General features: G+C 42.0%; 1 protein-coding gene across 2 annotated transcripts; it reads left to right on the top strand.

The window, feature by feature from the left end:
* Positions 1-25,580: 25,580 nt before the first annotated feature.
* Tpbg (trophoblast glycoprotein) lies at positions 25,581-30,299 on the top strand. 2 transcript variants are annotated; one of them, XM_070010455.1, is made up of 2 exons: positions 25,581-26,237; positions 27,922-30,299. In XM_070010455.1, the coding sequence occupies exon 2, from the start codon at positions 28,207-28,209 to the stop codon at positions 29,503-29,505; it is 1,299 nt and encodes a 432-aa protein (XP_069866556.1). In that variant the 5' UTR covers positions 25,581-26,237; positions 27,922-28,206; the 3' UTR covers positions 29,506-30,299. The 2 variants fall into 2 exon arrangements, with proteins under 2 accessions (XP_069866556.1, XP_069866557.1); XM_070010456.1 differs by lacking the exon at positions 25,581-26,237 and adding an exon at positions 26,898-26,914.
* Positions 30,300-72,089: the final 41,790 nt, after the last annotated feature.

Below are 72,089 nucleotides of genomic sequence, written 5' to 3'. Positions count from 1 at the left end.
GGGACACATGCTCACGGGACGCAGATGGGGCAGGGGTGAGGGACACATGCTCACGGGACGCAGATGGGGCAGGAGGAGGGTGTGACGGGAAAGGGGTGAGAGTTCTGAAACAGAGCAGCTGTGGTAAGTCGAGTCAGGTCAGGAGAGAGACTTGATCCTGGGAAATAGCTCACAGCCAGGGCAAAACCAGCTTCAAAGACAAGTTAGAAATAAACTTTTTCAGGGCATTTAAATAATACAAGTCATTTAAATAAAGTTTCTGGTTTGTCTATTACTTTTTTTTCTTATTGTACTTATATAGGGAAAGTTGAGTACTAATTTTGAACTTTGCTACTCGTGAACCAACTTTAGTGGTTGTTGTTGGTTGTGGGGGCTTGAACTCAGGGCCTGGGCACTGTCCAAAGCTCTTTTTGCTCAAGGCTAGCACTCTATCACTTTGAGCCACCACTCCACTTTTGGTTTTCTGGTGGTTAATTGGAGATAAATCTCACAGACATTCCTGCCTGGGCTGGCTTTGAACTGTAATCCTCAGATCTCAGCCTTCTGAGTAGGATTACAGGCGTGAGCCACCAGTACCCTGCCAAACCAACTTTTACAAACTCTGGTCAATGCTGATTAAGGAACAACTAATTAAGGAAAAACATAAATAAATAAAGCTTTTGTTGTGGTCCTTATAGATGTGTATCTCTTTAGTAAGTATAATTGAAGAAAACCTTGGGGTTTTTTTTCACATTCATATATGGAAATTTTCAGAATGATAGCTTTAAGGCAGAAGAATTTAAAGAGTGAGCAGTGTTACAGCTTAAGCGAGTGTGATCATTTTTATTTTCCAAGATTATTGGCTCTGTCCTAATCTAAGCAGAGCAGGGTTCACTTTAATGGAGACATACAAGCAATCCAGTGCTCCAATATCCAGGCAGAAATTCCTCAAGACATAGAGTTTTCACTTCTCTTTTGTCTCTCTGCCAGGGAAATTCAACTTAACTCCCCTCTTCTCACCAATAATCTCAGAGTTGGATTAGCCCCATAGAGAGGGGGAGAAAAATCAACCCAAATTCCACTTGAAGATCCCCAAGCCAAACCTCACAGAACCATTGTTGTCTGCTATTTTTGAGCAATACTAGCTGACAGTTTTACAATGTATTGGTCACTAGGTGGCACTATAGAGGTGTCTTTATTCCCCTCTTTTTACATCTTCCCAAAGAAAGACCCAGTAAGAAAGCAAAATATTAAGTAAGGAAATCCATTTAGTCTTTTTTTTAATGGATAGTTTATTAATGTAACTAAACCTTTCATTATAAGCCTAAACATTTTATCGCCAATTTGTCAATATGCAATTCTTCTACCAAAAAGTACAGAATGACTTTGAGAACAGCTCAAAAACAGCTTTAAGTTTCTTATCAGCCCAACAGAATAGGAAGGCAAGAAAATTGATAATATAGGAGAGAGAAGACAAGAAAAAAAAAAGAATACATTTACAAGAAAATGTATAGTCTTGAATTTTCTTTGGTTTCCATTAAAACTGCAGCCGGTGTTCAGAAGATTGTCAGCTTAATGTTCTATCAGCAGTACCATGATTTATTCTTTTGTTATATCGTGAAGCTTAGAGATGAAAAGGCCCATACTAGCAGAAGGCACAGGAAGAGATTACATATGCAAATAGTTCTGTAACTCTTGTAATATTTCTTTTAAGTTGTACATAGAAATCTTTGGTGGGTCATCAAAAAAGAAATCAAAATTGCAAAGGTTGAAAAGAACAAGGAGAAAGGAAGAGAATATTTAAAAGGAACACATAAAGTTATGATTTTTAAAAGAAGCCCAAAGATGGATGATAACTTTAGCGTGTCTGTCTATAATTCTTTTTTAAAGAGTCAGGAGTAGAGGGGAGGAAGGGGTAGGCAAGAAATGCAAATCAGTTTGGAGGATTGGAAGGTAAAGAGCAGTCAAGCCTAGGGAACTGGCTAGACACCAGTGGCTCACACATATAATCCTAGCTGCTCGGAAGGCTGAGAGCTGAAGAGACCAGTTCAAAGCCAGCTCGGGTAGGAAAGTCTGTGAGACTCGTATCTCCAATGAAACTACTAGAAAACCGAAAGTGGAGCTGAGGCTCAAAGTGGTAGAGGGCTAGCCTTGAGCATAAATGCTCAGGGACAGTGCCCAGTCCCTGAATTCAAGCCCACAACCAACAAAAAGAAGAGGGAAAAAGCCTAGGGAGCTGAAGATATCTGGTTATACCCAGATGAAGTATGGTCTGTGCTTGGGAGTGGTTAGCCCAGGTCATCTACCTTCCTGAGGAAGGTATGCTGCTTCTAGTCTCCCTGACCCAGGAGCAATGGGCTGTGTTCCACTTGCTGACACCCAGGAAGAATTGTAAAGAATTCTAAGAGCTTGGCTACATGGCATTTCTGTAGCTCCCTGTCCCACCCATCCATTGCTAAGGTCAGGGATGAGGACCAACAGAGGAGGGGGTAGAAGAGGGTTGCTTTAATGAGAGCATTCTTCTTCCAGTATACACGTAGTCAATAAACTTCCTTTTTCTCCCTTTGTGTTTTAGCTCACAAACATTGGCTGTTCTCTGAAAAGGTCACCCTGCTATTCAGACAGAATTTGTGACACTCAGCATCTGGGAATACCTTGGAACCAAAGAGAACCTATTAGGACAAGAGGATTAAAAAAAAAAAAAGAACAAAGAAGGAAAGAAAGGAATCATTGCTAAGCCAAAAACATTAGGAAAAGATGAAACCTCTAAATGTTTTTTGAAGGACAAAAAAAATAACATTTTTCCTTGACTTATCACCTTAACAAATTCAACTTATCATTTGCCATAACTCCAAGATATTCCAAAAACACATTACATTAGAAAAGAGTCTCATTCGTTAGAGTTACTTTAGCAAAGCAATGGCCTCCTCTACTCATAAAAGTTAGAGAAAAATCCATAGCAGAGCCTTTTATTTCCTCCTTCTCCCTAATGAAGAAAGAACGTCATGAGGATTGTTGAATTTGGGGAGATTAGTGAATTGTGTTTATACCCTCCAATAAAACCTTAGGCTAGTACTTCACAACTACTTTGGTTCATTTCTTTTGACATAAGTAGTTGAAATAATTTAGCTCCCTGGGTAAATGGTGTGTCGACTCTTCAAAGCGTTGTTAGTTAAAATATTATTAATGTGAATTCACTCAACACGTCTCGTAATTTTGCAGGGAAATGAGATGTGAACACTGAATTTTATGACATGGAGAGCTGGCAGAGGCCTGCTGAGAGGCACAAGGATGCAGGGTATGGATGAATTTATGAGGGTTCTAAGATAGACTAGGAGGCACCAGCCGCTGGAAAAATAAATTGAGTTTTTACTATCAATTATCACTCAGTTTGCCCTTGGAAAATAAACACTGTAGTGACTAACCATACTGAAGAGAGTTACTAAAGTGTCTACAATCTGTTCAACTAACTGCTAACATCGGGATGACTTTGGGTGATGAAACATTGATATATTAGACTAATTAGAAACAAAAGTAATCATAGTTGAACTTCTAAATGAGCATGTTTTTCTCTTTTATTGTACTGGTACTGGGACTTGAACTTAGGGCCTGGGCGATATCCCTGAGCTTTTACCACTCAAGGCTGGGGCTCTACCACTTGAGCCATACCTCCACTTTCAGTTTGTCACTGGTTAATTATAGATTGGGTTTTCTGTCTGGGCTGGCTTCAAAGCTTGATCCTCAGATCTTAGCCTCCTGAGTAGCTAAGATGACAAGCACGAGCTACCCAGTACCTGTCATGTCTTTCCTTTAAAAAAATTGGTTTGTTATTGTGAAGGTGCTGTACACAGCAGGGTTACAGTTACATAAGTCAGGTAATGAGTACATTTCTTTTTGGACAATGTCACCTCTTCCTTTGCTCTCTCCTTCCCAGGTTTTCCCTCTCATTCACACCCACATATAGAGTTTATTTTCAACATAGTATCTAGTGAGCATTACTATTTAATTTGTTCATTTTTGTCTCTCCATTTCTGTGCCCCCCCAGAGACATATTGACAAACAAACAAGACAAAAAGAACACAAAAACAATAACAAAGAAAAATCCTCTTGTCTCTCTTTCCTGAAGCTCATTTTGGTACTATTTTATATGAACAGATGCACATGGTCTTTCCTTTTCTAGTTTGTTTCTCTGCATCCTGAGCATCAAGCACAGTGCTTGGCCTTTAATTAATTCTCTATAAATGTAGGTTGCTACATAAGGGATAGAGAGAAATATGCGTGCCGAAGTAGGGAGAAACAGCAATCCTCCATTGTTTTCCCACAAGGAGAATGTTATCCTTGCTAAGACTAAGTCATTCCATCCTACTGGGTTTTCAGAGAAAGGAGGGGTCGTCTGAGGAAAATGGGGGTATTAGCTAGAGCATGGAATTTCATGGAAGACTTTAGTGCTCTTTTTTTTTTATAAGGAGATTTGCAGGGATAAGAGGCTAGTGTCTCATTTTCTCATTGCGTTCATCAATGAGATGTAAGTAGATACGGATAAGCCACCTTTGGAGACTCCTAAGAAATCCTTCCAGCCTCATGTCACATCTACACGCTAAAACCACTTTGTGGGAAGAACAACCCTTGAAGGAAAGGAAAGTTGGGAAAGAATCCTAGGGCAAAAGCCTTAGAAATAAATCACTTTCAATTGGTCCTCACCACTTGCCAGATGATTAGACATAATCTGTCCTGGAAAATCCCCACATTCTTCTCCGGTTGTCTCCTTCCAGAGCTGTAGCCCAAGAGTCCTGTGTCCAACTACTATCTCCCTCCTGAACAAGAGAGACTGTCCACAGCTTCTAATCAGAAAGTACGTCCTCGATGTCATATTCCTCTTCCCCGCCACACTGAGCATGATGGGCCTACTTGAAAGAGATGCACTCACCAGGAATTGTATTCAGAAAATAAAGGGAGCCCCCAAAGGGAATCATGACTCTGTGAACACACTCCTCTGAGCATGTGCATGCGTTGCCTCCCCCAACTCGATTTCAATTAGCATGTGATTCCCCAATGGGAACTTACAACTAAGCTCATAGGCTTTAATTTGGTAACATAGACTACACATTCATTATCTTCACAAGGAAAGCTTTGGAAAAGAGGAAGGAAATATTTTGCCTCCCTCATCTCCAAAATTAATTTGCATTTTGCTTGCTGCAAAAGCAATATTGAAAGCTGGGTGCCGGTGGCTCATGCCTATCATCCTAGCTACTCAGGAGGCTGAGATTTGAGGATCTTGGTTCAAAGCCAGCCTGGGCAGGAAAAGTCCCCATGAGACTCTCTTATATCCAATTAATTATTCAAAAACCAGAAGCTGAGCTGTGGCTTAAAGTGGTAGAACACTAACCTTGAGCAAAAGAGCTAAGGGATAGCACCCAGACCCTGAGTTCAAGCTCCATGACTAACAACAACAAAAAAAGCAATGGATGAATACACAAATATATGACAAAAAAGAGAGCAACATTCAAATACACTTAGATTTTTTTGCCTTTAAAATTTTCCATGATAGTTTGACAACAAAATTATTACTCCAAGATTGGAATTTGGGAAGTATATGCTGCAATAACAATATTAATGATATTAATACTAACTTAAATATTTTAAGAATAAAAAATTTCTTAACATTTAATATGCAGTTTTGATCATTTTCTTCTTGTCTGAAATGAAATATTGTGAGCTAAAGACTCTTATCAATCTAATTAAAATTATAAGATGGCTGAGTGTTTGTACTGAGAGTCATTGGACATTCATTTCTCAGGCAAACCTTTTTAATTTTCTTGAAAGTCAGGAGAAGAAACATTTCCATTAACAACATTTGATTTCTAGCTTTACGAAAGCCTAATTGGAAGGAGATTCCAAGTTCTCATAGACATACTGTGTCGGAGAAGTCCAGCAAATCCACAGATAGGCGGGCTCCAGCCATACCACAGCACATGCCATGTGGGAATCTACGCCTCAGCCTCTGCTTGTTCATACAGCCTTCTTAGTTGCTCTGATTTTATAGGTTCATGTGTACTGAACATAACTTTGTTCTGTCTTCCTTCAAGCAGCAGTATCGGTCTGCTGAGAAACTGGGCAGATTACCTTTCTCAGAACCAGGCAGGTTTTCGTAGTAGCTGCCTGTCAATTTCACGCTAACTTGGACCCAAAAGCTTTAATTTTCCTGGATCCCTTCATACTTTGTTCTTCATCGTAGCCCCTTCAAAAATGGGCCAAAGAAAGGAGGAGTCAAGTCTGTCATCTGTTTCATACATATTGAACACTTGCACATCAACACAGGCTGACCAGCTATGTTGAAATATGTTTCCAAATATTGATCTTCCTGCATTTCCTACACTGAAGGAAAGTGGGTGAGAGTGAAAAGCAGCAAAGAAGAGGTTTAATGGGATTAAAATAAAATGAAAACTAAACTTCCAGTGTTGGGCTATGAATACAAAGCATACAGAGGGCCTGAATATAATTGACATGGAGAACGGAAAAAATTCCTATGATCTGAAGAGCCTTTGAAGCCAATCATTCTCCTGGATGTATCTTAGTAACTGTATGAAAGAAGAAAATTGAGGCAATGATTGGGAATAGCTGAAGTTTATTTAGTATTTTCTGTATATTAGAATGGATTTTCTAACAAGTCTCCATTAGTCTTCACAATCCCCTCTGGAGGGAGGTACCGCCATTATTCCTCGGTTACAGGTAAGGATGAATTGTTAAAAATCACACAGCTAGTAAGTGGAATACTTACACTCGCTGAAGTGATAGCCAGTTCTTCACTTCATATATGTATGCAAAGCATACTTACACGTCCATATTCATAGGCACGTAGACCTGAAGGAAACGTTTTAAACTAAGATGAAGGTAAATGTCTTCTTGAAGGAGATGTTTTGTTGGGAGGTAGACAGGAAGGGAGGGATCTTTCACTCTATCTACCCTGCAATTGCTGAGCAGCAACTCAGTTAACGAAAAACACCAGGCCAGTGAAGCAATATGAAAGGAAAGAAAATACTACTTGGGGGTTCAAAGAAGGTATCAAAGATAATAACCTTTCCAGAAAAGCTAGAACAGAGTTCAGTGTTAATTGGTTTATTTATGTTTCATTGATATTCAACACTAAAGTTTTCCTTCCTTCCTTCCTTTCTTTCTTCCTTCCTTCCTTCTTACCTTTCCTTATTTCTTACCTTCCCTTCCCATCTTTCCTTCCTTCCTTCCTTATTTCCTGCCTGCCTGCCTGTCTGCCTTCTTTCCTTTCCTTCCTTCCTCCTTTCCTTCCTTCCTTCCCCCCTCCCTTCCTTTTTTCCTTCCCTCTTTCTTTTCCCTTCCTTCCTTGCTTTTTGGTGTCAGTACTGGGGCAGAACTCAGGGCCTCACATTCTTGCCTAGCTTTATCTTTTACCACTCTAGCCACACTTATACTGCCGGCTTTTTGCTGGTTAATTGGAGACAAGAGATGACTGATATGCCTGCCTAAACTGGCTGCGAAATGTGATCCATAGACCTCAGCTTCCTGACTAGCTAGGATTATAGGCATGAGCCACTAGCCCTGGGCCTATACCATTCTCTAACCTGACATCAGGTTATTATTGGAGTTGAAGTTTTAATCCCCATTTGTGCATGCCTCAGTGCATTTCCCAAAATGAGACTGCTATGCAGGAGTGTACTTTAAAGCAGTATTGTAAGGAGAACTGAAGGAAGGTCATTGGAAGACCCATCCAGGAGGGGGCACAGCTCTGCTTAAGATATGAATATTTTAAGACCATCATCATTAGCAAAAATGTATACATTTTCTTCCCCTGAATAGTAGCAGAGAGAGTTCTCATGACTCCTAGAGTTCTATGAGCAACTATTACTCTTGGTCAAGAACTTGGGAACATGCTAAGTGGGTAGATAATGGAGCAAGGGCATCACAGGATGAAAAAATCTTACTCCATCCAGCAAGGGCTAAGAAGAGGTTCTTGGTCACATACATTAAGGCAAGTTTCAGAAAGCCTTGGGAAGTTGAAGATAAAAGCAATTACAAAGCAAGGTCTACCACCACATTTAGGAAGACAGTGTGTCAGCATCTATACTGGAAGGAAGAGCACTATAGACAGAGGTTGCTCAAGGATCCCAGGGGAACCGTGCAGAATAATCTCTGTACCAGACAGTTATGCTCCATTGAGTGTATCCATTCATTAAACCTTTTTATTTCATTCCATGCCCAGAGTTTTAGTGCTGAATTCCAATACCTCTTGGCTCTGGGAAAAGAGATCAGAGATGAAATGACAATGCTAGATAGGATTACACTAAATTACTTATCTACAGGAATTTGTAAAATAAATATAAGGATGAGTGCTCCCATCAGTGTTAGTTTTCCACTCTTTTCTATTTGTGTTTCTAGCTATTGAAGTGGTGTGATATTTTAGCTCTTGTTCTGGTAATCTTTTACTTAAAGTTCTTGTTTTCATGTTAAATGAAGATCTTTTCATCAGTCTCTCTTCTGGCATGTATTTTTGGAGAAATAGAAAGTCTCATTATTCAATAACAGCTGCTTTTTTTTCTGGCGAACTTTTTTTCTTTTATTCTTTGGACCAACAGTGATGTTGTATATGATTATAGTTAGTAATAGTTATACATACCCATCTATGGAGACGCTTTCTGTTAAAATCCCTTGAATTTGGTCTTATGTGTTCACATTTGGGGCAGTTGATGGGAATTGGGCATGATTATACCTAAAATATTGTTAGATTCCAATTTTTTAGTTTCTTTACAGGGAGGGGCTTATTTGGCAATGCTGGTATTGAATTCAGGGCCTTGCACTTGCTAGTGAAGTGCTCTACCACTCGGGCCATACCTCCAGACCTAGAATCAAATGTTTTCAATAGTCAACTATCATGGAGGAATGGTATACCTCAAGAAATTCTTATAGAAAAGTGAAAGAGAGCAATGCTTTTTTTTTTTTAATTCTAGATTGTATAGTTTATACATGCCGTTTTCTTGATTCTAAGCATTTCTATCATGTATTTTCTCTCAACAATAGAAGAGAATCTGAAACCTTATTGCAGGCTAAACACATCTATCATTTCATCTAATCCTTCGATGATCACATTTTCTAGATAGAAAAATTCAAGTGAATGACTTCCCCTGGCTACTCACACAGTAGGTAGCAGAACTGGGTGTCGAGCTGAAATCATTTTCCTTGCCTTTGACACTCTCCTGGCCTTGGTGATTCACGTGTAACTTCCGGAAGCTAAGGGATGTGATGGTGTGACACTTTCCCATTCATTTTCCTGAGAGTGTCCATTTTTATTAGTATACATTAGTATCATAAGAGCAGTGTTCATTGAGACATTTACACCCACATGTATATAACACATTCCAACCGGTCTCAACTGGTTGATCAATTTCCCTCACCCCCTTTTTGAAACAATCCCCATAGATTTCATTGTTTTGTGGTCATACATGCAAACAATCTGCTTTCACCAAATTCATCTTTATTTACCCTCCTCGTAAATAAATAGCCTAACCTCCTCCCCACCCCCAAACACACAGTTTCTCTTTCTTTGCCCACACTATGTGACTACTGAAGTTCCATTAGAAACAATCATGGCATTTCCACCAGCTCACTTGTATTTTTTTCTACTAGAAACCAATGAGTAGAAAGCTGATCCTCTGGAGACCATGCAAAGCAGGACACACGTAGGCAGTGGGGTCAACTGCCCAGCACTTGTCAGTCATGAGGTGAGCCAATGAAATACCCAGCAGGATAGAGCCTGCAGAGCCAAGCTGCGTGAGAGATTCGACTACGTGTCCCTCGAATTCTGTTTTACATCTCCAAGTGTGGGGCCATCCCTTAGGTACTAGTGATAACCAGAACAGTTAGTCATAGAATCTGGGTTGTTGGCCTCTGAAATGTATTTAAAGTTATGAGTTTTACTGCCTTCCTAAACCTTTGAGAATACTGCTGCTTTTCCACAATAAAATCTAATGTGAGGCCTTAGGGTGTATTTAGCTGCTTAATTTCAAAATTCATAGTTCACTGTTTTGCAGACATGTTTCTGAGTTCTAGTCTCTTGTCTCTTAAAAAAGAGAATCACAGTTCTACAAAGGATATTCAAGTTCTCTTTCATTCATTCCAAATTTATCATGTATCTATTACATGTTAGACAAGCAAAAGCTCCCATGAAACACAGACATGAATAAATCAAGCATCATTATCTTTTTTTTTTTTTTTTTGCTGGTCAAAGGGCCTGAACACTGGGCCTGGGTGCTGTCCTTCAACTCTTCAGCTCAAGGCTACAGAGCTCTACCACTTGAGCCGCAGCGCCACTTCCAGCTTTTTCTGCTTATGTGGTGTTGAACCCAGGGCCTCATACATGCAAGGCAAGCACTCTACCACTGAGCCACCTTCCCAGCTCAAGCATCATTATCTTGTCAATTAGGGAGGACAGAAAAAATGGGGAAAGATAACACATAGCAAAAAATAGAACAAGATAGGAAAAATTCTTCCACTGAGGGTACACAGAAGGATGCTGGGTGAGCAGTGTAGAGTGTGGTTGCCCAGGTAGTTGAAGGAAGAAGAGGAGGAGAATAAAGATGAACGGAAGGCCCTGGTTTATCCAAAGCTCTCATGTCTTCATACAAACCTCCTGGGCATAAGTAATCAGGAGGAGGTGTGGAGAAGGATCCACGGGATAAAAATGGAGACACCCTCCACCAGTTGTGAAATCTGCCATGAGAGGTTCCAAGGTAAAGAAAGCCTGGTTTTAGTTTAGCTGACTTTGATGTGAGAGAAAGTTTCTCTCTTTTCCTTGTATGAAAATGATCACAGTTGTTCTTAAAGCATTTTTTTTTTGTTTGCAAAGTAGTGAAGGAGGAAATGTCAGTACAGATTAATGATTTTCTCGTGGAAAAGGAGAAAACGCTTTAGAGAAAGAAGTTATCATAACTCCAGCACCATTGTTCTACAGATTAAAAATAATAATTTAGCCATACACCCTTGAAACCTTTCCTATTTAGTTAGTGAATTAGTAAGGTGGGCTTTTGGTTTGTTTGTTTTATGCATGTATGTAAGGATGCATGTATGTCTTATTTCCTTTGGTGGTATTCGAGCTGTCGATCACATGGCCTCATCATTTGTGCGAGAGGTGATTCTCAGGCTAGCCAACAAGGAGATTACACATCCCCTAAAATAGTCATTAGTTCAAGGATGAGCGTATTATCCACATGGAGCCAGGGTGACATCCAAGGACTTGTATGGATGGTTTGGGAGAGATGGTTATTTACTCGTTTGAGATCCTGAACTCTAAAGGCTATGTAAGCCCAGTGCTGTCAGAAATCATCTTCAGGCAGTCTGCAAAATAAAAACCCCAAGAATAGTAGTAACCCAGCAGTGATACATGGAGATAGGAGGAGAACGTTTCCTTGGAACCTCACTTAACTTCCTGGTTCTATGTTGAAAGCCATCTCACTTTGCACTCTAGATGAAATAGACCATTAAGTTCTTCCTTTTATTTTCTTGCTGGCTTGCTTACAACTACGTTGAATGGGGTTTTTGTCACTTCCAAGGGAAATTCCCATCTAGTTAAATTAATTCTTGTGTCTGGATAATTCTGGAAACAACTTTTACAATCTTTCTTCCAGCCCTGTCCTCTACCCCTTCCTATTTTAGGATTAAAGAAGACTCAGATGTTAGAGAGGGCTGACTTCCAATATGGGTTCTGCCCCGTACAAGATGTGTGATTTTTGAGCTCATCTGTGACTTCATCTGTGTTTTCTCTGAAAAAAATATTTTAGCAAAAAAATAAAATAAAATAAAAGACACATGAAAAAAATATTTTAGCATTTATTTATTATTTATTTTTGTTGTTGTTGGTCATGGAGCTTGAACTCTGGGCCTGGGCACTATCCCTCAGCTCTTCAGCTCAAGGCAAGCACTCTACCACTTGAGCCACAGTGCCACTTCAGGTTTTCCGAGTGGTTAATTGGAGATAAGAGTCTCATGGACTTTTCTGCCCGGGCTGGTGTTGAACTATGATCCTCAGATCTGAGCCTCCTCAGTAGTTAGGATTACAGATATGAGCCATCGGCTCCCATCTTATTTGGGTTTATTTTGTGGGAACTCACAAGGTGTTCAGCTCCATCTTTAATAGATTTTAGCATGTAGATCAATGATTATTCAGACAATCATTTTACCACTGCTTTTATAGGCTGTCCTGGACAATAAAATGTGAAAGAAAGATGGGCAACAGTTATATCAAAGGGTTTTAATTATTTTATTTTCATTTAATTTAAAATTTTGAATTTTATGCCTCAAATCATGATAAAAGGCACAAAAAGTCTCTTAAGTAGTTGAGTACCAGCCTTGAGTGAAAAGGACACCAAACCCAGGCTTTGAGCAAAAGCCCTGGTAAGGCACAAAAAATATTTAGGGCTTTAGAGTAATGACAAGAATCAAGTGATTAAAATGTTGGTTAAAGCAATTGCTCCACCCAAAGATGGGAACCTGCTATTGCTTTTGTTTTAAAGCAATGTATGATTTTTATGAAGCCCTCTATCCACAGTCTATGGCCTCCTGACTGTACAAGGTTATTTATCTGTCTCTCCTGTATTTGTGTTTTACACTTTTAGTAATGTCTTGCTATCTTATTCCTTCTATTTACCCACCACAGTATGGTGTTTTCTATGAATGATTCTACCTGACTAACACATGTTCATTCATCGCTGTTGTAAGCCAAATTTCTCATCAATGAGAATTCTTTATTTCCTGAAGGGGGCCTGAAGGTTTGTCTACCTTGCTGTAGTACCATTTCTATGAACCAATTCCTTCTGCTTTCTTCTTTGCTCAGGGAAGAACCATGTTGGGGATATATATATATATATATGGATTTGAAAAGACTAGCTGACAATTATTATCCATTATAAAGGGTATCTAAAGGAAGGAGGTAATTTTATCTTGCTTTTTAAGTTTGTGAAGACTTTTCTTTCAAAGGCAGAGTTTAGGATTGCAACTGTAGTCACGTGGTTATTATTCTTGGTATTCTCAGCCTCCTAGCCTGCCAAGAATTGTCAGAGCTGAGGGTAGGCTGTTGTTTATATGATATAATTGGTGAAGTGTTAGGAAGAGTTCTAAGTCTTCACACATCTCTCTCACAGCATTCCAAGGTACTTAAAATTCCTAGCTTCAGAGGCAAAGCTTTTGTGAATTTTCAACCTCAAATGTAAATAGCCTGAAGGGATAGCATAATAAACCATTATCAGTCATCTGCAACTCCCAGTGAATTGCCCTATTAGATGCTCTTCTGGCTGACCATGGATGGCCAAGGGGACAACTCCACAGAGAAGCTTTCACTGAAGTAACTGGGCTGTGCCTCAAGGCAAGGAACTCTCTTCCAGCCTCTTCCTCCCTCTCCCACCTGAAGCCTCTGAGCTCCCTTTAGAAGAAGCAAGTTCCAGGACTGCAGAGAAGTGGGGAATGGAGCTAAAGGTCTTTCTTCCCTTTGCCTGCAGGGTCAACTCTGGCTGAAGTGGAGAAGACAGCTGTGAAGTTTTTCTAAACGATCAATTTGACCAGTACGAAGGCTGATTTGGCAAAGGCCATAGGTGGCAGTCAAAATGTAGCATCACACTTAATTAAAACACAGGATTGGGAGGCAGGGAGCATGGCTCAGTGGTAGAGTGCTTGCCTTGCACGCATGAGGCCCTGGGTTGGATTCCTCAGCACCACATAAGCAGAAAAAGCCGGAAGTGAAGCTGTGGCTCAAATGGTAGAGCGCTAGCCTTGAACTGAAAAGCTGAGGGAAAGAGCCCAGGCCCAGAGTTCAGGACCCATGACCAACAACAAAAACCCAAAACAAACAAACAAAAACAAAGCTCGGGGTTGGGTATGAGTAGGTTTTGATCCAAGCCTAGATGAGAATATTCTGTGCTCTCTCTCTTCCCATTTCCATGACCATATGGGACCATATGTTTTGTTGTTGTTTTTGCCAGTCCTTGAGCTTGAACTCATTGCCTGAGCACCGTCCTTGAGCTTCTTTTTGCTCAAGCCACAGCACCACTTCCAGCTTTTTCTGTTTATGTGGCGCTGAGGAATCGAACCCAGGGCTTTGTGCAGGCTAGGCAAGCACGTTTGCACTGAGCCACGTTCCCAGCCTTCTTTGCCCATTTTGGAAGGGGATTTTTGACTGTTGAATATTTTATGGACACAAGGCAGTTTGTATTCTCCAGTGCACCCGACTGCAGCCTGAAATCCCGAGACTTGATCATCTTTCTCTGTCTGTCTGGTGGTCTTTCTCTGTCTGTCTGTCTCTGCCCCCTCCCCGCCCCCAACACTTGAAAAGCTGTTGGATCTTTCCTGCTGAAATTCTTTAGCCACATTGTCCATGAATTCATATTCATTTCAGAAGCGGTGAAGAAATGTAAATTGAAAATACCTAAGGAAGTAACACTCACTTTCCAACAAATTGTAGGTGGTTTCATAAATGAAATTCAGCCCGAGATGTTTCAATCCATGCATTACCATCTAATATTGATTTATTGAACTTGTCACATTGTCCTCTGTGAAAGTTAGCCCTTATGAGAAAATTTTCTCCAAATAAAGAACTTTCCACTTCTTATAATAGTGTTATTTTTATTCAATTACTGGCTCTTTCTCTTCTGCCTAACAACACATTCAAGCCTTTCTCTACTCTAGGGGGAAAAAAAGGACAATCTCCCTGGACAGTGTTTTCTATCAAAGTGGAGGAAATATGTCTTTTTATTCCCCTATACCTTGAAAATTCCTTGAGAAATGTTTGTTTCCTAGCATTCCATTTTCCCTCAGCCAATTGTGATAATTTCATTAATAGTAATTAGCGATACATATTGTATATATATTAAATAGTATATATGTATATTATGTGTATATATTACATACACACACATATATAATATACATATATATATATATATATATATATATATATTTAGAGTTTTCCTAACTGAATTTGTGAGAAGGTGCTGATTTAGAATTCTGAAATACCATGGAACAACACCAAAACAAGCAAACCTATGAAACTTCACACAGGCTGCTCTGTTAGACCCAGAGAGGAATTAGGGCTGAAGAGCTTCCTTTCTGTAAAAACCCCCAAAGAATTCTCCCAAATACAGACCATCAGTGTGAAAGACTGATCAGATCTCATCGGAAGGAAGAGAGACATGATTTTCAGATCAAAGCAATTTGGATGTCAATGAGATTAATGGTGCAAAAGCATTGGCCTGCGGCCTTGAGATTCAAACAGCAGGGAGATGTAACTAAACTCCATTTGGTGGGAGAGGAGGAGTGCAAAAGGCCAGGACTGGACCCTTTGGTGCTGGCAGCATCCTGATGAGGAATGTAGACAACCTCAAGATCTATGTAAGTACCAATACATTTAGGATTCTAAACCATTCTTTCACTTGGTTTAATCCTCTCTGATGGGTCATTTGTCTGTTACTTCCCACCATCTTCCAACAGTCTCGTGTCTCTCTAAGCAGTTGTTTCTCCATCTGAAGTTGAGCAAATTAAAATCTAAATATCCTTCTCTCTCCCCCAATAGTAAGAGCTAACAGTTGTTGAGGGCCTGGCATCGAGTAACTGGCATGGATCACTCCATTTCTATCTTCCAAGAGTCCAGGGAGGCAGGCCTCCTTGAGATGCCTCCTTTGAAAAGACAAGACTGCGCACTGGGGCTTGAGTAGGATCCATATGTTCCACCAGCTGAGAGAGGCAGCTGGTAAGTTGGGAAAGCTCCAGTTCTGTTCTATAGGCAATGCCAGGCCATTGCTGTCATCTTCAGTGTGTACAGCTCCCACCAACACACTGGAACCCATTATCTCCTAATTACACAAGGCTCGGTTCACAGTCTTCATCTTACTCATCTGCCAGCACCAGCTGCCCGGCTAGGGCATGTGGATCTATTCCTTTTTAGAGGATGGGGAGCCTGAGTTTTGAACTCAGAGTCTTGAGCTCTCCCTTGTCTGTTTATTTTGCTTAGGAATGAAGGTACCACTTGAGCCACACCTTCACTTTGCTGGTTATTTGGAGGTCACATCTCATGGACTTTCCTGCCCAGGCTGGCTTTGAATGTTGATCCTCAGATCTCAGCCTCCTGAGCAGCTAGGATGACAGGTGTGAGTCATCTGCTGCAGGCCTTTTCTAGCCTTCTCTTTCCACACTACGTACCCTGTTGCTCCCTGCTTGTCTCTGCTGGTGCTAGCTCTCCCTCACTTTCAGAGAAAGCTCCTGCAGTGATGAAGAGAGAGGCTGTTTCTAGAGGAGGGAAGCTTGACCGTCAGTCACAGGTGCGGGGAATTCAGATGGGCCTAACAGGCATCCGACAGAGCACTCTTGGTGATGGTTATGGTTAAGTCAAGTTTAGTAACCAATCAACTCAGCTTGAGTCAGGACTGGTAACTGATTGTTTGAAGCAAGCAAAGAAAGGAATTGCTCAAGCACCCATTGCTCCTGTTCCTTCTTTCCTCAGGATATATCAAATAGCATATTTTGGCAGCCTCTGTATTAAACATCCCCAAAGTGTTATTTCCTTCATATTTTTATAGATGGTATGTGGGTAAAACCCTGAATGTTTTGTTTCTACACATGGCAGGTCATTCCATAGGTCTCAGGGAGCCTCTGAGGACCAATCAGCTCTGAGAGTGGGAGCCAGTGGGCTGGTCTTTAGTGGACTGAGCTCTTTGTTCTGCCAAAGCTTGCCTTGGGCCTGTGAACACATGCCATGCGTTGCAAGTCTCGGCATCTTCTTTGCCTCTGATGCAAAACTGGGCTCAGGAGTGTACCTGCAAATGCTCCAAGCATCCCCATCTGCTGAAGACCTTGAGGCCACACCACCAAGGACCCACACAGCAGCCACTTCCATGGCTACAGACTCCTCAAGCCAGGAAGCTAGCGGAGGCAAGCACGTCCCTCTGCAGAGTAGCGCCTTCTACCTGTGAGGTATGTATAGTGCTAAGGAATAGTTCTCTACCCAAATGTAGGTAAATTAACTCACCAGTTGACATTCAGTCAATATGGAATATTGCTGGACCTTTGTAAAAAGCACTATGAAATTTTGCTTTTTTTTTTTCTTAAACACTTGAAGCTGGGCACTGGTAGCACACACCTCTAATCCTAGCTACATAGGAGGCTGAGGTCTGAGGATTGCAGGTTGAAGCTAGTCCAGGAAGGAAAGTCTGGGAGACCTTCAGAAGTGGAGCTGTGCCTCAAATGGTGGAGTGCTGGCCTTGGGCAAAAAAAGCTCAGGGACAGTGCCCAGGCTCTGAGTTCAAGCCCTAGGACTGGTACAAAAGACCCCCCCCCAAAAAAAATTAAAAAGAACACATGTTAGTAAAATTGATCTCTTATGCACCATCTAGTAGGAATCATAAGTGCTGCATCTGAATAACCATAAGACCAGGTGGAAAGAGATAAAAGCATTTAAAGACTATCAGGGCTGCACACATTTTAAGACTGAAAGATTATTTATGCCATATTTATTCTATGCAATAATATGCACTGTTATTTAATAATAATAATAATAAACTTACTATATCTTGGGATAATAATGAAACCTAGCCATAATCCATACTCTGCACTTCTCCTTTCCTTCCTTCTCTTTTTCAGTGCTAAGGGTCAGAGCCTTGGCCTCACATACTAAGCAAAGCTACACCCCAGCCTGGGAAAAAACTGAACCTAGCTCACCCAGCTCAACTTTAGTAATAAACAAATTATGCCTTAGAAAAGACAGAAGGGTTTCAGGCAAGTTGTTATTCCTTTGGTGACAACTCCATTGAGTTCTTAAAAAATACCTTCAACAAACAAAATAATACTTAAGGCATTGTGACCTAGTTTTAAACAATGCACCTTTTAAAATTTAAAAGCAAACACTGGTAACAAAAATACTGAAATGATTTGGTCAACAACATATGGTTTTCTTGTACTAAAGATGGTTTATCAATAAGCATTTTATCGCGAAATGGAACATTACACATGGTATACTTGGTCTCTTAATTGAAAATCAAGTTATAATAAGGTTACACACATGGGAGAATTTACAATAAAAATATAATAGAAAATCAAATTCAGCAAAGCTACTGGAAATGATAATAAATCATATTTCCTGTTCAAATCACAAAGTACTCTGTCCTTTTCATATTAGATACAACCTGTAATCAAATGAGTATACCTTTTCATTCTGTCAAAGATAAGAACATGTTATAATGAACTGCTGATGATTAAAAAGACCTATATTTAGAACCATATTTGAACAAAATATAATCTAAAGGATAGGCTTCCTTTCTTTCTCTTTCTCATAGTTAATAAGAAATAAATACCTCACACACTTTCCTGCCTGAGTTGGCTTCAAACCATGATACTCAAATCCCAGCTTCCTGAACAGCTAGGATTGTAGATATGAGCCACCAACTTTTTTGTAGAAAATCAATAAAAAAAATCTTCCAGTTCAAATAAGAGTTCAGGAAGGTTGTAAAACTCAAGAGTCAATGTTAGGTCTCTATATACAAGAAATGCATGACTCAGTTGTAATTTCAGTGTTAAATGCCATGTTAGCTGGTTTTTGTCTTGGACTTTGCTTTTTTGTTTGGTATTTGGTGCCTTCTATTTTTAGGAGGTAGAGTATTTTTCTAGTAGGAAGTTGAATATTGTTAAATATTTGCACATAGTTATGCTTTGTTTTGTTTCTTTTCTTCTCTTTTTTGTGCCAGTTCTGAGACTTGAACTCAGGGCCTGGGTGTTGTCCCCGAGCTTTCCTTGTTAGGTAGCACTCTACACTTAGCCATAGTACCACTTCTGGCTTTTTTGGGTGCTTAATTGGAGATAAGAGTCTCATGGTCTTTCCTACCTGGATGTGGCTTTGAACCATAATCTTCAAATCTTAGCTTTCTAAGTAGCTAGGATTCCAGGCATGAATCCTCAATACCACACTTGTTTCTTTCTTTTTTTCTCTCTCTCTATTGATAGAGAAGCTCCTGGTTTTGGACTGGTCATAGTGGAAGGTCTCTTTTCTGAAAAGCCAGGAAAAATAAACTATCTGTTGGATAGTTTCATGCTCTTCCTTCCGAACTCCCTACTCAACCCTCCTCCCCTAGATACAGAGGGAGAAAACTGGCCCCTTTGATCTAGAAAAGAAGAGTTTAGGCCTTTGAGGTTCTAGTCATTGGTTTTGATTCTTGTCCAGTCATTCCTTTGTAGGTGAATTTGGACACTCTCATCTCATCTTAAATGAAGCTTCAGTAAAGTGTTAATTTCTTTAATATGTACAAATAAATTGAGAAACACAAAAAAAAAAGTCCACTGGAACAAAATGGGCAAAAGTGAATTAGATGGATTCAAGAAAATTGTATAAATGATGTATTTCTCAATGAATAAGAATAAATGATATAAGAACAATAAAATATATTACATAAATGACCTTTTACAATTTTTTGATTAGTCGTGGGACTTGAACTCTGGGCCTGGGCACTGTCCCTGAGCTCATCCGCTCTAGGCTTGAGCTCTACCACTTTGAGCCACAGCATCATTTCCAGTTTTCTGGTGGTTAATTGGAGATAAGAATCTCACAAACTTTCCTGCCTTCCTGCCTGGGCTGGTTTTGAACAACAATCCTCAGAGTTCAGCCTCCTGAGTAGCTAGGATTACAGGTGTGAGCCACTGGTGCCAGACATAAATGGCTTTTTAGTATGTAAGGGATCATCAAACTTATAATGAAGAAATACAACTTAGAGTCATGAAACAATAACAGCTCCATGTGATGCAAGGACTTTTATAAAACATGATAACCTAGTCCCCAAATGCTGGTGAGAATATGAATTACTACAGTGAATCATCTCTGAACAGTGCTGTGGCAAGCCATTTCAAATTACAAGAACCCATATCCTATTCTTTAATAATGAATTCTATCTATCTATCTATCTATCTATCTATCTATCTATCTATCTATCTATCTATCTATCTATCTATCTATCTATCTATCTATCTATCTATCTATCTATCTATCTATCTGTCTGTCTGTCTGTCTACCTACCTACCTACCTACCTACTTATCTATCTGTTTATCTGTTTATTTATTTTAAATCTAAGACCGGGACTCAAATTCAATATCTTTTGCTCATTGGCTGGAGATCTACCACTCGAGCCATGCTTCCAGCCCAATGAATATTACTTCTAACGATCTGTAGTATGGTGAGTCTGGCACATGAGGAAGATGACACAGGGACTCAGTGGTTGTTGTACCGCTTGTGACTGCAGGCAGCCCAACAGGGGAGGGCTTGAGGAAATGATGGTGTGCCTATCTTATCAATATCTCCATTTCCTGAGACCTCCCTTTAATGCCTGCTTCTTCTCCTGCCACTTCTCGACAGGATTCTCTGTTCCTTCACTTCAGCATGTGATTTACTCTGCTTTATTGGAATTTCACAGATGCCAGGTAAGCTGAGTATACTTATCAGTCAAACACAATCTAGTACTAGAGTCTACTAGACAGTCTTCTAGAGCATGAGGAAGCCCAGAGTAGCAGATCTCCCAGCCAAGTCCAACCCTGATCAAGTCCAACTCAGCCAAACTGCAATGCAATGAATGATGTCTTCTAAAACTGTTAATAGTAAGTCTGATGAAAGTCCCAATGATTCTGCCTTTTGGTATTTATCCCAAGAGAAAGGAAAGCCTATGTCCATGTAATAATTCAAATGTAAATGCTCGTCACAGCCCAGACTTCTATGTGAGAGCCCCAAACTGAAAATGGCCCAAAAGGCCACCAACAAGGAAAAATGAACAAAATGTCCTACATCAATATGATGAAAGACTGTGCAGAAAAAAAGAAAAAGGGAATGAATGATTGCTATGTGTAAGAACATGCATGAATCTTCAATTACACTGAGTGAAAGAACCCAGGGCTTCACGCTTTACTTGGCTTTTTCACTCACAGTTCGGGTATTGTCTCCATTTCCAGCTTTTTTCCTGGTTAGTTGGAGATAGAGTCTCTTGGTTTTATCTACCGGGCTGTCTTCAAACCTCAATCATAAGATCTCAGCCTCCTGAGTAGTTTAGGGTTAGAGGGGTGTGCCAGGTAAATGACAAGGTTTCTACTATTCCTGGTTTCTACCTACTGAATTACTACTGGCAACCAGAAATACGTAAAATGCCCACTGGGGGCAGTGACACTCCGCTGAGAACCACAGGTCTCTGCAATCTCTCCCTGATCTGCGGTCCTTGAGCCTCTGCTTTGGTTTTGGAAAGCAAGTGCTCATCCTTGCTCTTCTGTTTTCAAGAACAGAAAAAAAAAATTGTTGGGGGGGCTCTTTTTTTTGCCAAATCTTTGCTGATTCCTCCCCCCCCCATTCTTTTGGTCAGGTAAGTTCTTACTAATACTCTTAAGACGTGGGTTCTAGCACCCAGTGAAACCTTCTAACAATCTTACCACCCCATGCACATGATGGTCTGCTCTCCCATTAGACTGAGTTCTTTGAGGGAGGTTATCAGAGGGTTCATGGCCAGGTCTTAAAGCACGTACTGACTTTCAGATAGTGATAATAGCCATTTGGAAACTTCTGCATATGACCATGTAATTATTGTCACTTGCTTTTCAATATTTTCTCATACTTGAAGAATCACGTATTTCCAATGAGTTTATTCTTTCCAGTCTATCACAGCCTTTCTGTTTCATCCTTCTTTAATATTACTTTTAAATCTCCATCGTGTTCGTTATATTTTTTTTTTCTCTTTTACTGACAAGTTTGCCCCTTTTATTTTGTGCTAGTACTGGGACTTGAACCCAGGGCTTTTTCACTCAAGGTGTACTTGAGTGGAGCTACAGGTCCATTTCTGGATTTGGGGGATGATTAATTGGAAATAAGTCGTTTAAGGATTCAGGTGGACCTGTTGCAACAATGAGAAGTACAAATTGTCATGTCAAAAACGAGCTTCACAATGTCGGTGGGGGGGAGAGGGGGGGAAGGATTGGGTGGGGGGGTGGGGGGAGGCTGGGAAGGGAGGTGAAGGGTAAACAAAGGAGGAGGCTGCAATTCTTGGTAAGAAATGTATGCATTATCCTGCCCATGTAATTGTAACCCTTCTGTACAGTATATTCACAAATAAAATTTAAAAAAAAAAAAACAGAAAAAAAAAGAGTTTCATGGACTTTACTATCTAAGTTGGGTTTGAACCACGATCCTCAGCTCTCAGCCTCCTGATAAGCTAGAATTATGTGCATGAGCCACTGACAAGCAGTCCAAGTATATTCTTTTGGTCCATTCCGTCTAGATATTTTACTTAATTTAGATTGCATATCTCAAAGAAGGGCAGTTTTCTTTCTTTCTAACATGACTTGAGAATAGTTTTCATATGTTTGCTGGTATTGACATTTGCACTTGAACTCAGAACCTCATGTTTTCTTGGCTTACGTGCCTGGCTAGCACTCTTAACACTTAAACCACACTCCCAGACCAAACATTCTGCTTGTAATTTGGAAGACAGAATCTCAAAGACTTTTCTTCCTTAGGCTGGCTTTGAACTGACATCCTCTGTTGCTGCTAGGATCATAAGAGTGAGACCGCTGAGTTTTCTTTTTTAATCATAAGCATAAAAAATGTCCACCTACAATCTTCTTTCCTTCCCTCATTCCATTCTTCTTCTCTTTTTTCATTCTGGTTCATTATTTTACAATATATATGCTTGAGCCTCACTGTCATTTGGCTTTGTAGTGTATTATTTGTATACTTTATTCATTCATTTCAGGCACAGAGACCAAAATTAGTCTTAAAGACTCTTCATATTTTTGTGTGCTGGACCTTGTGGCTTCTCTTAACTAGTTATATTAAAAGAGTGGACATGATCATCTTCTTATTATTGTATTGTTATTGTTATATAAGTCTGGTAATAAGTACATTTCTTTTTAGATGTCACCCCTTCCCTCACACTCTCCCAGTTTTTCTCTCCTGTCCCTCCCACCCCACAAGATGTACAGTTCATTTTCAACATGGTGTCCAGTGAGTACCACTGCTATACTGGCTTACCTTTGTCCCTCCATTTCTGTGTACCCTTTAATCCTCCCAGACAGATGAGTGAACAAAAAAAAAGACAAAAGAAAAGAAAACAAAAATAGCAACAAAGAAAACAACCCTCTTCTTTCCATTTCCTGGAGTTCATTTGGATAAATATAATTTTATAAGATCATATGCATATAGGTAATTTATCATCTTAATAAAACCCAAATCTCCCATACTCATTGCTCCCCCAGGATTTAGCATAAATATTTCCAATAATTTACAAATGGCTTTCTTTTGGGTCATTAAAAGAAAAATGGTTTTGCAGAAATTATCTTCCAAACCAACAGTGTAGAAATGTCCTTTTGCTAGGGCCTACAAAGTGACCTACTGAAATGCAGTAAATTGCTTCTGCTTTGTTAAGATAGTCAGAGCTTTATTTCATTTTGTAATGGAAGAACAAATGGGGGAAAGCGTTCTGAAACCCTCTGTCCTGCTTTAGAGCATGTAAATAGCATCACGCACAAAAAATTTCAAGCTGTCAGGAGTATAGAATGTATGATAATTTAGTATAATTAAATGCCTAAGACAATTAAAATAGAACTTATCCTAGTAAGATTTTCTCACTTGAAGGGAACTTCTTTAAAAGTAGTTACCCATCTACATGTCTTTCGATATGGTTGTTAAAAAATAAAATGGTGGTATAGCCCACTACCATGGCTCACTCCTGTAATCCTAGCTACTCAGAAGGCTGAGATCTGAAAATCATAGTTCAAAGTCATCTTGGACAGAATTAACTAGCAAAATTAACCAGGTCTAATTAACCAGCAAAAGGCTGGAAGTGAAGCTGTGGCTCAAGTGGTAGAGTGCTAAGGGACATCAGCACCAAGGCCTTGAGTTCAAGCCTCAGTACTGGAACTAAAAAACAAAAACAAAAACAAGAATGGTGGCATAAAATACAACATGGAAGAAAACATATCTACATGTGTAGACATAGAAATACAATTACTTTAAAAATTGTAAGCAATATGCACATTCTGATCACCTTTGTATTAAAACAGGAGAGGCTAAATTATAACATATAGAGAGATGGGACTAAAAACATATCTAGGCCAGACTGCTCTCAATTCTGCTACTTTGTTGTCAGTTCAGAGATTGGCCAAGTAAACTGAATTTCAACTCTAAACAACATTTTTAGCATAAGTATATTCCAAATATTGCACAGAACATATGTATACTTAAAAAAGGGATCCATTATTTATCTGAAATGCAAGTTTAACTGGGTGTTGCATTTATTTATTTAGTGGGTACTGAGTCTTAGGGCTTTTTTCCCCTGCTCAAGGCTAGCTAGTGTTCTATCACTTGAGCCACAGCTCCACTTGTGGCTTTTTTGTTTGTTTGTTTGTACTGGTTAACTAAACACAGAATTACCTCCCTGGGGTTGGCTTCAAACTACCATCCTCAGATTTCAGCCTTCTGAGGAGCTATTAGGATTACAGGGGGAGCCCCGGGGCTCTGGTCTTGGCTGTCCTTCTATGTCAAAAATGAAAAAGCATTATGATACAAAAGGCACCCCAGAAGTGTTGGCTTTAGGAATGCTTCCCAAGTGTCTACAGCTCGACTCAGGAGCTCTAGCTAGTCAGCCACAGGAAGATGGAGGGAGACAGATCAAAAGAGGAGCCAGGGATGAGGCTTTGCCTACATTGGAAGCAACAGGAACTTTGCAGGAGCCCTTTTATCTTACCTAGAGGTGGAATGTGGGAAATAAATGAGAAGCATGCAGATCCGGGCCTGCTTCCCACCTCCTTGTCCTATTCCAGCAAGTTATATAATTTATTTCTGTGCCAATGTTCTCGTCTGTAAAGCGCGAGTGAGGGGACCTGCCAGAGCAAAGACACGCAGAGAAGAGGAGACAGTATCTGTGCAGAGAGGAGTGCACGCAGTCAGAGCAAGCCTTTCCTAGTTCCTTCACTTGTCAGACACAATCACCACCTCACCAGGACAGAACTACCGACCATCCATCTTGCCTGAACTATTTGGAGAATCAAATGAGAGTATGTGCGCTCTTCTAAAGAGCGTGACAGAGCACGCCCACAGCTTTGCTCCCTGTAATTAATTTTATTTAAAAACATTATACAGCGAAACGGACTCCCTTATTTACGGGCCAAAGTCCTCTGAGTTTTAACACGTACAGATTTACATATCCATCTCCACACAGAGGATATACACAGAGCACCACTGCGGCTTTGGAGAGCCCGTATCCCCCAAGTGTTTTACAGTTCGGTTGCAACACACGTTTGAAATAGATAAATGTGTCTATTTAAACTATTCTAAAGCGAATGTAGATGCAAATAATCGAAGCTGGCTTGGGGCGGGGATGTCTGTGGCGTGCGTCTGGGTGGTTTCTGCGGTGGTGTCTGCAGGCCGTGTCCCTCCAGAAGTCACGGGCGATGGGTTTGGCACTGGAGCCTCTGCACCATCGGCCACCAGAGCCACCTTCACCCTCTCCTATTTTATTTGTTTAATATAGAACCAGATCTTAATCTTCCCAACCGCGTTTCTGCTCGCTGTCATTTTCCATCTAAAAGGAGAAGGCTGACACCCACCACCCGCTTCTTCCAGGCTTCGGGGGCTGGAGCTGGGAGGATCGGGTCTCTCCGGCCGGCCGTCGGTCCTCCTGGCCGTCTGTCCTCCCCACCGCCTCCTCCTCCAGCCCTTCCGCGGCCGCCGCTCCACTTCGGGAGAAACTTGTGCGTGCAGGCCGCGTCCCGCGGCGCGGAGGACACGCCCAGCCCGGGGAGGGGCGGTGCGCGCTTGTGACTCACGGCCGCGCGATCCGCCTTTTGTCTCCAGGATGCCGGGGCTGCGGGGTTCGGGCCTCCGCGGGTCATTTGAGGAGGAGAGAAGGCGAAAAGATCCGGAATGAGGCTCCTCTCCGCGCGCCCGCCTCCCCCCCGGTGAAGTTGGTGCTCTCCACCCCCCCCCCCACGCCCCGGCTCCTCACTTCCCGGGTCCGCACAGGTGGGGCGTCCGCTCCGGATCGGAACTTGACGGGCGGGCGCCGGGCGGGCGCATCGCTGCGCCCCGGGACCGGCGGGACCCGCAGGGCCGGCGGATCGTCCGAGCTCCGCCCGGCGCCGCTCGGGCTCCGACCGCCCCCGTCTCCATCCGTCACCACCGAGGTCCCCGGCGCGCGGAGGACCGGGAGGTCCGCCAGCGGGTTTGCTCCTGCCGGAGGTAAACACACTCGCAAAGTTGGGGACCCCGGGATGCGGGGGGAGTGGAGGGGCCCCAGAGGGGTCAGGGTGGAGTGGGGAGACCCCGGGTGTGGAGAGGAAGGGGCGCCCTCGCCTCTCCGGCTCACGGCTCCTGCGCCTCTCCCCGCGGGGCGCGCGGCCAGACCCGGTTCCCCTCGGCGCCCGCGCGCCTCCCGCCGCCGCCCGGGGTCCCGCGGCCGAGGTCCCGCCTGGCGTCGGCCTCGGGCTGCCTGGGCGCCTCGGGTGCGGCTCGGAGCTGGCCCCGGAGGCGCCGCGTGCGGCAGGAACGGAGGGGGCAGGGGCGCGCGGCCACCCGGAGGGCTGTCGGGCAGCGCCCCCAGGGCTGGGCGGCCCCGTCCCGGAGCGAGGGCGGTGCGGGTCGCGTCCTGGCCTGGCTGTGGAGACGACTGGACCCCTGGTCTGAGGACTCGGGGGGGGGCAGTGGGGGGCACTCCGCCTACGCCAAGGGGGTCCTGGGATCCTGAGACTTGGTAACCCGAGACTTCTGAAGGCGGAGGTGAGGCCCGGGCGGGAGGGGTGGGGACCCAGGAAGGCGGGGCAGGGGGGGCGGGAACCGAAGGCTGGGAAGTTTGGGGAAGAGAAGCCACGCTTAAGAGAAAAGTCAGAGGCAGCAGAACTGTGGGAGCCTGAGTGTGTGTATGTGCACACATCCACACACGTGCACGCGGCGCACACATCCACATATGTGTACGTGGCATGGTGCACACAACCACACACATGTACATGGCAGGGCACACACATCCACATACATGCACGCGGCACAGCGCACACATCCACACACTACACGTGTACATGGCGTGGCCCATACATCCACACACGTGCACTTGGCGCGGGGCACACATCCAGGCATGTGCACACGGTGCGGTGCACACATCCACACACATGCACGCGGTATGGCACATACACCCACACATTCCACACGTGTACAAGGCGCGGTGCGTATATCCACACTATACATGTGCACACAGCGTGGCGCATATCCACACACGTGGATATGGCACAGTACACATCACACAATGTAGTGCACGTATCTATACACTATATATGTGTACACCGCATGGTGCATACATCCACGTGTGTGCGGTGCATACATCTACAGTGTATACGACGTGTTGTATGCATTCACACTACACACGAGGTAGTGTTCATGATGCATACATCTACACATGCATATATACACAGCTAGGTGCACTGTCTACACATGCACATGGTGTGGTGCGGTGTATACTTCCACACTTGTGTATATAGTGTGGGCATCTACACATGTATATGTCATACACCTGCGTGTGTACGTGGTGTAGTGCATATATCTACCCTCGTGTATGTGGTGAGGACGCACATCTACACGCGTGTATGCGGTGCACAGCATCTACATGCTTGCATAGCATGGGCACACATTTCCACATGTATTCAGTACTTAAACCTACAATCGTACGTGCTGTGGGTACACATCTACACTGGTGTACGTGGTGTGTACACACATCTACACTCATGCGCGCGGTGTGGACCCGGCACGACCAGGAAGAGAGCCCTTGCCCGGTCGGGGAGCCATTGAAAGAAGACTGGGGGGGCCAGGGGTTCCCGGGGACCCCGTTTCTGCCTCCGGGGAGTCGTGGCTTCACCCCTGCTTCCTGCCTCTCCAGGTCGCCTATCGGATTCGGCCCGAGGCGCCAACCCAAGGAGCCGCGGAACGGAGCGCGCGGAGCCTGGACCTGACCATCCCGCGTGCGTACCTGGCGGGCGCGCGGGGACCAGGGCGCGCGCGGGGACCGGGGGGGGACTCGGCGCGGCGTCTCCTCCCTCCCTCCCTCCCCGCGAGCAGAAAAAGTTTTGCTCCAGGCGCTTCCGGCAGGCCAGCGCCTCCCGGAGCCTCCGCCTCTGGAGCCCTCGGAGCGGGCGCCGCCGCGGCCCGGTCCCGGGGAGCCGCGATGCAGGGGGACCGCGCCCGGGGCCCCACCGCCGGGGCCGGGCGACTGCGGCTGGCGCGCCTGGCGCTGGTGCTACTAGGCTGGGTGTCTGCGTGGTCGCCGGCCGCCCCGGCGTCGGTGCCCGAGGCCTCCCCGCCGCCGTCGGCCTCTCCGCCGCCGTCGGCCTCTGCGCCGCCGTCGGTGCCCGCGGCCGCCTCCCCGTCGCCGCGGGCCGCCCGCTGCCCCCCGCCCTGTGAGTGCTCGGAGGCGGCGCGCACCGTGAAGTGCGTAAACCGCAACCTGACTGAGGTCCCCGCCGAGCTGCCCGCCTACGTGCGCACGCTCTTCCTCACTGGGAACCGCCTGGAGGAGCTGCCCGCCGGCGCCTTCGCTCGTCGGCCGCCGCTGGCCGAGCTGGCAGCGCTCAACCTCAGCGCCAGCCGCCTGCACACGGTGCGCGCCGGCGCCTTCCAGCCCCTACCGGGCCTGCGGCAGCTCGACCTCAGCCACAACCCCCTGAGCGACCTCAGCCCGCTGGCCTTCGCGGGGGCCGACGCGGGCGCCCGCGACCCGGCGCCCCTGGAGGAGCTGATCTTGAGCCACGTGGCGCCCCCGGCCGACGCGCGCCACAACCGCAGCCTGGAGCGCATGCTGGGCGCGGCGCTGCGCGCAGGCCGGGCGCTGCGCGGCCTGCGCCGCCTAGAGCTGGCGGGCAACCGCCTGCTGCACCTGCCCCGGGACCTGGGCGCGCTGCTGCCTGGCCTGCGCCACCTGGACCTGCGCAACAACTCGCTGGTGAGCCTGGGCGCCGGCGCCCTGCGCAACCTGAGCCTGCTGGAGAGCCTGCACCTGGAGGACAACGCGCTGAAGGTCCTGCACAACGCCACGCTGGCCGAGCTGCGCGGCCTGGCCCGCCTCACCCTCTTCCTGGACGACAACCCCTGGGTGTGCGACTGCCACATGGTGGACATGGTGGCCTGGCTCCAGGAGACCGAGGCGGTGCGCGGCAAGGCCCGGCTCCGCTGTGCGTTCCCGGAGAAGATGCGGGATCGCCGCCTCCTGGAGCTCGACAGCGCCGACCTGGACTGCGACCCCATCTTGCCGCCCTCCCTGCAGACATCCTACGTCTTCCTGGGCATCGTGCTGGCCCTCATCGGCGCCATCTTCCTCCTAGTCTTGTACTTGAACCGCAAGGGGATTAAAAAGTGGGTGCACAACATCCGGGACGCGTGCAGGGACCACATGGAAGGCTACCACTACCGCTACGAGGTCAGCGCCGACCCCCGGCTCACCAACCTCAGCTCCAATTCGGACGTGTGAGCGCCGTCCCCCCCCCCCCCCCCCGGGGCGCGCGGGAAGGACCGATGGACGGACGGACAGTGCGGCCCTGCATGAGGCATAGACTCCAGCTTACCCTCCCCCCCCCATCCCGGGCTACCTCCCCCCCCCATGCTGCCCTGGACTCGGACTGATGGCAGTGCCGGCCTTCGCTCCCCCCCCCCCCCCGTCTGGGAGGTTGGCTGTTCACGCGCCACGCGGGACGGCTGGACACTCGCTGTGGGCGCCTCGTTCTGCTCCTGGAACTCCTCAACTCGTGTGCAGGGATTTTCTTTTCAACTTTCAGCATGACTCTCTCTAGTACATTTCATGGTGTAGCAAGTTATCTACACAGATAGCTCCAACCTTTTTTTTGTTTGTTTGTTTTTTGGACAGAAATACTTTGTTCATAAATATCAGTTTTATTCTTCTGTACCTAAATTACGGAGAAAATGATTGCATCCCATAAACTGCCTGCAGACCTTAGCAAGCTCTTTTAAAAAAACAAACAAAAAAAGTAACCATAGAAGGCAGGAGAGGCCGTCTTCTCCCGCGCGTGGCCCCACGCCCCGCTAGCCCCCAGGAGCATGCTTACGTTTTGCTGTTCTGCATATTACAAAAGTGAATAATCACTTGCAACCTCAGATAACTCCTCTGCAAAGTAACTTACTCTTTCCTTTTGATTGCAGTTTATATGAAACTGTCCTGAGGTTTTGCTTTGTTTTATAAACTGCATTGAAATCTAACAGATTGAATTGTTCAAAATATAATAATAATAATAAAGATTCTTGAAAGAAGTACAGTCTGTTCAACTTTGGTATTTGAAAAAAAATGATGAAGGGCAATGTTCCTCACAGACTTGGTGAAACTGATCATTAAGTTATTAGAGAACATAACTGGCCATCAAACTGGATAAGTTTTGAAATGGTGGATTCTCTTAGGATTTAAATAGGTATGTTTTTATGCTTTATGTGACTAGGTTTCTCATGGTCCTAAAGTTAATGCTATTCAGGAAGTAGTTTTGTAAGAGCTTCCTGAAGTTGCCAAGAGAGAACAGTTGACAGTTTGGGGCCTTTTCTAGACTCCTGGAGTTGTTAGGAAAGGACAAGTCTGTCTACTAAGTAGAACTCTCTGATCGAAATGGTGCTATGTGTTCACACTTGTTAAAGCAAAAGTGTAAAGCCAATGTAAGTATCAGTGTATGACATTGAAGTAGTTTACCGACACAGGATAAAGATTTAAAAAATCAATTTGCAAACATTGCTGAGACTTTGATTTTCTTAAGGTTATTGTTAATAGAACATTGGAAGTGCAGCATACGAGCTCCAGTGCTTATCAGAGGTGTAACTGATGCGTTTGAAAATGTGTCTTGATTGAACTTCAGCTTGAGGAAATAACCAGAGATAAATGTCTGGGTCTAAAGCCACTCAACTAATAATAACAGGTGCTTCAGCTCTGTACTTAAGAAGGTAAGGACGCTTATTTTTTAGCTACACTCTGTAGTTTTTATAGCTTCATAAGGAATAAATCATATTTAGGCAGAAATAAAAGGCAATTTTATTTATTGATATAAATAAGTTTATATGGATGTATTTATTGATGATTGATCATGTCTCTTCCTCTCCTGTTTTTGAGTTTATCATGATCAATCACTAAAGCTGTGCAGTGAATGTCACTAATCAGTCTTCACTTATTATAACAAGTGACTTAAATTGAATCATTATTTCCTAATTTAAATAGTGGGGAAATGTGAAGGAATGCATCTTAGCTTTCCCCTTTAAATTTGTTACGTACTAGACTCCTGTATGTTTGAAATTAAACACACATTTCCCTGGTTTCATAAGTAAAATAGAATTAGATCCTACCTTAGGTTCTAGAAATCCTTGTGGATTCCATCTTTGAAATATATTTAGAAGTTTTCAGAATAGGGCTAAAATATGTAACTTGATTCCTTGATTAGATTAGATGATTAGATAGCACAATGAATTTTATACCTAAGTTTCATATGGCTTAGTGTATGAAATAGTATTGTTTCTTGATTATATATTTGATTCCTTAATTTCCTGAAGGAAAGGCTAAACATTTGATGTGTAACATTTCTTCAAAGTTTTGAAATCTGGATGGCATAAACTGGCTGAATAATAAAGACAGAACCACTTACTCAGTAGTGCAAGTATTTAGTTAACAACAGCAAGTATTTAAGAATAAGCAGCTGATAGATGTTGGTTGGCATGTCTGACAATTTAAAGAAAAATAAAATAAAATATTGGCTGGGCGCAGGTAGCTCACGCCTGTAATCCTAGCTACTCAGAAGGCTGAAACCCAAAAATCAAGGTTCCAAGTCAGCCTAGGTAGGAAAGTCCACAAGACTCTTACCTCTAATTAACTACCAAAGAAAGCCAGAAGTGGTGCTGTGGTTCAAGTGGTAGTAGAGCCTTGAGTGAGTAAACCCAAGGACAGATTCTTGCTAGAACCTCTCTATTCGAAAGGATTATTCCTATATCACCTGATTGTCTAACAGTCAAAAATCGGAGCTTCCTCTAAGAGTCAGGAGAGCATCGGTCCACTGTTCTCCTCACCTCTGGCAAGCAATGGTGGATGTTTGCAAGAAGCCTGGGTTTTCACAGGGCAAGTGCATTCTGTTCCTCCTTTTGGTCTATCCTCCTGTTTCTTCCCTGGTAGCAACTTCCTATGTGACATAGCTTTGTCTTCTCTTCCATCACCCCTTGCTGTTCTCCAAAATGCAGACATAGAACATTCTTAAGGTTAAAAAATGTTTTACAGTCTAGCCAGATGCCAGTGTTTCGCATCTATAATCTTAGCTACTCAGAAGGCGGAGATCTGTGGATTGCAGTTTGAAGCCAGTTCATGCAAGAAAGTGTGTGGGACTCTTAATCTCCGGTTAGCCACCAAAAAAGCCAGAAGTGGAGCTATGCCCCAGCTCAAGTGATAGAGCACCATCCTTGAGCGAAAAAGCTAAGGGACAGTATCCAGGCCCTGAGTTCAAGCCCCAACACTGTGCCAGTACTCTACAAATAAATAATAAATAAATGTAAAATAAACTGTGTGACAAGGATATGGTAGTTGTACAGTTACAATACTCCTTAAGTTTATGAGCTGATAAGATAATGCTATATTCTTCGGTAGATATTAGCCAAATCTAGGAAGTATATAAAATTCTAGGAAGATGAACTAAAAAGGAAAGTATTTTGACTTTATTTAAAAATAAAATAATTATACGGGTTCTAAATGCTGTTGTTTACAATTGTGCATTTTTGTTCCTAGAAACAATCTTTTTTAATAAAATATTTGGGTTGCTGTTATACTTCATTACAAAGCGTAAGTGTTCATTAGAATACATCCTTTATCTTCTAGAAATTTCATTTGAAGACAAAAAAAAAAAACTAGGACAAGGGCTGGGAAGGTGGCTCAGTGGTAGAGTGCTTGCCTTGCATGCATGAGGCCCTGGGTTCGATTCCTCAGCACCACATAAGCAGAAAAAGCAGGAAGTAGTGCTGTGGCTCAAGTGGTAGAGTGCTAGCCTTGAGCTGAAGCACCCAGGGACAGTGTGCAGGCCCAGAGTTCAGGCCCCACAACTGACAAAAAAACAAAAACAAAAAAAAATAACTAGGACAAACGCCCCTTGATTTGTTAAAATGTCCAGTGAATTTCCCTTTAAGGTAGTAAAAGTCCTGGGATAATGAGCTGTTTGACCCTATAACGGACTCTACCCATGGCAGCGAGCATGTGTGCCTAGTGAAGTTATTGGGGTTCCTCTCTGCGGCCAGAATGTGTGACCCAGTGGTGACCTATTGGCATATTTATATAGCTATTGACGGCTTTTTTCCTATAAAATAAGTTACTCAGGAGGCTGAGATCTGAGGATCTCGGTTCAAAGCCAGCCCTGGTAAGAAAGTCCATGAAACAAACCGGAAGTGGTGCTGTGGCTGAAGTGGTAGAGCGCTAGCCTTGAGGTCCAGAGTTCAAGACCCACGACCAACAACCACCACCACCAACAACAAAAAAATGGGACTTTGAAGTACATTTAATAGATTTTTTTTCTTTTCCTTTTTGAAAACTCTTACACGGTATTCTTCTGTTATTATTATTATTATCCTTGAGTAGCTGTACAAAGGGGTTTCGATTTAACATGTCAGAGTACATTGTGTCTTGATCCACAGCTCTACATCACTCTTCCCTTTCATCATTTCCCCATCTCTCCCAACCCTAACCATCCTCTCCGGTTACTCTTCTCTCCAGTTAAAACACCAAAAAAACAGAAGTGGAGCTGTCTGGCTCAAGTGGTAGAAAGCTAGTCTTGAGCACAAAACAAAACAAACAAACAAAAAACAACCCATGGAGACAGTGCCTAGGCCTTGAGTTCTAGCCCCAGGGTATCCCCCTCCTTTCACGCCCCCATACACCACAAACACGTGGCTATGAAAAAGAAGGTACAGATGGAACTGATTTTTTTTTTAAGGATTTATGGCACTCTATCCCTTTGACCTGATCTTTATGGAGTTGAGGACAGGAGAAACTTTGCCACTGTAGTTTTCAAGAGTTTATCATCATATCATTTCTGCTTCCCAATTTTATTGTTCTCCAAAGACCACACTGAAAAAACAACAACAATAACCAAAGAAAAACCACTGAGGACTTTCACAGTTAACAACAATTGAGCCATGCTTTCTTCCTGCTCCTAAATCCAGTCAGTCATAAAGATCATAAAGACATTTATCACCAACACCATAAAGACATTTTTGATAAAATTAAAGCTATCCACAGACACTTCTTTTTTTAACAGTAAAGCAGACAAGGGGGCAAGGGCTATATTACTAGATAATATATGTTTCGTTTTGTTTTTAAAAAGACCTTCGATTGTTCTTTAAGTTTTTTTTTTTCAGCAATATCGTCATAGTGCAGTAGAAGGGAATACTTCAGTACATGCTAAACTCTCCGGTGATGACCAGGGCTTTCAGATGGCAAAGAAAACTCATGGAGGAGATCTGTACAATTATCTCTTTTTTTGCCCTCAGAGACTCAGAGATGCTGGATTCAAAAAGGTAGGCTTTTAAAATTTAATGTTTTATCTTGGAACATTTTAACAGCTCTATCTTTGCCATGGGTTAAAAGAAAAGGTTTTGAAGGTTTTTTTTAAATTACTGCTAACATTATGTTTACAAGAATTAGAATTCTTCTTATTTCAACATCAAAAGGCCTTTTTATTGGGCCTGGATCAACCCAGCTTGCCAAATGGTACAACAGGGACTTGGTCACTGTTGTGTAACACAGGCCACGCTGGCTGCTGGCCTTAGGCTTACGGTAGGGCCTCCTCTGCTAGTTGCTGGTAACAACATTGGAAATTCACTGGCCTCATTGTTTGTTTGGGTTTGTTTTTTGGTAAGGGGCAACTGCTTTGGTGAATTTGTTTTGGTCAGTTTTGCTTTGAGCAAATATTTCAGCTCACTTCAGATTTCACTTCCAAATCACTTGTGATATTCTTGAAACGACTTTTCCTGACAGTTGCATATACTAGAAAGTCCCTGGAGTCTTATGTCTTGACAAGAGATGTTTCCCCCTTTCTATGATCATGGGTTAATTGTACGAGTTGAAGAGTTTCATTTTTTTATATATACATATTCATTTCTATGAGAGGATTTTTTTGGATGTGTACTAGTCTTAGGGCTTGAACTCAGGGCCTTGGACACTGTCACTGAGCTTTTTCTTTACTTAAAGTAGCACTCTGCCACTTGAGCCACAGCTCCTCTCCCAGCTTTTTGGTAGTTAATTGGAGATAAGAGTTGCACAGACTTCCTCTCTGTGATCTTTAGATCTCTGTTTCCTGAGTAGCTAGGATTACAGGAGTAAGCCACCAGTACCTGGCAGGAAATACTTTATAAACAGCTTGATTAAAAAGAAAAATCAAAGCTCCAGAGTCCTGAGCCAGCTTGCATAATTCTGTCTTGAAGATGAGTTAGCTCAGCTGGTGGGAAAAGGAAGTACACGAAAGCAGGATCACAGCCGTGAAGTTAGTCACCAGGTGAGCCCAGCAGTTTTGCATGGCAGGGACAGCTTTCCTGGCCCACACCCATCTGAGGTTTGTGCTCCTGTCCTGGGGACAGAGATAAAGCAATGCAAATCCATTTTCACCCTTGAAACTTGGGACTGGCTAGCCAAACCCTGCCCAGGCCTGCCATCTACAGCTGGCTTGCTGTTTTTCCACGCACAGGTCCATGTGCAACATGATGCACAAATAGATCACAAAAAGGTCTGTTGTCTGAATGTGCAAAGAATCTTTTACAGGTACCTTTTACTGCACCCCAGGGGAAGGGAGATGTGATTTATTAAATTAATATATAGTTTAAGATAAAGTATTATGGTTACTCTAACCACAAACTTACATGTAGGTGCTTATAAAAATCTTCTTTTTATTTAATGTTTTTATTTTTACTTACCTAAAAGTTTAAAGTAAGCCAAGAGCTGGTGGCTCATACCTAGAGTCCTAGCTACTCAGGAGGCTGAGATCTCAGAAGGATGAGATTTCAGGATTCTGGTTCAAAGCCAGCCTGGGCTGGAAAGTCCATGAGACTCTTATCTCCAATTAGCCACCAGAAACTAGAAATAGTGCTATGGCTCAAAGTGCTAGAGGACTAGAGCAAAAGAGCTCCAGGGACAGCACTGACCAGACCAGAGTTCAAGGCCCAGGACCAGCAAAAAATGTTAACGTTAGATTTGGATAACATAAAGAAATATTTGCTTTTAAGGAAGCAAAAGCCTGAAAATATGACTAACAGTAATACATTTTGTGAAAAGTAACTAATAATATATTTAAAGGAATGTGAAGAGGTTATCAAATAGGCCTCTAAAAAAAAAAAAAAGAAATTCTTAGACGCCTTTCACGTAACCCTATTTTTAACTGCTTTTGGTTTCTTCTCAAAGAAAATTTCAATGTCTAACATTTCCAGGTGAGCACCTACCAGTACCCAGGTAAATTGGACCAGATGGATTTTCAGATGGGTCAGGCTCAACTGCACATCTAGCAATCTCTTCCATCTTACTACACACAAGGGTAAATTGTTCTTAGAGAAGACATTGATTTTCAATTAGATATATTCTGTGATTGTCTATATCAAGCACGTGGCTATAAAACATTAAAATTAATTTTGGTGATAGTGGGGTTTGAACCCCAAGGCTCGTGTTCTCTCACTTGGCTCTACCACTTGAACCATGCCTCTATTTCTTGCTTTTTGTGGGTTAACTGGAGATTAGAGTCTCACAGATTTTTCTGCCTGGACTAGCTTCAAACCATGATCCTCAGATCTCAGCCTGCTGAGGACCTAGGATTACAGGTGTGAGCCACCAGCAGCCAGCAGCAATACTTTTTTTTTTGACAACGTCAGAGATGGAGCAGTGCCTGACAGCCAAAATAATCCCTAGGAATGTAAATACAGTGGTAGCACCAAGTACTTTTTGCTGCGCAGTGGCCTATTTCTTTTTCGGTGGCTGGAGAAAGGTAGCAGAAAGGAGGAACTAGCTACCAAGGTTGTGTGTTTGAGCAGGATGAAGACACAGGGAGAGCCTTTGTAGGGCGTGTTGCATCCTGCTGAAGGGGAGGGAAACCACACTGAGAGATCGGTGAACTAATTACCAATTTCTAACGACTAATTGCGGAGCGTCCATCATTTTAACACAATGAAGTATGAGGGCATTCACGGGCACTCAGCACTAAAGCTGCTACCATCCACCATTCTGTTCCATTTCTTTTCGTCCAGTTTGAACCTTGGCTAAACTGAGCAATGAAAAGAGAAGTGACTAGAAATTATGGCTTCTTTCATTTTTAAAAAATAGATTTTTAAATGGTAGCTCTTAATTCCTGTAGGTCATATTTTGACCTAAATTCATATGTGATCACTAATTTAGCTGTGAAAAAAGGACTATGGTGATTTTTATATGTATGGGTTTTTGCTTTTTTTTGTAGCCCAACCTGGTCTTGAACTTAGGATCTTCAGCTTCCTAAATGCCAGGATTGCAGATGTGTGTCACCACACTTGGCTGGACTACTGTTTTGTTAAAGTAAGTGCCAAAGAGAACTTATTTTGATTTGTTGCTTGCTGATGAAAACTTCTCTGCCTATTATGGGGTAGCATATGTCAGAAGACCCTAGGAGCATGGGAAATTGAGTGAAGACATTGGTTCTGGTGGCTGATGTCCATTTGACATGAATTAAGACCAAGGATGGTGCTCAATCTCCCCAGCCAAACTTGGTTTGGCTTTTAAGTTTGATAATTCACACATATTCTGTCTGTCTCTCTATCTCTCTGTCTGTCTGTCTGTCTCTCCCTCTCTCTCTCTCTTTCTGTCCCTGCCACCCCCCTCTCTCCAAGAGAGTATAAAAGGGCTCATTGCTTACACTATGGCACTGTGTATCATCTAAAATGGATGAGCGAGGAACTGAGCAGAGAGAGGAAAGTGGTTCCGGTTTTTATTCTAGTTAGGGGCTGGGCTGAGAGGATCCATAGTTTATAGAGTATGACTTTCCTAACTTCTCTTTCTCATGCCTAGGGAAGGCTAGCCAGGGTTTTCTTGGTTTGCCCAGAGATGAGAGAGGAAAATGGACTTGGAAATGGTGTCAAAGCTGGGACCTACCTGTGGCTCACACCTGTAATCCAGGCTACTCAGGAGACTTGAGATGTGAGGATCAAGTTTCAAAGTCAGCCCAGTCCTTGGAACTTTTATTTCTAATTAACCAGCCAAAAGCCAGAGGTGGAGCTGTGGCTCAAATGGTAGAGCACCAGCCTTGAGTGAAAAAGCTAAGGGTCCAGGTCTGGGACGGAGTCTTGAGCTAATACACACACACACACACACACACACACACACACACACACACACACACACACACACACACACACACACACACACACACACACACACACACACACACACACACACACACACACAGGTGTCAGATTCTAATACTAGTTTGCTCCAGGAAGTCAAACTACTAATGCAGATAAGAGCGAGCAGAGCAGTTATGTGGCTGAAATGACTCTTCCAATAATTACGATAGGATGCGTGTGTATATTAGTTTTTAACCATTCATTAAAAGAAAAAGAGGGAGGATGAGGAGGAAGAACCAAGCTTTCCTGGTCAAATCTAAGAATGTTGTCACTGTTATAAGCACTGTCCTTAGGGTGCTTGGCCTTGACCCACACACAGAGGTCAGCTATTTCCAACAACCAGAGAGCTGATCGTATAGCCTTTCTTTTCTCTTCCATCCTTTGGTGTTCTAATGAAAAATGAATGCACCAGAGTTTGTTTGAACAAACATTAGTGTCATACATTGAGTTAAATATTGGGTAGGGTTTTGTGTTTTCACAGTCCTTTTAGAGAAGTTGGTCACATGTAGCTAGACTAGTTTTTATTAAATGACCTCCATAGCACATTCTTTATGCTACATACATAGCCTTATTGCCACTTATGTAATAGTAGTAGTAGTAAGTTGTTTTGTCCTCTTAATAGGAAAATATGACAGGGATTATTATATAGATGGGAAAACTGGCACATTGAATGAAGATTAAATAGCCTGCCCATATTCACACACTTATTAAATGGTAAAGAGGAGATTTGAACCCAGAGACTCAAGTTCTGTTCCAAAGTCTGTGTTCTTAACCACTGTTCTATATTGCTTCTGGTATGTACCATGGTGTGTGGGCTGTAAGAAATTGTAACCCAGCAAATACAGTACTTGAGATTATGGGAGAAATGAGCCAAAGAATTATATAATTCAATGCCAGTTTTGAAGTCTTTGTTTTCTGATGTTAAACTGTGAACACAAAAATCACTACATTTTGATGATTTATTTGGTTTGTTGTTGTTGGAGACAAACTGGCCTCTAACTCATCTTCTTCTTGCTTCAGCTTATAGAATGATGAGATTATAGGCAGGTATCATACAGCCATGCTGGCTCATTTTGATGATTTTTTAGCATATGTAAAGAATAGTCATAATCCGAGGGCCTCAGAGATATACTGTAAATAGACTAGAGGACCACAGAATAGCATTTGTGAATCTAAAATGAACAACAAAAAATGATAGCTTTTAGAAAGCACTTTTTTCCTTTGCAATTAAAAAAAATAATCTGTAAGTAGCTGTATAAAGAAATTTCAGTACAACATGTCCATTGGTGAGTAAAATGCAGCTCCTTCCATTGTTTCTTCCATCCACTTTTGTTAAGAGAGTAATACTGCTGTTTTACTTGGAATATTTAGATGGGTTCACTGGCTTCCTCTAATACCTTACCTGATCAGTTTTATGCCACCCCTTCTCCATGTGGGCAAGAAAACACTTTCTACTGTGTGAAATTTAGTTTTGAACAGTTTTAATCATCGACGTTGAGACTAAGGTGGTGGCGAGGCTAGATATTTATCACATGAATCAGCTGGTTTACAAAATACTCTCTTGTTATTAGATTTCTTTATAGCCATTCTAACTAATTGTTGTTTTGATTCGCATTTCTTTTATGGCTAGAGAGGTTGAGCACTTCTTCATGTGTCTATTGGCCATCCTTCTTTCTTCTTCAGAGAAGTTGCTCTTTAAGTTTTAGCCCACTTATTAATCGGGCAGTTGAATCTTTGAGGATTTGTTGTTGGGGGATTTAATTTTTTGAGTTCCAAGTATATTTTAGATATGAGATCCTTGTCCATTGTATGGCTAGTGAAGATCTTCTCCCAATCTGTGGGCTTTCTATTGATCTTGCTAGCTATGTCCTTTGCCATGCAGAAGCTCTGCAGCTCATGTAACTTAACCCCTCTGTATAGTATTTTTACAATAAAAAAAAGAACAAAAAAAATGCTCTGCAGAGCTCACAAAGCTTCGCCATGTCTTCTCATGGCATGTCGGCTGGGCAGTTAGTTGTCCTCTGGATGCGGAAGTGGAGCCCCAGCGCAGCAGCCCCAGGTCCTCTCCAAGGTCTGGCTTCAGGACTTGTGTTGCTTGTTGAAGCCGACCGGTCAGGGAGGCATTGTCACGTAACCTGCATTCCCATGCTCAAGTAGCTTCTTCTTACTTCAACCAACTCCATGGGCCATGGTGACAAAATAACTTTTGTTGATCATGTTTCTTGAGACACTGGTCCCGAAATGCATTTTTAGATGGAGCTACTTTCTACTTGGCTGTGCTGTGCTACAGGTTGCCATGGTGTTGGCTTAGGATTTTCTTCTTTCTTTCTTTCTTTTTTTTTGGTCAAAATCTAGCAATACAAATAGGAAGCAAAGAATGATTGAGTCAGACTTTCCCTGTGCATCTTCTTCTGGGCTGGAGGGAAGAAGCTTTGGTTTGAAGAAGCTTTGGGAAGAACTGACTCAATTCTGCCATGCTGTGATGAAAAAGAAAAGCATTTAACTTAACACACCCAGAAGCCTTGGCGCTTAAGGTATTCCATCATTGGTTAGTGTGTGTATGTGTGTGTGTGTGTGTGTGTGTGTGTGTGTGTGTGTGTGTGAGAGAGAGAGAGAGAGAGAGAGAGAGAGAGAGAGAGAGAGAGAGAGAGAGAGAGAGAGAGAGAGAGAGAGCAAGACAGAGACAGAGCAGAATCAGAGAAAGAGACAGAGAGAAAGAGAGACAGAGAGAGAGCTGAGCCTTGGACTCTGGGCCTGGGTTTTGTCCCTGAGCTTTTTCACGTAAGGCTGGTGCTCTATCACTTGAGCCACAGCTCCACTTCTGTCTTTTTGGTGATTCATTGGAGTCTTACAGACTTTCCTGCTCAGGCTGGCTTTGAACTTTGACCCTCAAATATCAGCCTCATCCCTGTAATAGGATTACAGGCATGAACCACCAGAGCCCAGACAGTTCGTGTCTTGTTTTGCTTCAGACACTTAAAAGTGCAGCCAGTATCTTGCCAAGGGAAACATACTGGCACTCAGTACCTAAACAGAATTAGTTTTTGTGCATCTCAAAACTGAGTTTCTCAAGAGGATTTTCTTATTAACAATGGTTTGGGGAACCTTTGGTAGTACCATAATTCCATGGGCGATTGAATGTGTTCATTTGGATAAGGTTCATCAGGAAGCCCTGAGCAGTGGTAAATTTCTTTCTCTTATAAGGAGAGGCTTGAAGTCTAGAAGCGTAAGGAACTTTGTTCTGCACAGAATTCTCGGGAACCCAGAATGTTTCTAGCTAATTGCTTCTTCCTGTCTGGTTGGCAGCCCTAATCCTTTTGATCTAAATTGAGTTGAGTCTGGAATCCCTTTAGGATGAGCCTCACTTCCAATATCAAGTAGCCCACATCTGGCCAGGCTCTGTGTGTGTGTGTGTGTGTGTGTGTGTGTGTGTGTGTGTGTGTGTGTGTGTGTGTGTGTGTGTGTGTGTGTGTGTGTGTATGTGTGTGTGTGTTTGTGTGTGTAGGGGATAAACTCTATTTCTCTATATATTTCTGATTCTGTGTCCAGTCCTTAGCCCTGTACGTTTGCATATTAAAACGCAGAATACTTATTAATTGCTAGTGCGGAGAAAATCCTAAATTTCCTGTGTGTGTGTGTGTGTGTGTGTGTGTGTGTTTGTTTGTTTCCCATGTAGCTAAAATAAGTCATCACTCTATGGTTCAAATTAGTAACGCTGTCAGTTGTGAACATATTTATTCAAGACTTTCTTGGAGCCACTGGGGACCAGAAGATGAACAAGAGAGTGGATGTGTGTTCATAGAGGAAACCGGGCAAATATTCCAGTAGCTGCTCCACAGCAAAAGGTGAATCAGACAGACATGCTAGGTCTGGTGGAGCCGTGGGAAGATTACTTGTCCTTGGGCAAACCAGAGATTGGATTCAAGATCTGGAGGATCACAGAAGGAGAGACAAATGCTGGTAATCAACACAACACACACCCTACCCGATCACCTCCCCCTTTCCATTATTAGAGACCAGTCCACCTTAGAGGTCAGAAAGGCTCAATGCTGTCACTGAAACAAGAGGCTGGGTACAGATGCTTCCTTCAGGCAGAGTTCTGAGAATGGCAAGCATGGGAAGGCTTCTATCCCAGTGAAAACAAGGTATGTGAGAGGGACACCCACCGTCTCCCCTTCTGACACAGACCTGGGACCACATGTTGCCTGCTAGAGCAGTGGCAGCCATTTTATGACTATACAGCAAAACAACCAGAAAACGATGGGTGACAAAATTAGACAGATGGTACTCACATGGCTCCTTTGCTCTCAGCACTAATTGCTTTTCAAGGCAATACATATCTGTATGTGCAGGGCATAGCTCACAGAGAGGGTCTGTTAAAAGACAGGCCCCAGGGCTGGGAAGGTGGCTCAGTGGTAGAGCGCCCTGGGTTCGATTCCTCAGCACCACATAAGCAGAAAACAAAAGCTGGAAGTGGCGCTGTGGCTCAAGTGGTAGAGTGCTAGCCTTGAGCTGAAGAACTGAGGGACAGCGCCCAGGCCCAGAGTTCAGGCCCCACGACGGACCCACCCTCCCCAAAAAAGGACTGGTCCCAATTTGCAGAGTCAAGTTTTCCCACACAGGTTGAGGTAATGGTGTGTGGGTGGGGGGGCAGGATGAGCAGTGCCAGGGAGAGAGAATTCACACAAGCAGTGGGAATGAAGACACAGGATAGAAATGTTCAATTGTTAGCAAATGAGTAATAATTTGATTTGGTTGGGACCAAAGATAGAGAAGACAAGTGGTGGAGGTAATGGATAATATCAAGTTTGAGATGAGACCCCCACAAGGTTTTGTACTCATACATAGGAGTTTAGGATGATTCAGTAGGAAACAGCAGTTAAGGATTCTTTTTAACTGTATGGAAAAATAAAGAAGACTCTACTTTCCTTTTTAAAGAACGTCTTATTTTGCACACACACAGGTGCACATGCACACGCACATGCACGCACACTCACGCACACACACCTATGTGCATTTTTTCTCACAGTCACACTGATCTCCTCTTGACTTATCTCTATCCAGTCAAGAAGAACATATAGTTTACCAAGTCAAAAAGAAGAGCTGAATATTATGAATTTTCTACCATGGCTGGTTAAACTCTAGGTAGGTGTTTAATGATTCTGATTGTCTGGGGTGGTTTTCTTCTGATTAGCTGACAGTTATGCATCTTCTGATTCAAATGATTTGATTTTTTTTTCCAGATAGTATGACACTTGATGACAGCCCTTACTGAAGATGCTCATCCTATTTTAAGACCCAATTATTTTGTATTTGTCCCGAAATCAAAGCAGCTTTTGTGTTCCTTTTGAATGAAAGATTTTTTAAATTACAAAATAATAAATTATTCTTCATGGAACATTAGAGAAATACAGCAAAATGGGAATAAGAAATAAATCAACATAGTTCCCTGATTGGCAGATCCCTGCCATTCTTTGAAGGTTTTTCCCTGCAGTGAATTAACTTTTAAACGATTGAAGATGACAAATTAATGTATTTGTGTCTAGATGTAAATGATATCATTGGCGCACACAGTTGAGCCAAATCAATCTCAATTCATGACTCAATGGGAGTAAGTTTATATCGCAGCTCTACCTGAGTGCTGAGAGAAGGTTTTCTTCAAGAGACAGGAGTAGTATTCATTATTTGCTTCATTTCAGAAAACAATGATAAATGATTTTGGAGAGAAAACAAACTTCCTCCTCTGTAAAATCTGTAAAAAAAAAAAAAAAAAAGTCTGTAAAAAAGCCTCAGTTTTGTTTTGGAATTTGTAGAAAGACAGTCACCATCCAATAGCGGTTACAGTTTTACTGTGCACTTCCCACCCCCAAGAATCTAAAGCATAATTCTGTGATTATGAATTCTGGAGGTACTGCTGATGGTACCCTAAGGATTTGATAAATAAGTACAAACTGGAAAACCTGGGCCATTTCACAATCTCATTCTGAGCTGGGCACAGGTATGTCACATCTGGAATCCTAGCTATTTGGGATACTTAGATCTGAAGATCCTGGTTCAAAGCCAGCTCAGAGAAGATAAATTCAAGAGATTCTTCATGTCAATTAACTAGCCAAAAGCCAGAAGTGGTGCAGTGGCTCAAGTGATAGAGCACTGGCCTTGAGTGGAAAAAGTCAAGAAAGAGTTTGTGGTCTTGAGTTCAAGGCCCAACACACACACACACACACACACACATACACACACACACACACACACACACACACACACAAATTCATACCAGACAAAGCTAGATGTGGCTGACATATTTGTCATCCAGAATTGTTCTTTTCTCTGAAACGTATGATTATCTGGCACTATTATAATGAACCTCCCAGCTGTATGGGGATTTGAAGAAAAAAAACTTAATTGGCCTCATGCTAAAAGTCTGTTATAATCATATTGAATTGATGAAAATATGAAGTTTTTACTATTTAAAAAATAGTTTTAATTAACTTTAACAATTTGTTGTGAAAACTTAAAATCTCTCCCTTTCATAAGACTATGTGGAATTGTATTTCAGAACAGTGCTCCTAGTGGCACGTGAACAAGAAGATCCAGAATCCTTGTTAAAATACAAAATGTGTGTGTGTGTGTGTGTGTGTGTGTGTGTGTGTGTGTGTGTGTGTGTACTGGGGCTTGAACTCAGGGACTGGGCTTTGTCATATAGTGTTTTCATTCAAAGCTGGTGCTTGAACCACAGCTCTACTTACAACTTTTTGATGGTTGTAAGAGTCTCTTGGATTTGTCTATCCGGCCTAGCTTTGAACCATGATCCTCAGTTCTCAGCCTCCTGAGAAGCTAGGATCACCGGTATGGGCAAAATATTTGCACCTAACAAAATGCAGTTTCTGATTGAGAAGCTCTGGAATGGACCCTGAGATTCCACATTTTTAATAGAGGAAAGGCATGTGCCACTGGTCCGGGAACTGTGTTTTGAAATAATAAGGTTTAAGAGGAAGAAAAAAATTGTTGTCATAGCAACATGAAACATGTTCCCCAAATGGTGTCATAGTTCAGTTCGATGAGTGTAAATTGTGTGTCCAGGAGAGGCTAGCATCGCATACTGAATTTCACAACTGCACACATGTACAGAACTGGAAATGAAGTACGGTTTCCAAAATAGTTTTTCCTTGGTGTCTTTAACTCCCTAACCTCACTGTTGTGACACAGGTTCAAATGAGAAGTCAGACCATGGACATCAAACAAAATACAGTGTCATGTTTTGGGTTTGGGTTTGGAAAGAAACACACTGGATCTTTCCCAAGTCTTTGAAGACATTTAAAATGTCGTATTTTCACCCATGAAGTCTTAACAAATCATTAATCTCCTGTGGGATCTCACAGAGCTCAGGTCTTCCCGATGCTGGGCTTGGCATCCTCCTCCTTCTGCAGACACTTGGGCATTAGGTTTGAGCTGACTCTTCCCAAACAGGCTGGAACACGAGGACTCACTCAGCAGAAGCAATCCTTCGACTAAGATCAAATGGACGTTCGTTATACAGAGGGCTTGTTGTTATTTGCTGGCCTTAAAAATTTTTTTTTTCTTGAAAATATTGGATGTTGGGCCATTTAAGAGAGAATTTCAAGCTATTTCTGCAAAGCAGAGTTTTTCTGTCCCTTGAGGAAAGCCATCTAGCACAAGCAAAGGTTAAGGGAAGTAAATATTTATCTCTGTGGTTCCACATGGAACGTTTTAATGAGTTGGACACAGACCCCTCTGTCTGTCTGTCTGGTCCAGAGGGCGCCCACAGGCGCCCCACTGCAAGCATGTTGGCAATTAGTGGAGCTCAGCCCTCTAGCAGCCCAGGAGAAAGAACCAGACAGGAAATCCTGGCACTTTGTGTTTGTTTGTTTGGATTTTTTGTTGTTGTTGTTGTTGTTTGCTCTGCCTTATCTGTGGTGTCAGGGTCATTAAATATGTTTCCATCAACCTTTCATTTATCATCTTTGGTCAAGTATAATTTGATAATTCTTTAGAGCTCAAACATGAGGTCACAGATCTTAACCAGAAATGACCTCTTTTTTTTTTCTGGTCAGTCGTAGGGCTTGAACTCTGGGCTCTTCAGCTCAAGGCAAGCATTCTACCGCTTGAGCCACAGCACCACTTCTGGTTTTCTAGTGGTTTATTGGAGATAAGAGTCTCACAGACTTTTAGGCCCAGGCTGGCTTTGAACCAAGATCTGCACATCTCAGCCTCCTGAGTAGCTAGGATTACAGGCGTGAGCCACCGGTCCCAGCTTTCAGAAATGACCTTTTTTTTTTTTTTTTTTTTTTTTTGGTCCGGTCGTGGGGCCTGAACTCTGGGCCTGGGCGCTGTCCCTCAGCTCTTCAGCTCAAGGCTAGTGCTCTACCATTTGAGCCACAGCGCCACTTCCGGCTTTTTTCTTTTTGCTTATGTGGTGCTGAGGAATCTTACCCAGGGCCTCGAGCATGCAAGGCAAGCGCTCTACCACTGAGCCACCTTCCTAGCCCCAGAAATGACCTCTTTTTATCATAAGCTACCAAGATGTTAGATCTAGGTACTATCCAGAAGAGATATTTTTTATTTCAGCTCAAATCCTACAATTTTCATTATTAGTTGTTTTTAAAATTATTACTAGTAGTATGGAGATCTCAGTTTCTATTCACAAGAACAAGTCCCTAAGAGCATAATGGCTGGGTGCTGGTGGCTCACGCCTGTAATCCTAGCTACTCAGGAGGCCGAGATATGAGGATCGTGGTCCCAAGCAACCCGTGCTGAAAAGTCTCCATGAGACTCTTATCTCCAATTAACCACCAGAAAACCACCAGAAGTGGCACTGTGTCTCAAAGTGGTGGAGCGCTGGCCTTGACCAAAAGTGCTCAGGGACAGTGACGGGGCCCTGAGTTCAAGCCCCAGGACTGCTGTGGAAAAAAAATGACTCAAAATATTTAAAGATCTAAGAAAGGAAGGGCAGAAGTGTGCTGTCACAAGGAGCCATGTGGTTTCATCAGGTAATGCCGAGGTGTTGTGTGTGTGTGCGCGCGCGCGCGTGCGCGCGCGCTGGTACGGACTTGAACTCAGCACCTCCTGTGCGTTCCTTTGGCCTCTCCTCCAGGCTGGGGTTCTTTCACTTGAGCTACAGCTCTACTTCCGAGTTTTTACTGTTTAACTGAAGGTAAGAGTCTCATGGTATTTTCTGCCCAGGCTGGCTTTGAACCTCGACTCTCAGATCTCAGCTTCCTGAGTAGTAGGGAATCCTGGTGTGAGTGCCCAATGCCAGTGTCCAATGCTTCCCCTTTTAACTCTCCCAGTGTTGAACCTTTACCAGCCTGGAACTAGATTTCCTGTCTAGATAATTCTCTCTTGTGCCCAGCTGTTTTTAATTTAATTCACTCTTTCAAGAGTCTCTCATAAAGAATGGGGAAATGAGGGACTAATTTCACACTGACGAAGTCATTTGAAGTGCTATTTTCTCATGCAAGCAGACAAAGCGAATGCTTGCATGCTCTGGCTTTAGTTGTGGGTTGAGCTAGAAAGGAGTCACAGAAAGGAGATGAATGGAAACTATCTGAAAGGACCTTTGTAGATGATGCCAGCTTCTCTGTGTGTGTGTGTGTGTGTGTGTGTGTGTGTGTGTGTGTGTGTGTAAATGGCAGGAGTAGACTTAATACATTTGAGAATTCCACAGCATCCTTGATGTATCACGACTATTAACTTCCAATAAAAGAGGAAAACATATGGCAGGCTGGAAAATAGCTCTTTCTGAAGTCTAGTTTCATGTGCACTGTAACTTTCTATGGTATATCTTTTTTCTTTATGTGCCAGTGCAATTGCTAAGTAATAGAATAAATGCAAATTGAATATAGAGCTTTTTTATTCCTTCCCAAAAAATTGTGGTTTCATGTGCATTGCGCAGTCTCTGGGAGCTGTACCTCCTGGGGGAAAAGCACTGACAACCCCAGTAACCACCTTTTAGAAAAAGTTCACCCACCTTCAACAACAAGCCTCATTTAGATGCTGCTTTTACTTCAGGGAGCTCTTTCTGAATATACTCGTTTTCTCCCTAATGTTTGAATTTTTTTTAACTGGAATTTAAAAATTTTTTTTGGGGGTCCAGTCATGGGGCCTGAACTCTGGGCCTGGACACTATCTGTCAGCTCTTCAGCTCAAGGCAAGCGCTCTACCACTTGAGCCACAGCACCACTTCCGGCTTTTTTTCCTTTTTGCTTATGTGGTGCTGAGGAATCGAACCCAGGGCCTCATGCATGCAAGGCAAGCGCTCTATCACTGAGCCACCTTCCCAGCCCCTTTAACTGGAATTTTTAAAAGTGAGTTGAGCTCACTGTAACACTTACTGCTTATAAATAAGAAAAATAGGCATATTTAAGAAAAAAACAAAGGGCTGGGATGTGGTTCAGAGGGAGAATGTTTATCTGGTAAGCTCAGGTCCATGGGTTCAGTTCCTAGCACTGTAAAAAAAAGAAAAATGAATAAATAAACAAAAGGCTGAGCTAGCTTGTTCTAGGAAGTGCAAACCTATATAGATATAATTTTATCTTAAAATTTTAAAAAACTTTTTCCTACCTGAAAACCCATAACAGTTTTTGAATATTACAAGTTTTACAGATTCTGTATTTTCTAACCAAGTTAAATCTCTACACATAGTCCTCCTTCAAGAATATAAATATTTAGAACTAATCATTATATGTTATTTTCCTATATATTTGTTTTCACTATTCTAAAGGAGCTAATGGATGCATTTCTCTTAAAAATATTTTTCTTTTTTATTGTTACTATAAAGGTGGTTACAATATGTAAATAGGGTAATGAGTACATTTCTTTTTGAACAATGTCACTCCTTCCCTTGCTCTCTCCCAGTTTTCCCTCCCATCCCCACCTACATGTTGTATAGTTCATCTTCAACATAGTGTCTAGTGAGTACCACTGCTGAATTTGTTCACCCTTTGTGCCTCCATTTCCCTCCCAAAGACAGACAAGCAACAAACAAGAGAAAAAGAAAAGAAAACACAAACAGTAACAAAGCAAAAACAAACAAACCCCCAAACCCAAAATCTCTTGTTTCCATTTCCTGCAGTTCATTTTGATAAATGTTATTAAAATAGTTTTTTAAAATATTACCAAATTTAAAACATGTAGCCAGATAAAAATGTACTCCTTTCCTTAAAAGATTCCACATAGAGCTCCCCTATACCCAGCAATCCCACTTTTAGGCATTTATCCAGCAATACAAACAAGGCCACACTAAAGCTACCAGCAGAACTATGATTATTGCAGCATTATTCACCATAGCTAAGATATGGAACCAACCCAGATGCCCCTCTGTAGATGAATGGATCAAGAAAATGTGGTATATATACACCATGGAATTCTATGCCTCCATTAGAAAGAATGACATTGTCCCATTTGTTAGAAAATGGAAAGGCTTGGAAAAAATTTTATTAAGTGAAGTAAGCTAGACTCAAAGAAAAATGGGTCCCATAGTTTCCCTTACCTGCAATAACTAATATATGTCTAGGACAAGCAGAAGAGGTCAAAAGCTATGTACATATGACCATATAACCTGATGCTAAGTGAAATGAACCCCAAGATAGGGACACAAGAGGTTTTGTCTTTGTTGCTGCTCCTTTTAATGTACTTATAATGTACTATGTGATTTTTGTTTCTTTGTATGTTCTTCCCCCATGCTACAACCCCTGTTGTCACTGTATTTGATTCCAGTGTCTGACATCTTGTATATATATTTTTCTAATTTGGGGAGGGGAAGGGAAATAGCAAAATGCCGAAATAAGGATACAGAATGACCCATTGTAACAATGAGATGTATAAAACAGTATGTTGAAAACAAATTTTACAGCTTTGTGGGTTGGGGGGGGGTTGGGAGAGGGGAGGGAAGAGTTGGGGAGGATGGGGAGGAAAGGGATGGTAGGGGAAAAATAAAGGAGTAGGTAACAATGCTCTATAGGAAAAGTACTCATTATCTTACTCATGTAACTGTAACCCCTCTGTGAAGTATCTTTACAATAAAAAATATATAAAAAATTTACTCCATACCAATGAGGTTAGGGAATGGCTTATTGATTTTACTATTTATTTGTTTTACTACTTACTGATCTTTCATACATACCGATGTGTTTCTTGTCTAGGTGGCACGTGAATATCTACACACGTGTTTTGTTTGAAGCTTTTATGAATTGAAATACTGCTTGGTATAGGGGTTGATACCTACAATGTGAGCTACCTAAGAGGTGGAAATCTGAGGATCTCCGCTGAGGCCAATAGACATAAATGTGAGACCCTACCTGAAAAATAGCTAAAACTAAGAGGTCTGGGTTATGGCTTAAGTGATACAGCACCTGGATGGCAAGTTTGAGAACCCAAGTTCAAACACCAAAACTGCCAAAAATAGATAGATAGATAGATAGATAGATAGATAGATAGATAGATAGATAGATAAGAGAATTACCTTCTTGGGTTTTCTTATCAGACTCATACAATTAGCAGAGCAGTAGACAAAATGTTTTCATATCTTCTGCCTATTAGCTCCTATGGTAAGATTCTTCTACATCTGTCCTCCTTTGAAGAGATTCATTTGATATGTTGATTATTCATTGGCCACAATGATTATTCTAATATCAGTGGGAGATACTGAATGGAATAAAAATCTCAGAATTTGTATGGCTGATTTCAAATACTGGGTGCATCCCATCAATTCTTTTTTTTTTGGGGGGTGGTCCGGTCGTGTGGCCTGGGCACTGTCCTTCAGCTCTTCAGCTCAAGGCTAGCACTCTACCACTTGAGCCACAGCACCACTTCCGGCTTTTTTCTTTTTGCTTATGTGGTGCTGAGGAATCAAACCCAGGGCCTCATGCATGCAAGGCAAGCACTCTACCACTGAGCCACCTTCCCAGCCCCATCCCATCAATTCTTTTGTTGTTGTTTTGTTTTTGGTGCCAGTCCTGGGGCTTGAACTCAGGGCCTGGGTGTTGTCACTGAGCTTTTGTTGCTCAATGCCAGCACTCTACCACTTGATCCACAATTCCATATCCTGCTTTTTGGTGACTAATTGGAGATAAGAGTCTTGGGGACTTTCTGGCCTAGGCTGGAAAGTTCAAATTGATCCTGAGATCTCAGCCTCTTGAGTAGCTAAGATTACAGGTGTGAGCCACTGGTACCTGGCTCTCATCAATATTTTGACAGAGGACTTTAGGTAATATTTCAAAGTCTTGTATTGTTTGCACAGGAGGCTGCGATTTGCAAAGGCAAACACAAAGTAGTGAGATGAAGAACTTGGGTTTTGAAAAGTATTGCATTTGAGGCTTCGCTGGAATCTCAGTCTCTAGGGATGTAGCTTAGTTGTCATTATATCTATCTGACTCAGCTACTGTATGTCAGGCATTTTAAAGGTAGTGCAGAGAACATTAAAGTTTGTGTAGCAAGTTCTGTTCAATAAGTCCCTTGCCCCCTGTCATAAGTGAGAGTGCGTTCTCCTGGAGTTTGAGGAAATGTAATTTGGTAAGAATACTTCAAGTGGAAGTGGAAATGTAAGTGATACTAATTTTTTTCCTTTTACATGTAAACTAAACATCCTTTAAGTTCTAAAAAATACATAAAGTAGTGTATACAGGTTTATACTCCCCCTCCAAAAAAGTATTGCATTTGAGGCTTGGTCTTCCCCAACTCCCAAGTGTATGAGTTGAGGAGATCAGAGGCTCCTGAGAGGCTATAAATTGAGGTTTTGTGAGGCCCATGAATTGAGGTTTCTGTGAGGCCCACGTTCCTCATTGATGTAGAAAGTACCACCAGAGTAGTGTTTACCCCCACGTATCAGGATAGCTAAACAGTGAGTGTGAAGTGCCATCTACGATGAGCTACGATGTGGTAATACTTGTATCTACCCAGCCAGTTACTCCCCGGGCCCACCAGATAAACAGCAATGTAGATCATATATTCTATCTTGTGATAAAACATGCTAGTTTCAGTTATAAGAAAAAATTCATACTTTTACCTCATGTAATAGCATATTGCATCATATAAAAATAGTTTACTTACGATCAATTTATTTTAAACATAGCAAGATAAAGGTAGAACTCTATCATAGTGTGTGTGTGTGTGTGTGTGTGTGTGTGTGTGTGTGTGTGTGTGTGTGTGTGTGTGTGTGTATGCTGGTACTGGGCCTTGAACTCACAGCCTTACACCTTTGTTTAGTTTTTCACTCAAGGCTGGCACTCTTAACACTTGAACCACACCTCTACTTCTGGCTTTTTGTTGGTTAATTAAGTCAAGATAAGAGTCGCATGAGCTTTTCCACCTGGGCTGGCTTTGAACCATGACCCTCAAGCCTCAGACTCCCGAGTAATAGCAAAAATTACAGATATGAGCCACTGGTGCTGAAAAATTCTCATTTTTCAGTTGGAAAATAAAAAGCAAATAAAAATTAATTGGCCAGAGTTATACAATTCATAGGCTAGGAAGAAATTTTGAACTAAAATCCCAAGGATTTATAACTTTCACTGGAACAGGAGAAAACAAATTTATCTCACTGATATAATTGACTCTATAAAGAGGACATTTAAGAGACTGATTTGGAAAGCACTCCATTTTCCTTTGAAATTGATTTTTATTCTAATAGTAGTTCAGACGATTTTTTGTTTGTTTGTTGTCTATTTACCTTAACTGCCTTTGAATGAATTTCTAGAGTAAAAAACCAGGAAAAGCAGGTCACTGGCAGGGAGGGGTGGGTTGGGAGAGCTGGGGAGAAGGATGAAGGGGGTGATGTGTACCCACATGCATTGTGCTCACACAATGACATGTTGGATTGAAACCCCTTGATAGGACAATGTAAAGATAATAAATGACAATTTAAAGATAATAAACAAACACACAAATGGTTGGCCAAAATCTGAAAAAAATAGAGAAAGTGAAAAGAAGAAAACAATTTTCTTCAAAATATCACGCCACAAGAAAATCATCTTTTTTAAAAAAATCTGAACTTAATGCTTGTTCTCACCCAGCTGCTGGTGGGATCCGGTTCTTTCTGCGAGGCCCCAGCCTGAGGGTCAGTCCTCAGCCAGACTGCAGCCTGCTGTAAGCAATTCTGTGCCCGGCCACATGTGAGTTGCCACTTGGCTACTCACATAGGATGTCTTTGCTAGTGAGATACAGTGGTTCGATGTTGGGTTCATTAAGTTACCAGTTGATTTGTCATTTCATTGAAATATACCCTGCAAGTCAAAGAAATCTTGGTGTTTATAAATAAATACCTTGCAGACTAGAGCCATGTACATGATGACCCAATTTTCTAAGATCCTTTCACCTGATTAACCATCTTACAGCCTTTCGTTTTATTTTCTTGTTCATTTGATATAGTGAGATGACTATCTGCTGATTTTACCAAATGATTTTAGGGGTACAGAGATTTTTTTAAAATCATGAATCATTCATCTAACCAACTTGATTGATCCATGCATATCATCACCCTAAGTGTATACCATTTCAGACCTCTTAGAGTCTCTCAAGAAGGAAAATCAGACAAAACAAAACTTTTACTTTAGTTCTAGAGAGCAGTGTCTATAGAATAAACAGTTTGCAGTGCTCGGCTCCCCAGGGCAGATGCCTCTTTGCCTTCGCTGGGCTCCTCACGCACAGGAGCTCATTAGACCGGACGCAGGGGAACCCAGGCCCCTGGCTAACAAGCTCCAGGTCATCGCAAGGAGAGAGGCAGGGCTGTCATGAGCGCATGCTGGCTTCCCAGGCTGGCCTCCAGCTGGCCTTGCCCTTGGCCACAACACCTGGGACTCCCTGCTTCTCCACGCCCGCAGAGGAGCCCAGAATAGGCTTCCAGACGGATGGCTTAGACCTGTGAGTCACCTCCGAAAGTTAAAGCTGTGGGCTTTGCCATTCTGGTCCGCATCATTAGATGAGGGGTGTCAGCAAAGCGACCCACAATTACTAATCTTAGCAGATCTAAAAGCTAGCGTCTGCTCCCTCCAACTTCTATGCATGTACCAGGGACAAGTAAGAACCTGGGTTAGATAACCCTTTGCATATTATACTTGATGGTCTGCTAAACATGCAAATACAGACTTACTCCAGCTTTCTCACATTCACTGATAAAGACTTTGCTGGTCAGGAGTAATCTAATCTGCATGTCACGAGTACAGATTTTCCAGTGGGTTTTTGTAAGGCTCCTTGGGCTGGCCAGGCATTCTTGTGACTCTGAAGCATGGATGACCATGACTCCTATAAAGTATGCAGCCTGAGATGCTCACCCACAGGTTGGGCTGTACCAGACAAATCCCAGGACTCACATCCCGTGTCCTGCCCAGGCGTTCATTGCTCTCAGGAAGACTGGGTTTGGGTAGCAGGTGCCTAGAATAAGATCAGAGAAGAAAGCTGGAAACAGAAGGAAGAGGAGGTGATACAATGGGCACATCAATAGGATGTAAAGATCGTTAGACTCTCTGATTCCTGTTTGATGGAGAGCCAGAGACATTGTGATGTAATTTTACACCTCAAACAGATTCAAGAGCTATGCCAGGCTAAAACATCTGGTAATCATTTGCTATGGTAAGTTAGAGTGAAGATAGGTAAAAGAAAAAAAATGAGAATGAAATATATAAAATAAGAAAGGAAGGACACCAAAGGAAAATCATGGAAATGGTGCCACTAGCACCCAGGGCTGGTGTATTCCACAGACTGGCATGCCTATGGGTAGTTTGGTGTGTTAGATCTGAAGAATACACACAGGCAGGAAAGTCTGTGAGACTATCTTTAATTAACCAGTAAAAAGCTGGAAGTGGAGCTGTGGCTCAAGTGGTAGAGTGCTAGCCTTGAGCAAAAAGCTAAAAGACAATGCCCAGGACCTGAACTCAAGCCCCCAATATTAGCACACACACACACACACACACACACACACACACACACACACACACACACACACACACACACACACACTGAAAAGCAAGTCTTCACTGGGAGTTCAGTTTTCCTTAAGAGTCTCAGTACATTTTTCAAAGCTTAAAGTGTTTATGCCAGGTTCTTGGAATTACAACCTTTAATGCCACAAATTCATGTCCAGATGATAAATGATGACCTATATTTTCAAAACCCCTTTAGCTAAGGTTCTGAAATCACTGCAGCAATGTGAGTCCTCGCAAACTTTATACCCAGCATCAATACTGCCCTAAGTTTGTAGAAGGGAGAAAATGGAAACTAAAGAACAAGTCATGTCAGAAACCCATAATTACATTGTGTATGTTGTGGCAAAGTTAAAATATAGCTCTCCTAATTCTGCTCACATAGGCTGTCTTATGTGCATCTTTTACTCAAGGTGACGGTTCCAAGATTGGAAAATGTTACAATTTTAGAAACTGCACAGAGAGTATACAATTCTTACAGATCAAAGGTGACTCACAATACAAACACACAATCAGTTGTTCAATTCTGTAAGTTCCAAGCTGGTGCAGGTTTGGTCAAAAATGTAATTATCTTAGGGCTTGCTGAACTGCCTAAGCAGCAAGTCAGAGAAGCGTTGTTTTTTAATGTAGAAATTAAGTTATGAGGAAATAAAACACATTGCAAACCAAGAAACTAGGTTTCTGACCTCCTTTCGAAGAGAACTGTTTTCTTCAAGTTTGAAAGGACTCAAGGGCAAGGGCGGGATTTGTCCCCAGGTCTTGGAAGGGACAGCAGAGCCTGAAGCCTGGGGCCCCGGGGCCCAGGAGCCGGCCACAGAGGCTCAGAGGTTCAGTAGATTATTTTCTCCAGGATACGATGAGCCAGTTTTAAATTTCATCCATTAATAGAAATTGCATTCACTTAGAAATAAATATATTGTAGTAGAAACAAGCAGTAAGTATGCAAAATGCCACTTCCTCATTATTTGATTACCTTTTACTGTTACCTGTGCCATTGAGATGGTGGATATTTGTGTTATTTTTAACATATAACTTTATTTATGTGGTTGAAATAATATCAATGCTGTGCTACTATGCATTTTGTCTTTCTTTGGCTTTTTTTTCCTTTTTCTTTTTCGTGGTGCCAGGGATTGAACCTGGGGCCTTGTGCTTTCAGAGCAGGGGCTTTACCACTAGAGCCATGCCTCCAACCCCTGTGGTGTGTCTGTCTAACCCCACTTTCAGTAACTTCATGCGATGATGGTAGTAATATGCACACCAGAGAGAGCGGCAAGCAGCAGGGCTTACCTTTTTGTTTTGTTTTGTTGTGGTCATTTTCTAGACCAAGGTCCAGAAAACTAGGGCTTGTTGTGAGCACATTGTGAACAATGTTTTATTGTCACTCAGCCATGTCTATGCATTTCTGTGTTGACTAGGCTGGCTCTCATGCTCTGCTGGCAGAGATGAGTAGGTGCCACACAGACATTATGACCCACAAGTAGGTGCCACAGAGACATTATGACCCACAAGTAGGTGCCACAGAGACATTATGAGCCACAACGTCTGAAATACTCACTGTCTATTTCAACACGGAACAACTTTCCCTATCCATCTAATGTGAACATCTGAGGAAACGTAGTGATGCTGGTCTCTGATTCAGCAAAGTAATCACACACATTACTGGTGACTGAGTGATGTTTTAACCTAAGTGTGCTGAAACATTTTAACCACACAAGCTGTAGGAGGATGGGAAATAATTTTGTAGTGGGTCTCATGTCAGTTTCAGTGGCAGGTGGATTATTCCCTTGGTTTATGGTTGTTTGGCTAAGAAGTTGGTATGCCATTTCACACTCACTAGACTGTCCACGAGCTACAAAGCCAAGTCAGCGGTGTCGGCACCTGTGCACTGTGAGTGGGAAAGAAGAATGGTGCAGCTGTGGTGGGAAAAAGTACGAGGGGGGCTCTTTAAAAATTAAACACAGAGTTGTCAGATGACCTCACCCTCCCACTTTGGGCTACATATGCACGAGAATTGGAAGGGGGGTCTCCAGCTCTGGGATTCTTGGGGGAACCTGGGGACCTTTGCAGCTTTCTTCACCTGTGCCCATGTACAGGTGACCAAAAATGTCATACACACACACACACACACACACACACACACACACACACACACACACAAAATGAGTATTAACCCTAGAAAGAAAGGAAATCTTATGGTATACTACCACATGGATGAGTCTTGAGGACATTATACTGTATAAAATAAACCAATCATAGCAGACACTGAATATAAATACTCAGGATTGCATTCACAGGAAGCATCTATAGGTATCTAATACAGTCATACTTGTAGAATGAAAAAGTAGAAAAGTAGTTCCTCAGAGGCTCAGGGAAGAAAAAAATAAGGAGTTGTTGCTTAATGGATAGAGAGTATTCAATTTCTACAAATTCATTTTCTAAAATAGTTAGTGCACAGTGTGAATATACTTAACAGAACATTATTGAATTATACACTTAACATGATGAAAATGATCAGTATGCCATTTTAGTACTGGGACTTAAACTTAAGACCTGGGTTCTGTCCCTTAGCTTTGTCACTCAAAGCTGGTTCACATAAGCCACATATCTGGTGTGTGTGTGTGTGTGTGTGTGTAATGTTTAATTGCAGATAAGAATCTCACAGACTTTTCCGCCTGGGCTGGCTTTGAACTTCAATCCTCAGATCTCAGCCTCCTGAGTAGCTAGGATTACAGGCATGAGCCACCAGTGCCCAGCTTTATCACAATTCTCAAAAGAACTAGTGAGTTGAGACACACATTTCATTTGTCAAATGATAGTTTAATTCCACCACTCTGCATGTCAGAACTAAATAAAAAGGTATTCTTTGAAAATCAGTTGGTCATATGGATTCCAGAATAATAATATTGTACATTCTTACCACTTGTAGACTATGCTGCATATTCTATATGTCACTTTATAGAATAAAATACATACAAATATATGTATGAGTATATATAAGCATATATAAGTACATATATATGCATTTATAGTCACATACATACACACATACATATCCTATCTAGAAAGCTAGCTGTTGATATTCACACACCACTGTCAGGACTGAGCTCTAAGCACCCAGAAACTGAGACATTGGCTTGGGGTCAAGCACCCAAGTTTTATTTCCCTCTCTTCTACTAAGTTGAACAGTTCTGGTAACTTGCTTAGACTCGTCTCAGTTTCTTCATGTGTGTGATTAGGGCTGGGCTGAGCAATCTGCCAGGGCATTTTCTGCTGTAAAACTCATGAAAGTTGCAACTGTATTTCATCTTTGTATTTATTTTCAAAAGTATTCAGCATAGTTTTTTTTGTAAATTCAAATAATGTCTAATAATTTAGTTTAATAACACTTTTCTCAAAATGTTGGTAGATTCTTTTTTTGTTGTTGTTGGGTCCACTCGTGGGCCCGAACTCTGGGCTTGGGCACTGTCCCTCAGCTCTTCACCTCAAGGCTAGCGACAGCGCCACTTCCAGCTTTTTTTCCCTGCTTATGTGGTGCTGAGGAATCGAACCCAGGGCCTCATGCATGCAAGGCAAGCTCTCTACCACTGAGCCACCTTCCCAGCCTTGTTGGTAGATTCTTAAAGATGCTAATCATTAATATTTTCTATAATTACTCCACTAATTGTTTTATCACATTTAGTTTTTTTAATATATGCAATAAGGATTTCACTCGACCCATCACCAATGATATAAGTAAAGCTCCTAAGAGTTAACAAGCAGAAAATATAAAGCTAGGACTTGAATTTGGTTCTGCCTTCATAAAAAACCCTCTAATCATTATGCCACACTGCTTCTTAACAAGAATTGGGGGCTCAGCTAGGCTCTGATGTCTCATTCTGTAATTCAAGTGACTTAAGAGACTGAAATCCAGAGGATCTTGGTTTGAAGCCAGCCAGGGCAGAAAAGTCAGCAAAAAGCCAGACTGGAGACGTGGCTTGATTGGTAGAGGACCAGCAGAGGAAGCAAGATGAGCGAGTGTCAGGTCCTGAGTTCAAACCACTATAACAGACCAAAGCAAAACAAAACAGAATTAAGCTCCTTCTTACAATGCTTATTACAAGGAAGCCTTCTGCAATGAGGAAAAGAGAAACAATAAGCAATTCTTTATATCAAACTATAATTATTGAATTATGATGACATCTAATTATAATTCAGAAGCACTGCGTTTGCTCTCCTTTGGATGTTGAGCCCGCTTAGCTCCCAGTGTGTCTCTATTAGGTAATGGTAATGGTATTAGGTAATGGTAGCAGCTCAGATGGATGGAGACTAGGTCCTTAGATCATTGGAAGCATGACCTGGAGGGGGATTTTAAGATCCCAGTCTTTCTTCCTCTCTCTTTGTTTCCTCAGTCCTGAGATAACCAGTCTGCTCTTCTCCGGGCTTTGGACACGGTGGACAGTTGTAGCTAGATGTCCAAAGCAAAATTACCAGTGCTGATGGGCTGAAATTTCCAGAACTGTGGGCCAAAAGAAACCTTGTTTCCTTACAAGTTAATGTCTCAGGTATTTTGCTATCGTGGTAGGAATCCAATGAGTACATTATCTCTCACACTTCTCAAGTGTCTCACCCTTTTTTTTTTTTTTAAAGTCTGGATTATTTGCAGTTCTTCCCACATACAGATTCTGGAGCCTCAACCCAGACTTATTTAAAAATCACAGATATTGATGGGCAAAGTTGCATTTCTGTCTGATCTGAGATTCTGTTGTGTAGAGGGGGAAATTGGAGCCGCAGCCTTGGAACAGGGGCTTTCAAGTACAATCTAGAAATAAGGCAACATTTCCTGTTAGGACCCCAGTTTCCTGCATGTGTGCCCACAAAACTGAGAGCATTCTAATCATTTTTATACTCGAATGCATTCTATTTTTATTTTTAAAAATACGGGTCAGGATTCATACATGGTTTTCATGGAACATAGCATTTGCTGAAGAAATATAACTTTAGGAGATTTATACGTATGCCCTGTGCTTCCTCTTATCTTGGTTTAAAATTTTCTGTATCAGTGAGACAAAAAGTCACCTGTCATTCTTGAAGTTAGCTTCCTTGCCTATTCTAGTTTACTGTTTACCCTTGTCCTAAAGTAAAGGGATAAAGGTTTTTTGTTGTTGTTGTTGTTTTAAGTATTAACTATGACAGCCCAGCTCCTTGGTCTGTTAGTAAGCTTTTCGTCAGAGCTCTGGGGAAGGCACCAGTCACAGGTCCTTGCAACGGCACAGCCTTTCCCCTAGGGTTTGTATTGCAGGAATGGGGCGCTGTCCACGTGTATGCAGGCATGGAGAACTGTCCACATGTGTGCTTGTGGTTATCCCTCAAGGAGAATGTTCTGAATGACTTCTTGTTATATTTAGCCAAGAAGAGAGTTTTATTTCCCAGCTGCTTCGGAGACAATCTCAGATAACTTCATTTTACCAGCTGCTCCACACTTCATTCGGGAATCAAGGCATGGAAGCTCTTTTCTGGGCTATTTTTATGGGACAAACACATTAGACAAAAATAGGAAATAGAGTGTGTTTACAGAGGCTGCATTTGGGAGGACCAGAGACCATTGCAGTTTTTGTCAGCAAGGGAGGTCTGCTTCTTCGTGCCTTCGCTTTTCTTCCTTTCTGCAGTCATTTCTTTCATTTTGAGTGTATTTACCAGAACCCTGTCATAGAGCAGTGGATACTGAAGAAATGGTCATCTAATGGGAGGAGGGGGGAGTTGATCCATCAGTACATCACTACCCAGTGAAAGCAGCCTCCAATCAAGTAGGGCCAGCAGATAGGGCTGTTCTGAGGAGGGGTCATTTGAGCTAAGTTACAAAGCAGGAGGAAAAGTCTAAAGACGGAATTTGTTTTAGTATGCGTTTCTTAACAGCAGAGCCTGTGACGAGGAGATTGATCGCTGGAAGAAAGAGAGGGAGGGAGGGAGGGCGATGTGGGGGAGAGAGATGGCGTGACAGGGAGGAAGAGAGGGAGAGGGAAGAGGGGGAGAGAGGGAAAGAGGGAGGGAAGGAAAGAAGGGAGAGGGAAGGAGGGAGAGACAGTTTCCAATGTGTGTTCTTTTTTATTTATAGTTGGCAGCAAAGGGGATGGTTCTAAATATCTTGTGCCAGATTCTAGAAGCTCAACATGTAGAAGTTGAGGTCTGCCTAATTTTTCTTTTCTTTTTTTGGTCGGTCATGGGGCTTGAACTCTGGGCTTGGGCGCTGTCCTTGCGCCTTCAGCTCAAGGCGAGCGCTCTACCGCTTGAGCCACTGCACCACTTCCGGTTTTCTAGTGGTTTATTGGAGATAAGAGTCTCATGGACTTTCCTGCCCAGGCTAGCTTTGAACCATGATCCTCAGATCTCAGCCTCCTGAGTAGCTAGGATTACAGGCGTGAGCCACTGGTGTCCGGCTGCCTAATTTTTCTTTAACCCTTGTGGTCATTTAGATAATTTCCACCATGTGATATAGGTAATACAATTAGCTTTAGGTTTGTGTTTGTTAGTGTGTGTGTGTGTGTGCATCTTTGAATGTATATGTGTGAAAGAGAGTATGTCAGTTGTTTCTGTGCTCTTTGTTTTAGGAGAAAGGTAAAATGATCTCAACAGAGACTGCTTTCTTTTTTTAAAAAAATATATGTTTTTTATTGTAAAGATACTATACAGAATCCAGAAATAAATCCACAGGCCTACAGCCAGCTGATATTTGACAAAGGAGCCAAAGACATACAATGGAAGAAACACAGCCTCTTCAACCGCTGGTGCTGGGAAAACTGGGCAGCCACATGCAGAAAGCTAAAAGTGGACCCCAGCCTATCACCATGCACCAACATCAACTCAAAATGGATTAAAGACCTTAACATTAAACCTGAATCTCTGAAACTACTGCAGGACAGAGTAGGAGAGACACTTGAACTAATAGGCACAGAAGGAACTTCCTGAACAGAGTCCCAGGGTCACAACAAGTTGGAGAGAGACTCGACAAATGGGACTACCTTAAAATAAAAAGCTTCTGCACAGATAAAGCTATCGCAACCAAGCTAGAAAGACAACCAACTAATTGGGAAAAAATATTTACCAGCAATATATCAGACAAGGGGTTAACATCCTGTATATACAGGGAACTCAAGAAACTAATCCCTCCCAAACCTAACAAACCAATTACTAAATGGGCAAGGGAACTAAAGAGGGACTTCTCAAATGAAGAAATAAAAATGGCAAAGAAACACATGAGGAAATGTTCATCATCCCTGGTGGTGAAGGAAATGCAAATAAAGACAACCCTGAGATACCACCTTACCCCAGTCAGAATGTCCCACATCCACAAATCAGCCAACGACAAATGCTGGAGGGGATGTGGAGAACGAGGAACGCTATTACACTGCTGGTGGGAATGTACACTTATACAACCACTTTGGAAAGCAGTCTGGAGGGTCCTTAGAAAGCTAAAGATTGACCTCCCTTACGACCCAGTCATACCACTTCTAGGCATCTACCCTGAACAACAAGAACCAATATACAAGGACACATGCACCTCCATGTTTATTGCAGCACTGTTCGCAATAGCTAGGATATGGAAACAACCTAGATGCCCCACCACAGATGAATGGATCCAAAAATTGTGGTATCTATACACACTGGAATATTATGCAGCCATTAGAAATGACAAAATAATGGCATTTGCAGGGAAATGGATGGAGCTAGAAGGAATCATGTTGAGCGAGGTAAGCCAAGAACGAAGAGACAAACAGTACATGGTCTCCCTGATAAGTGGATGATAAATCCAAAATGTTAGGTGATATGACAAAACTAACAGGACTTAAGAAACAAAGAACTCCCACTCATCTGGTTGAACCACTACCAAACATCCCCATGCTGCTGATCACATATATGGTATATAACATGTGAGCACCATTATATATTACAGACTGTGATAGACAATTTGCTCCAGGAAAGTTAGAATGAACTTGTGACTTTAAATGAGCATCATTATTCCACAATACTGTGAATTTCCGGAAATTATGTAATCACTTAATCACAATCAAAAAAAAAAAAAAGAACTCGGGGGAAGGGAGGGAGGGAGGGGATGGTGGGGGGAAAACAATGGAGGGGGTAACAATGTTCAAGAGGAAGTGTACTCATTACCTCACTCACGTAACTGTAACCCTCTGTATAGTATCTTTACAATAAAAAAATTAAAAAAAAAAGATACTATACAGAGGGGTTACAGTTACATGAGTAAGGTAATGAATACATTTCCTATCTGGCATTGTTACCTCCTCCTTTGTTTTTCCCCTACCATCCCTTCCCTCCTCACCTCCCAACTCCTCCCTCCCACCCCCAAGTTGTAAAGATCATTTTCAACATAGTGTCTTGTACATCTCGTTGTTACAATGGGTCAGCCTGTATCCTTATTTCAGCATTTTGTTGTTTCCCCTCTCCTCCCCAAATTAGAAAAATGTGTATACCAGATGCAGGGCACCAAAATCAAATACAGTGACAACAGGGGTTATACTATGGGGGAAGAACATAAAAAAGAAACAAAAAAAAATCATATAGTGTTGTGCCCAGGTCGCAGGACCCCCACCAAGAAGACCACCAAGAGTCAGACTTTACAGCTGTTTTGAGGTTTTATTTAGACAGGCTGCAGCTCAGGCCTCATCCTACACTCCGACACAGCAGAGCCTAGGAGGAGAGCCCCGAGCTAAAGATTTGCAGGGTTTATAAAGGCTCACAACCAACTAGGTGTTTGAAATACCACCACGTGTTGCTCTGCTAGAAACAAGCAACAAGTGGCCACTGCCTCAAAACTTTAACCCTTCAATAGTACATTCTAAGTACATTAAAAACAACCACAACAAAGATAAAGCCTTTTGTGTCCCTATCTTGGGGCTCATTTCGCTTAGCATCATCTTCTATGGTCATATGTACATAGCTTTGGACCTTTTCTGCTGAGACTGCTTTCTTTCTTTTTTTTTCAGGTAAGGGGTAGGCTTATTCATCGTTCAGACTGGCACCAGGCCAGTGGGGAAAGGCCTGGGAAAGACAGAGAGCTGGGAAAGAGAGAGAAAGAGAGAGAGCTGGGAAAAAGAGCCAAGAGAGAGCTAGAAAAGAGAGAAAATAGCTAGAAAAGAGAAGAGCTAGAAAAGAGCAGAGAGAGCCTGAGACTGCTTTTCTGATAGAACTTTGAAACCTGTCTGATGTCAGAACTGGGGTTTATCATACTTCGTGGTGTGAAACAAGTCCTGGGTCATTTTCTTTCTTTCTTTTTTTTTTTTTTTTTTTTTTTGTCAGTCATGGGCTTGAACTCTAGGCCTGGACACTGTCCCTGAGCTCTTCAGCTCAAGGCTAGCACTCTACCACTTGGGCCACAGTGCCACTTCCTGCCTTTTCTGCTTATGTGGTGCTGAGGAATCAAACCCAGGGCCTCATGCATGCAAGGCAAGCACTTTACCATGGAGCCACCTTCCAAGCCCTCCTGGGTCATTTTCCATGGAAATATTTGTGTGGAAATAAACTTTTGCTTGTTAAGAACATTAGAGAACTGTTTCTTAGGTTCTGTTATTCATAATTTTTATAAGTGCAAGAAATTAATCAAGAAAATTATGTTAATGTATTCATGATCAGTAAGCGATAGAGAGCAAACCATGTCTTATAATTACAATGCTTAAAAGGACACTGTGCATCAATATAAGAAAAAATGTGGGTAGAAAAATGATTTAATAATTTAAAAGCAAAACACAAAATTTAGGAACCAAATTTATCAGTAAGACATGATTTCCTCATGTTTCCTCTCCAGTGACACAATCAGGTTAGAATAATTCCTTTCTTTGAAATGATTTGTAGTGGAGACGAATTTCTCAGAGAAGTAAAATTTTACTTTAAGGGAGATAAAACATAGTCATTTCTGGTAATAGCTAGATGTTAACTTGTTTGTTCTTTATGTTTTTCAGATTGCATTTTCAGGTGGTTAATTTATAGTACCTCCTAATTATTATAATTTGTCATTTTTATTCTTTAGAAGTTGGCAGACTAAAATTGCTTTTTTAGACTGCCAGTGACAGAGGCTGCCATCAAGAAGGGGTTTTTAGAATTTCAGAACTATTTTTAAATAGCACTGAGAAAAAGAAATACTCCAAACAATAACTGGAAAATATAGAGTTTTCCCACTACTAGTAGGTGGTTTTTTAGTACATAGTTCAGTGTTTGCTTTGCCTTAAAATGTTGGGATTAGTGACATAGCTTTAAAGAATTGAAAAGTATGTGTGGAGTAAAAATCTTTGACTGCATCTGACAGTTGTGTCGTAAGGAAATCAGTGCTGAGGCTTTGGCTTCTCAGGAAGAATGCTAACATAGTGCAGGGACGTATCCTTGTCCATAGAACACTTAATAAATGTACCTCACAACACTGTCTAAAGTATGTGTACAAGTGTTATCGTGTCTCTTCTGAAAACAGAGAGAATGAATGATAGGTAAGTAGAAGGAAAGACTAAATTATACTTTAGGATATTTTCAGGACTTCCTGAAAACACATCTCTGCCCAAGGTTGGTGATGATATGTTTAATATTTATTTAAATCCAAGATCCAATCATTTTTATAGTTAACCCTTAGGGCTACTTCTAATCAAGCTGGCTAGCACACTGTTACCTAATTACAGATGTTTCTATCATAACTACTCTATGATAACTAATCCAGTCTTCTTATTTAATAGTAATATTTCAACATGAAATTATAGGGTTATTAGACTTTTGAACTTAGAAGGAACTTCCAAAATTATATGTTTAATGTTTTACGATTTCATAATCAATCAGGTATATGGAAGCATCAAAATTGTATCACCAGAAGTAACACTGAAATACACATCAGATATAAAGAGAAATTTCCTTGTTTAACATCCACTGTCTTCATAGAAGCCACAGGGGGAAAATGGCTTTTGCCTAATCAATGAAAGTGGTGTACCTGAACAGGAAGGATCTGGATGGGGTGGGGCATGCCTGTAAGTCAGGCGTAAGTAGGAGGATCATGTTCTGAGACCAGTCTTGGCTGGGCTTAAATGGTAAAATGTTTGGCACTGGGTGAAGTATGTGAAGCCCTTGAGTCAAGCTTCAGTACCACCAAAATACAAAGAACAAAATGGGAAAGGAGGAAGTTTCCTGCTGTTCCCAGGACACCGGCAGCTCTTTCTCATGGGCACTCTCAGAAAGGTCTGGAAAGATGGGGCTTTGTCACTCTGTCTCACCACACCTCTGCCTGGTGACAAATGGTCATTATCCACTAACCCAGGGGTCTCCCTTAAGGGAGAACGTGGCTCCTGGTATAGTACCTGAGGCAGAAAACAGAACCCAACAAAACCAAAATAGTCTCATTAATTTATTTGCAAGTATGTAAACTAGAAGAGGAAAGCAGTCATTGCCCCCAAAGAATGCAATACCATGAGGCACAGGGTTAGTTTTCCCCCTTCCATTTATCTTCATGTGTTTCTAGTAGTATTACAAGTGGCATTTTTGTTTGACTAATAATTTATACTAACAGTATCTGATATGTAAACAACGTAGCTCATTGCTTTAAGCAGGAAGTGTTGTAATGGTTCTACACTGTGGCATTTGGCATGAGGCAGGCTCATTGGGTGTCTTATTCAAGGTCAGTCAGTTATAAATGGAAGTATAGGAACACCTGGTTACAACACTTGAGCAACTGAACACTGCCTACAACTATCAATCTATGCCAGTGTACATATTACATGGACTGCATACCACATGGCTCATGCTATTATATCTCAATTTTATCATTACTTCTTTTTCGGTTCAAGGTACCAAAATATATGCCGGGATAACCAATCTCTGAGTTATTGTCTGGTGATTCAGCCATAAAACAATGGAGAAATATCCTCCCACAATTCCTTGCTGTGCTTTATTGTCCACCCTATGTATTTTTCTTCATGCTATGAAAATCTAATAGCAACCAGAGGAAATTTTATCTTCCTTAGTAAGCATGTCATATATATGTCTGAGTGCCTAGACTTTATAATGACGGACATTTCCAAGGAAGAGATTAAAAAGAGCGAGAGATCTAAATCAATGTCCATAGCATCAACAACTAGTGTATTATTTAGTATGAAAGAGAAGCAGATTGTAACTTTGAATATTTATTTGTTTTAGACTTTAAACATGGAAGAAACACCTCTTGTTTCAGCATGTAAGAAGTAGCTATCAATCATTTTGGGGATACTGGCGGGAAAGAGTATATGGGGTGACATGGGGTGGCCCATTGCAGGGTCCTGAACCTCACCCCACTGGGTTTAAGTCCTTTCTGTATTTCTTCCCCTGCATCCCTGTTATGTAACCCTCTGTGACTCAGTTTCTTCATATTTACAATGGAAAAAAAGCACTCAGCCATTGATGAAATGAATTGATTGTGTCAGTAAGCAAGCAAACAATAAATGTTGGCTATTATTATACAACCTACCATGTTGAAAATACTGCCTTTTTTGGCCAATTGTGTGGAATGAAAGCACGTATGTGGATCATATCTATTATGAGAATTGAGTGGATATGGGATTACTTATTGAAGTGAACACCCACATAGATGGCAGTGGCATTACATATTTGTGATTAATATTGGCCTAGTAGGTGTTATGTGCGATGCCATGGTGATATTTTGAGAACAGAGGACTTGTATTAATTTTGTTTGCAACTGGCTCTCTGCAATTAATACCAGGTTTTCATTTATTTTAGTTCAGAAAAAAAACAGAACCCAATGCACACATATTAAAAACACATGAATTTTCCTCTTGAAAAAAAAAAAACTATGTGAAAACGTTTTATCTGGAATCATTTCAAGTATACATTGAGCCTTTTTTTATGCTCTATTGGCCTCAAATCTGAGATTAAACATTTAAATTCTGGCAAATACTCTCCCACTCCTCCCCCAAAAGACACTTATTAAAGCTGCTCAGTAAGATCTATGATGGCAGTCACATTTTGTTTTCTAATTTTGAAAGATAAAGCTAGCTTCCTATAGCAACAGTTCACATTTTCTAACATGGAGTAGGCATTTGACACATTTTTGAAACAAATGACAATGGAAACAACCAGATCTAATATTAACCTGCATGTCAGACTTCCACATGCCTATTACATTAGTTTAAACATTAAAATAATTTTAATTAGTATGTAATGCTAATAGATCAACATATACAATATGGAGAACAAATAAACTAGCATTAGGTCAATTTGTGTGTGTGTGTGTGTGTGTGTGTGTGTGTGTGTGTGTGTGTGCATGTGTGTGCAGCTGCATCAATCCTAGGGCCTAGGTATTGTTCCTGAGCTTTTTGCTCAATGTTAGCACTCTACCATTTGATCCATAGCTCCACTTGCTGCTTCTTAGTTTTTATTGGAGACAAGAGTTTTACAGACTTTCCTGTCTGGGCTGGCTTCAAACCAGATCTTAGCCTCTTAAGTAGCTAGGATTTTGTGAGCCAGCAGCACTTGGCTCTTTAGGTCCATTTATTTTATTTTTTTTATTGTGAAAATACCGTACAGAGGGGTTACAATTACACGGGCAAGACTATGAGTACATTTCTTATCAAGCATTGTAGCCTCCTCCTTTGTTTCCCCTCATCCCTCATCCCTTCCCACCATCCCCCCCTCTGCCCCTCCTACCCAATCCCCACCCCCACCCCACCAAAGTTGTAAAGTTCATTTTTCGACATAACGACTTGTAAATCTATCTCATTGTTGCAGTGGGTCCACCTGTATCCCTATTTAAACGATTTGTTTTTTCCCTTCCCCTCCATAAATTATACCAACACCAAATACAGTGAAAGCAAGGGTTATACCGTGGGGGAGGGACATACAAGGCAACAAAGAAATCATCTTATAAATATGTTAGAAACAATCGCATGGAAGAAAAAAAACATTTGCATACTTATTTGGGGGTTCATTTCCCTAACATCAACTTATCTGACCTTTTCTGCTTGACTCATATACATACTAGTTATTGCAAATAAGGGAAACCATGGGACTTATGTTTTGGGGGCCTTGCTTACTTCACTTAATATAATTATTTCCAAGTCTTTCCATTTCCTAACAAATGGGGCAATGTCATTCTTTCTGATGGAGGCATAGAATTCCATTGTGTATAGCCATTTCCTCTTAACTCAGGAATGAGACAAGGATGTCCACTCTCTCCACTGCTCTTCAATCTAGTATTAGAATGCCTAGCTACAGCAATAAGACAAGATGCAAACATAAAGGGGCTTCATATAGGGAAAGAAGTAAAACTCTCCCTCTTTGCAGATGACATGATCTTGTATTTAAAGAATCCCACGGACTCCACTCCCAAATTACTCAAGCTGATTCAAAACTTTGGCAAAGTAGCAGGGTATAAAATTAACCCTCAAAAATCAATGGCTTTTCTGTATGCCAATGAGAAAAGTGTGGCTGAAATTAGGAAAGTAACTCCATGCATAATAGCCCCACAAAAAATAAAATACCTAGGAATTAACTTAACCAAAGGAGTGAAGGACCTCTATGATGAAAACTTTAAAAACCTGAAAAAGGAAATCAAAACAGAATTTAGAAAGTGGCAAAAAACTCCCATGCTCCTGGATTGGAAAGATCACCATTGTGAAAATGGCAATACTTTCCAAGGCTATCTACAAATTCAATGCCATACCTACCAATATTCCAACCTCATTCTTCAAAGAAATAGAAGAGGCAATTCAAAAATTCATATGGAACAATAAAAGGCCCCGAATAGCAAAAACGATCCTTAGCAGAAAGAACAGTGCTGAAGGAATATCAATACCAAATTTCAAACTCTTTTAGGTCCATTTTTAAGAGTGATATTAGACTTTAACTCTTATGAGCAGAGACTATCTCTTCTTCATGTTGTTGTGCTAGTTCCCTACCAGGCCTGAGGTTAGTGAACAGTAAGAAATTAATTGTTGCTGAAGATGGTCTAGAATGGGTCAGAGATAAGACACTGATCACCACACCAAAACCAAAGAATAAAAGAAAATGAACTGGGAGCTGGGATAGACTCATGAGAATAAGAATTTGAATTCTACCTTTGCTCTGCTCTCAGCGTTTCTGAATGCATTTAATGTAGACTGACTTAAAAATTCCTGGCATTCTTTCGATTTCTGGTTATTGGAGTTTTCAAAGTGTTTAGACGGCTCTCAGTGTGTGTCGGAAGACAACTCAGACTTCAGTGTATGCAAAGTGAACAGAAAATGTGAGTTCAAGGACACGTTTTTCAAGGATGTTTTAATGACTATTTGTTTTTATTTATTTTTTATTGTGAAAATACCATACAGAGGGATTCCAATTACATGAGCAAGGTAATCAGTACATTTCTTATCAAGCATTGTTGCCTCCTCCTTTGTTTCCCCTTACCATCCCTTCCCATCTCCGCCCCCTCCCCCGACCCTTTCCGCCTCCTTCCCCCTCCCTCTCCCCTTTAATGACTATTTGTAAAATTAACAAGACTTTATTTTGTAGGGCGACTTTGGATTCACTGAACAGTGGACAGGAGGGCAAAGAGATTTCTCATGCACACCCTGCCTTCCCACAGGCATCCTGCCCAATGGGCCACAATCCACCAAAAAAGGCCTTTAGTTATGGCTGACAGATCTCTGTGGACGGTCACAATCAGCCAAAGTTCACAGTTTACATTAGACTTCACTCTTCATATAATGTCTATCTGTTTCATCAAATGTCTAAAGACAGATAACCACCATTATGGAATCCACCCAATGGCCAGAATGCACTCTCAAACCTTCTGCATCTGACTTGCTTATTCTCAGACCATAGCCACTATCTTCTTATGGAGATTGTTTTTATCTATGCGTAAGATGAATCACTCACAACTTGGATCATTTAAAAATTTTGACTTGTTTCCTGTTGCTTCAGGAAAAATCAGCATGCTAACTAAGCCAGCCACAAAGGCACACCTAACACTTATGGAGTGATCGCAATATTCGAGGCCCTATTCCAAGCGCTTTACATATATTGATGTGTTTACTTCTCTGTAAAATCGTGAAGCTGGGCACTCGAGTTAACTCCATGTCATCGATGAGGAAACAGGCAGAGAGCTTGGATGACTCATTCAAGTCAGACCAGTGCCAAAGCCAGGGAGCCCACGCAAGCCGCCCTAATTCCATTGTCTGCCAAAAACCAAAGCCTTTCAACTTTATAAGTCATATCATGAATTATAGATGAGTGATATACATGGTACAGGATTAGCATGTCAATTAATGATGACTCAAAGATTATTATTTTTAAAGTTTTTCTTCCTTGAGGAAGTAAAAATCACAGTTGCCAAGAATTCCAGAAGAATTGTAATATACTCTTGGAGCTTGTGCCCGTCATGGGAACAGATAGCAACCTCTCTAGGTGTTTTACACAGAAGGTGTTGTAATAGAGTGACTTGGCTACTAAGTGTTGGAAAGGCTGGCGATGGAAAAGGAAGATGGCAGAGTTTCAGGGAGATCAGTGAAGCGGTGAAGTGCAGAATGAAAATGAAAGCAGGGGTGGGGTTACCCAGAGCGCATGCTCGTGTCAGCCAGGCTTTTCCCAGTAGGCGTTCCCAGAGCACATGCTCGTCTCAGCTAGGCTTTCTCAGAGCACATGCTCTTCTCAGCTAGGCTTCCCAGAGCGCATGCTCATCTCAGCTAGGCTTCCCAGAGCGCATGCTCGTCTCAGCTAGGCTTCCCAGAGCGCATGCTCGTCTCAGCTAGGCTTCCCAGAGCGC

The sequence above is a fragment of the Dipodomys merriami genome, unplaced genomic scaffold, assembly GCF_024711535.1.
Source record: "Dipodomys merriami isolate MVZ:Mamm:240054 unplaced genomic scaffold, mDipMer1.0.p SCAF_8, whole genome shotgun sequence".
Lineage (NCBI taxonomy): Eukaryota > Metazoa > Chordata > Mammalia > Rodentia > Heteromyidae > Dipodomys > Dipodomys merriami.
The sequence above is the reverse complement of the archived record's forward strand: the minus strand, read 5'-3'. Positions and strand labels throughout refer to the sequence as shown.

Excerpts from the sequence above, each read along its gene's own strand:
- Tpbg (XM_070010455.1), top strand. The coding sequence starts at position 28,207 with ATGCAGGGGGACCGCGCCCGGGGCCCCACCGCCGGGGCCGGGCGACTG.